This window comes from Coloeus monedula (assembly GCF_965178545.1).
Source record: "Coloeus monedula genome assembly, chromosome: 1".
NCBI classification, from domain to species: Eukaryota; Metazoa; Chordata; class Aves; order Passeriformes; family Corvidae; genus Coloeus; species Coloeus monedula.
The window spans coordinates 6,577,187-6,649,275 of record NC_138781.1 but is presented as its reverse complement, the minus strand read 5'-3'; the positions used below and the strand labels follow the sequence as shown (position 1 = coordinate 6,649,275).

The 72,089-nt window shown below is 42.0% G+C and overlaps 1 protein-coding gene across 2 annotated transcripts; it reads right to left on the bottom strand.

Annotated features, from left to right (window-relative positions):
* Nucleotides 1-45,237: 45,237 nt before the first annotated feature.
* On the bottom strand, nucleotides 45,238-71,172 carry ACTR3B (actin related protein 3B). 2 transcript variants are annotated; one of them, XM_082285542.1, is made up of 12 exons: nucleotides 71,033-71,172; nucleotides 63,608-63,663; nucleotides 61,706-61,830; nucleotides 60,667-60,777; nucleotides 60,213-60,308; nucleotides 59,951-60,058; nucleotides 58,494-58,637; nucleotides 57,727-57,900; nucleotides 55,153-55,245; nucleotides 47,249-47,374; nucleotides 46,772-46,855; nucleotides 45,238-46,187 (listed from the first exon to the last, which is right to left on the bottom strand). In XM_082285542.1, the coding sequence occupies exons 1-12, from the start codon at nucleotides 71,074-71,076 to the stop codon at nucleotides 46,092-46,094; spliced, it is 1,257 nt and encodes a 418-aa protein (XP_082141668.1). In that variant the 5' UTR covers nucleotides 71,077-71,172; the 3' UTR covers nucleotides 45,238-46,091. The 2 variants fall into 2 exon arrangements, with proteins under 2 accessions (XP_082141668.1, XP_082141669.1); XM_082285543.1 differs by having other exon boundaries at nucleotides 45,238-46,183.
* Nucleotides 71,173-72,089: the final 917 nt, after the last annotated feature.

The window sequence follows — 72,089 nt, the reverse complement described above, 5'->3', positions numbered from 1 at the left end:
TATCTAGTAACACAGCAGAGTAAAGGCAGGGAGGAAGGAAAAAGGGAATTTTGTAGTTAGCAAGGGGATTGTGAAGGGAGTTGAATGTTCAGGAAGAGTAGGAAGAAGACAAAGCAGTACAATCATATCAAAAAGAAAAAGTACTAAAAAGCACTTTCTCTTCTGACATAAGGTCAGAGGAGGAACCTGGCATGCCACACTTCACTCCTTTGTGAGTGAGAGATCAAGCAGTGACTCTGCTCATTGCCTCTGGAGTGAGCCCCAAGTGAGAAAATAACTCAGGGCAAGTCTCACAGCCTGTTCCCTCGCAGGCAAATATTCATCTGAGGCGGCACTAGTGACTGGGGAATTTGCGTTTAATTTCAGGAGCTGCCTTCCCACCCAGAGCTATAGATCTCACTGAGGGAGAGGAAAGCTCAAGGTTATTTTTGGAGACTTTCCTTGAGTGGGGCTCAGCTGCAGGACATGGGGCCTCAGCTCCCTGTGCACAGCAAAGGACTCGGGCAGGTGTGTTTTATGTACAACTCAACACCTGTGCTATGCAAGCTTCCTCAAGACCACTTACGACCAGCACTGTGAGAAACCAGCACTGTTCTTCAGCCAAACCAGAGCAGTGCAGCTCCTGGGATCAGTGATAAAGCCAAACATCCAACTGAGAAATGAGCTGAAATGGGAATCAGAACATTGTGAGGAATCAGAAACCTGACTGATGAGTTTGGGACTCATGCAGCCTAGAAAGAGTAACTGCCCAGATCCTCCTCACCTCTGAGATGGATTACAAAACCAGAAAAAATTACACAAATGGGCATTTTTCAATAGGCTGGGGCTCCTGCAGCAAGTCCTCATGCCCAGACCTTCTTGCATGTCATCCCTGACATGGGCCACTATGGCAGCAGTTGACAGAATTTCTTCTTTTAAAGAAGTACTAGTGAGGTGAATGAAATTAGGAGATACCAGAGGCATCATGGACCATGGTATATTGGCATCAGTAGATAAAGTCTGCCGCAGGTGACCCACAGAAATACAAGCACTGACCAGAAACCTGCTGGTGGACGAGGACAGAGTCACAGACATAACCCAGAGCCCAAATCAGCCTTATAAAGGAGCTTCACAGCAAGAGGCAAGAAAGGCTGGAAAGGAGGGAAACAGTCAAACCCAGGCACTTTGCAGGATCGACTCAGTGAGAAGTGAACCTTCAGTGGTATTTCTGTGTTGTGGCTAAGAGCTTTTCAAGTGATGAACCATCCCTACTTCCAAACAACAGCCCATAAATCACACAAAAATCACCATCATGGGAGACAGCAAATATGAAAATAAAGGTAAAAGTTAGAATGGGGCAAAGGGTAAGGATGTTAGCTATTAGGAAAGCATCAGCCTTTCCAGAGAAGTTAAGAAAATCAGGGATAACCAAACAAAGCAGAATGAAGAGATAGAGGAATAAGAAGATGTGAGTGCTGTGTCAGTGTGCAGCCCCCTCCACATTATGGTCAGGTTTGTAAGAAGGAAAAGAGCAGAAGCAGCACAAAAATAGGTCAGGGAATGAAGGATATGGGAAATTTGGGCTGTTTGAAAGAGGCATATCTGAGGATCATGACCTGACAGCAGTGGGATGGGATGGTGGGAAAAGAGATAATAGGAAGAGGAATGAAAGGAGCAGGAGAGGAGGTAGCCAGGCACCAGTGGGATAGATTTCACCAGAAATGTTAGCAAAAATATTATTAAATATTAATAGCATGGGCATATGAGAGTTTGTGCAGTGGGTGTGGGAGATTTTTTTACCCTTACTATGAGATGCTGGTGTATAGATCAATTTTCCTCAAGCCAGGTCAAGATGCCTTGGATGAAACTACTGCCTGAGTTCCTGGTCTGTCTCTGCTCTGATGAATCTCATAATAGCTTGGAAAAGTGAAGGCAGGGAAATGCACAGAAAGTGCTTGGAAGCAGTCAAGAAAATGAAGTGAGATTGGAAGAACTGAGCTCCCCATTGAGGGTACTGACTTTATACAAAAATAATGGGCAAAGTCAGAAAGGTGAGATTTGATGAGGACAGAGACGTCAGGTCAGTGAGATGAAGGCTATAATTGAATACAGTGAGGTGGCAGCAGAGGTAATTAGAGCTCAGTAAGCTGCAAAGGGCACAAATTAAATGAGGATAAAACAGAAGTTAAAGCACAAAGACAGTCAGCATGCTGGTTTTCTTTGCCAATGGCAATTTGGCTGATGAAGATCAATTAATTGAATTCAAAGAGCTGGGATAAGCCAGGCCTCCTGGGAAAACAGAGTTTGGATTGTGAGGAGGAAGAATAGAGCTGCTGAAAGAAAACCGGGTGGTACAAAACAAAAGTAATTTGGGCTCAAAAGAAGATAAGAGGGAAATGCCATGAAAGGAGAAATGAGGAGAGAGCGCTGTCAGTGCATGGAGGAAAACACTGAGAGAATTAAAGTTTGAGAGGAGGATGAGAGACGAGGAAAACTGAGGAGTGGAAAGGAGAGAAGAGCACTATCAGAAGTGGGAAGAATGAGGAACATAAATTCATCTGTGTTGCTGTCTTGCTGTCAGACTGGAGGGGTGGGTAGTCACAGCCCTCACCAAACACTCTCCTCTTGTCAGTGGCTAACACACCCTGCTGATGAGCAGCACTCCATTCAACACTGGATTTCACCTGCTTTTCTCCTCCCTTCATGCTGAAACCATGAAGAAAGACAGAGTCATCTTCCTGCTAAACCATGGAAATTAAAACTAAAAGCACTGCTAATAATTTTCAGGGTTTTCCTCTTCTCTACTCAATGCTGCTGGGGGAAGTCTGGCTTTGTGGTCAGAACTTTGGCTGCACCCAACCTTTTGCAGGGACATGGTGTTCTCAGAAAACAAGATGCAGGGCTCCAATCCTCTACCACCTGGTGCTAGGGAGGCACTTAGGTTGGTGCTGGGGAGATTCAGGGTGGAGTCTCTGCTAGACAGCATGGCTTGAGCCCCAACACAGGCCTGGCCAGGCTCTCCAGTGCTGTGAGGTGTCAGCCTTGGAAAGGGCTCTGCCTCCATCTTCCCCATCAAAAACTCAAGTTCTGCACTTTGTCAAAGCACATCCTAGAACGAAGTAACCTTTAGGTGGATAAAACTGGGGTCTTACAGGTGCGATGATTGAGAATAAGGAGGTGTAAACAGTCCTCACGTTAGGTCCATTCTTCCCAACCAGTTCTTAGCCCAGCAGCCCTCATCAACTTCTGGAGCTCAATGGACTCTGCATCCCTCAAGGTTTGTAGAAAATGTCTCCTGCCTTCCTGCCTTCCTTCCTGCCTTCCTTCCTTCCTTCCTTCCTTCCTGCCTTCCTTCCTTCCTTCCTTCCTGCCTTCCTTCCTGCCTTCCTTCCTGCCTGCCTTCCTTCCTTCCTTCCTGCCTGCCTTCCTTCCTGCCTGCTTTCCCCTTGAAGGCTTTAATGTGGTCCCGCTCCTTGACTCCCTTCAGAACTTCCTGGTCACCACCTCTCTTACAGTCTCCCAGTTCCTGAAGGTTTTCCAGTTAAGTGAGGTCTGCTGCTGGTTGGGAAGGAGCAGTTCTCCCTCCCAGGGTCCTCCCTGACCCCAAGGTGATGAGGTTGTCCTGCTGCTGCTGCTTCACAGCTCTTCATACTTTATTTTCAACATCTAAAAAATAGCTAAATGCAGGATTCTTGGGCTCATGTTTATTAGATTTGCAGCCTGGAAAGATAACACTGTGAGATTTTTCACAATCCTAATTCAAATAAAGATAAAATATCCCTTGAGAAAGGGTTTTTTCCATGGATATTTTCATGCTTTCCTGCACTGTCCACCCAAGAGGTACAGCAAATTGAACTGATCCTAATTTAGCCAAAGACTGATGGTGAATATGGGCCAAACACAGAGTGAATAGAACAAAATATGTCAAAGCTGAGGGAGATCCACTCACTGTAAGTTCTTGAGAAGACACACAGTAGGTTTGTTTTAAAACCATTTATATAAGATTATGAGATTCTTCCCCACTGTGGAACAGTCGATTATGCTGATGAAAAAATCATTTGCCACTTGAACAATTTATATCCCATCCAGTGCATAATAGGGACAGAAATGAGGACAAATGGACACCTGTGGGTGTCATTTTGAGAAAGAGAGCATTGAGTATGCCTTGTCTGCTGACTGGTTACTGCTGTACCTGGCCACCTTCATAAAGCACTCCTGGATACACTGATTGAGAGCTTCACTGTTGGTACCTGATGTTCATATTACTGTTATTTAATTTTTGAGCCAAATGGGCTGATCTATAGCATGGCCATAAACTGTTCATTATATGGATCCTGGTGACATAAAAATAGTCGAGTTGGGATAAAGCTCTGTACGTATACAGAGTACAAATCTTGCCCAAAGAGTTCCCAAAACCAGGAATTATTTTTTATTTTTCTTTCTTTTTCTGTTTTGCAGGCTGGGAATGCTGACACAGACAGGATTAAGCACTAAACTATTTGTTTAATGGCTGCAAAGCCTCCTCAGTGACAATTAGATAAGGTAGAAATACAAAAGAGAATAAGGCTAAGAAGTGCCCTGAGTAAGATGCCACACCAAAGCAGTCTCCTTGCTGCTGTTCATTTGGCCAGGAGTGCATGGCCACTGTTATAATTTTTGACTCAGCAATTGCAGAGTGATGACCAAAGCTGGAAGGGCTGGCATTTGCTGCTTCCCCTGGGAACTGAGAACCATGGACTCCCAGCACAGGCTCCCAACCTGACCCAATGCTGGACAAGACTTTTGCAATCTTGGTTGGTTTTTGTCCACTGTAGAGTGGAAAACCTAACAATTGTATCTGTTTTTTCTCCTCAAAAACTGGTTTGGGTTTCTAGTACTACTTTGATTAGACTGATCCAAGTATGCAATCAGCCCAATTTATATTCCTAAAACAGACAGAATTTCTCTGACTGGAGTCCGTATTTTCTGTCTGATTGCTTTTCATTTCACACTTCTTTGTTTTAATTACGTTTTAAGATTAAGTACAGAGATCATAGTTAGTTGCACTCCATGGATATTGTACAAATTCAAGGGTCAAAGGAAAAGGAAAAGGAAAAAAGACAACTAATACCTCATTGTTTGCTATGGTTCCTATTATATGGGCAGTCAAGTGCACAATGAGTTTTAATGGAATTTGGCTTGATTGTGATTTAACAAAGAATATACTGAGTGAATTCTTCAGCTCAAAACTATGTGCTTTTAATTTACCTGTATTGAGCCTAAAAAAGCTGATTTTGCAGAACTTTCTTGACCTCACTGATTGCAACCAATTGCAAGAAGGATGGCATGGATTTAAAAGCATCAGCCTGTTGCAGCAGCTGGCCAAGTATGTCTTAGACAGCTCAACAAGGAGATGATGGGAAAGAAAGGGACACATTGTGGATTTTATTATCCCTTTCACTAAGGCTGTAAAAATCCTGCTTGGCTGGATCATAAGGTCTTTTTAAAAATTAATAAATAACAAAACAAAACAAAAGATATATCAGTAGTTTTAATATTATTTCATTAATATAAATATGAATGTTTTCCTTTATTTTCAATAATTTCAATAATTTTCCTTTCCTTTATTCTCAATAGCACTGAGAAGGATTTTCACACAATCAATATGGTTCCAACAGTCCTCCAGCTCCCTTTTTTACTTCCCCTCTGGTACAGCTTCAAGACAGATGCTTCCCAGAAAAACCAGTAAAATTGTGAAGGGTGCTTTCGAAGCTGAACTGGTGAGAAGCAGAGAGAATTGCAGAACATGGAATGGCTGAGGGAATTTGCAATGCTATTCTGCACTTCACACAGCTCTTACCTTACAGATCATACATTGTATTTGCTATGTTGCTGTGAAAAATCCAGTATCTGCACCTACTAGAATTGCCAAGGTCCAGAGGAAGACAGGGAGATGCTCAGGAGGAAGCAAGAATGGATGTCATGCCAGTGGTTGCACAGTGAGCTTTGTGATCAAAAAGCCCTGTGAAATTCCATGGAAAGCAAGCAGATTTCTATGCATCAGGATTTGGCCCTGTAATCATTCAAGGTCAGGCTGGATGGAGCTCTGAGCAACCTGGTCCAGCTGAAGATGTCCCTGCTCATTGCAGGGAGGCTGGACTGGATGACTTTTAAAGGTCACTTCCAAAAACCAGTCTATAATTTTATGATTCTTTAACTGCACCTTCATGGGGTTTTTTTTCCCATGTATGTCTGTCTAAATGATGCACAAAGACGGAGAGCTATGGCTGTGATTTACTCATTTCTTTATGTTTGGATTTGCAATCTTAAAAATTCCTGACACATCTTTCATGCTAGGAAATAGATACAAAAAATCACAATGTCTTCTTGCTTCTTTTCTTCTCTTTAGGCACAGAGATATTTAATAATGGCAGATAAATAAACTAACCAAAACACTTAAAAAATCCATGAGAAACTAACTCAAGAAGAGGAATAATACCAACAGCTCTTCCTGTCCATACCTTTGCTAACTGTTAAATCGTTTCTCTGACAGCAAACACATTTGCATTTTTTTAAGGGCATAATTCTGCTTATAACTAACTGGGCATTAACCTGTTCATAATTAACTGAGCATTAGCATCTCTGGCCATGAAGGTCAGCAGTCTGTAAGCAGCAAGGATCCTGAGAGTTCTCCAAATTAATTGAAATATCAATAATTTAAGTGATGAGGTCTTCACTACAAAACCTAATGAGGGTGTTTATTTACTTGTACATCCTTGGCTTCATGGAGAATGTTTCCTTTGACTGCCAGAGGATAGAGGTTACACTTGGCTACAGAAGCCCAACCACAGACACCCAGTGACTTCTGGATTTCTGTGGAGCTGTCAAATTCCTCTCATCCTTTTCAACAATAATGAACAATTAGTTGATGGTATAAAATGGCATCTCTGTGTCTGAGGAGGGAAATGAAGTGTCAGGACAAAATACACAATTATATCATGCTAGAAGAAAATCAAACCCATCTTCTGTATGAAGAATATGGTGCACTAAACATGAAACAATAAAAAGATTTTTTTTTTTTTTACTCCATCCGATTCAGCTTCTCATACCACCCATATTCATCAAAATCTGAGTGTGAACCCAAAATATGATTTTGTGAATGGAAGTTAAGGCTGATGAGCCTTCCAGCTAAAAATCTGGTGATGTGGCCATTTTCTGGGGCCCTGTCAGGGTCCCCAGATGAGAGAATTGTGATACCTTGTTCTGCAGTGCTTGAAGAGGACGATATTCTTGACTTTCTACTCTCCATACTAAGAAAGTTGAGTAACTTAGGGTGATGGTAATTCTTTATTCTCATGCCCACAAGAGTGATGCACAGAAATCAACAGGCAGTTGTAACCTTCACCCAACATTTTAATTCTGTACTAGCCAAAAAATGAAAATCCTTTAAAATCTTACTTTTAATCAGTTCTAGATATTTTAGAGACACTTCTGCAGAACACTACTGGCTCCCAGTTCAGAATGAGTAAGTGGAAAGTAGCACTCTCCACATCTCAGCCTTAAAAAAGACACAGAAAAATGAGATGTCTGACATTTTCTCATGCCTTATTAGCAATCACAGATCCAAGGCAACCTGCCTATATACTCTTATACTAAAGGGTTGTTTCCTAATATTACTGGTTTATTGCTGTTTCTTCCACCTGTAGACTGTTGCCCAGCATTAAATCAAGTAGAAAAGCATAACTGCACTTCACAAATGGCAAAATGGAGGGACTTTCCCAACTCTCACCAAGATCTTTCACAGGTGAAGCCTTACAGAACCCACTCCCTCAGATCTGACACACACTGTGATTCATGGCTGATGAAGGGATATTGGCATTACAAAATAATACAGCTGAGTAAATTTACCAATAAAAGAGAGGCAGTTGGTAGAATAGACATCAGCCTAACAAGTTTCATGGTATTTTAAAGCCTTTTGGTTGTTGTTGAATAACAAGAAAAACCAATCACAGACAAAATCCCCATTGATGTAAAGTTGCCAACTCTCCCTACTGGAGCCACAGGTTCCATTACACCAAGGGCACAAAGGGCTCTCAGTCCACAGACATCAGCCCAAACTGGAGCACCAGGTCACTGATAGATTATTAACCCTCCATACTGAGATTTTCAACAGGGCATGTGCCAAGGGAAACTCTTTTGCCATTCGTTACCTCGCTCCAGGAAGGAATAGAGTACTTGACTGCAGTGAGGAACATTCTTCTGTGGGTTCTGTGCTGTGCATTTAAAACAAAAACAGTGCTCAAACAAATGGACTCGATTTAATTAAATCAATAGCCCAAACAAATTACTTTTCCAATCATAAGTTTTATTAAGTATTATTTCACATTACTGGGAATCTAGTGCCGGGAAAAGGAACTGGGCAAGGTAACAAAGCACTGAGCATTCTGGGAATTTGTTTTCCTATTTATCCAACATGCTGGTACTCAGCCTATTGCTCGATTGAGTGCTTTATATAATGCCCTCTCCTGGTTTACCTAAATTAATATGAAACATGATCACTAATGAGATGCATTGCACTTGGAATTTTACTTATATAAGAAGTGGAAAAAGGAAAAAGGGAAGGGAAGGGAAATGAGAACTCATAACTGTGGAGGCCTGGAGGGGGAATTAAAATACTCAGTACTAACCTTTCTGCAAGACATTTGGGGGCCAGCCAAATTTGAGCAGAAGAGATTTCTTGACGGTCGTGAATATCTCCTTTTAAATAACTTGCTCATGTTAACTTCTATAAATTTATCAACCATGTATTTTTTCTCAGGAGATGAAACAGGGAAGTTAGATTGCCTTGACAGGTGATGCTTTCTTGACTTAGAGTAAGGAATCACATAACTTCCTGTACTTCTCAGCCCTAAATCCTACCTTAGAGTTTTGGGTGTGCAATGAAGCTGTGGGCACACACTTCAGATGTTCTGCAGTCTCCAAGCAATCACTTTATCAGGTATTGCAGAGGTGTCCAGGGCTCAGGGAAGAAGCTCTAACTGCAAGGCTGACACATGATGGGACAGGCTGACATTTCCCCTGCCAACCAGCCCCAACTCTACAGGCCACCAGAATGGTGAGCTGAAATTCCCACCCTGTCAACATCATCTGCTGTTGCAATACCATGTGCATTCAGGTCACCTGCTGAACATATTGTCAGTGCTATTTTCATTCATTTTGGATCCTTCAGAATTTAGATGGTGAGAAAAACTGAAGTCCTGGGAAAAACATCATGGTCAAGAAATTGGTGGTAGCAGTGAAATCCTCTGATGGCAACAGCACCATCCTCTTTGGCATGAGAGCCACAAGAGTTCCTGGAAGAGTGGATAGCATAAGGGTTTCCTGGAAACCCCTGGGTAGTGCATGAGAGATGGTTTTCATGAAGTGGAAAATGGAAGGAGGAAAATTAATTGGAAATGGGTAGATGAGTCTCTGAATTTAATACACCAGGGGTAAGGATGAAAGTGAAATACTGAAGAGATGAGCTGCCACCCTAAGGAAAAGAAGGGGGGAGATGAGGGCAGGTGGATTTGGTAACCAGAAGGGAAGCTGAAGGTCATGAAGTGAAGGTCACTTTGTCAAGGAAGGTAATGAATCTAAACCGTTCGTGTGACTTCTTGAGCTGGAGACGAAGGAAAAATTAAACAGACATGTCAGAAAGGAACCCAGAAATCACAACATTCCTCTTGTATAAAAATTCCCAGACTCTCTAGTAAAATTCTTTCCTGGAATGAGAGGCAGAAGGGCAGGTAGGACTGGAAAGAAGGAGTTTTCTTAAATCAATATGACAGTATAAGGGCAAATTTCTTCCCCAACTGCAGAAAAATAACTTGACGATGTGGAGAAGGAAATTGGTCAGCCATCCAGAGGTACTCACCCATCCTTATTTCTTCTCTGTGCTCTTCTGTATTTTCTGAGCAGCAGTTTATGAAATGGCTCATGTAAATAAAGTGCAAGCACTTAACTGAAACAGCCTCCAAGTCTAGTTAGTGTCATTCCTGATATGTGGCAGTGAGTTTGGCAGAAACTCAGATCATTAACAAAATTTAACCTCCTACACAAAAAGCCTTTGGGCTCTTGGCAGCTATCACCATCCAATGCTGGCTGCCTGCCTGTCAATAATTAAAATGCAATCTAACAAATAATGGGAAATTACTACTTGTGGATGCTTTCCTGATAGCTGAGCACTGGTTGCCTTGTCCTGGGCTGTAGGAGGTTTCAGACAGCTGCTACCCTTGAGTGAGGAATCAGAAAAGGGCTGCAGACAGCTCCTCTGGACAGGTGTTTCTTTCAGCCTGATGGTCTCCAAAGTTTTCCTGAGGTTTGGTAGCTTTGTAACCCATTTCACTGGCTAAGTGGTTCCTCAGGGCCAACTGTTTGTGTGCCATTGCCCCAGTGAGCAGTGATGGATTAGAGCACTCAGGTAACCTCAGCAGCTACACCTCAAAGTTAACCTGACGTACAGGTGACAGGAGAGCAGGGACCGTGTGCAGCACATCATTGACTAAGGGGATTTATTCTGAGCCTCTGGAGAAACGGGAAGGGAGTTTTGCTTACTCCCAGGAGAGTGAATCCCTCTTCATCCCACCTGGATGTGGCTAGGAGTGATTGATTTCCCTCCTGGGAGGAGGGTAAGGCTCTGACTGAGGAGTTGCAGGGGGGTGGGAATCTCAGCAGCAGCCAAGCATGCAGAAGGGGTTGAGTTTTGTCTTCATTAATGTGCAGACTTCCTTGAAGTGAGGACGTGTGTAAAGCCCTTGCTCACAGCATCCTTCTGTTAAATCCATGTTAAATGACACCTCTTCCTTTTCATCTGTATTTACACTGCTCTAATGTCAGGCTGTCACAGAGACAAACTGTGCACATTTGGTGCTTAACTTTTCTTCATAAATCCTGCTCTACAGCCATTATTATTATCAGTGCTTGAATTCTAGCCCATCCCTCAGTGTGTCCCAGTTATGACCTGCCTAGGGAGACTAGAAGATTAAATGCACAAAAGTTTAGGCAGAATGAAGTCACTGCCTCCTCATCCCATTGCTCCAAGCCATAACACCCATGATTGCACTCCCAGCCCTTCCTACTACTCCTTATGTGCTTGATCCTTCCACTGAATCTGGAGTTTGTGCAGTTTTTCTTCTTTAAATTACCTTTCATCTAATTTTTCCAATCTCCCCAGTTTTCTGTCTCAAAATTTTTTGCACAGAGTTATAGAATCATAGCACATTTTGGATTGGAAGTGACCTTTAAAGGTCATCTCATCCAACCCCCCTGACACAAGTAGGGACACCTTCCACTAGATCAGGTTGCTCAGAGCCCCACCCAACCTGGCCTTGAATGTTTCCAGGAATGGGGCATCTACCACCTCTCTGGGCAACCTGTGCCAGTGTTTCACCACCGTCCTTCTAAAAAAATTTATTTCTTGTATCTAGTCTGAATCTACCCTCCTTCACTTCAAAACAATTCCCCCTCATCCTCACAAGAGGCCCCTATCTTCCTTATAGGCCTCCTTTAAGTTGTAAAAAGTCACTGAAAGGTGTGGTGGCAGCACACAGCACTAACCTGCCTCTCTTGTGAATCTCTGGCACCCCCACATTCGGTGTCATTAGGCACCATAGAAGTTTTGGCAAACTTTTCAAGGGGAAGGAGGAATGTCAACATGACTTGTTTGGGTTTTTCCTACTCTAAGACAGCTTGTCCTGCTACTGCCACAGTGCCACTGTCCTGCCTGGTTTCATTAGGTCCAAGCACTTTAAAATTCCATATTAAACTCCTAGTAGAGACTTACTTAACACATGATTAAGGAACTAAAATGAAACTGCTGCAACAAGCATTTTTTTCCACTAAAACCTCTATATAGAAAAAATTGATAAGATGTCAAGTTTTTCCTTTAACCAATTTATCTTCCCTGCAGAGTTAATAGTAAGATCATCTTGAATAACTAATCCACAGCCCTAAAGCAGAAGCTATCATTTATTTTAGCATTTGCATTTAAAGAAAACGATATTACAAATTCAGCAGGACATGATATGTAATCCAATAACCTGAGGTAATGTAATTCTAGTCCATGTAGCAATTATTCCCACAAATAATCTGACCATACATGGCCAGCACAATTTATAGCAAGCCTTTTTGCATTTACTGCTATAATATTACTAAATTCAGTGATGAAAAGAATAAATGTTCTTGACTTTAAAGAACTGATTAATTGAACCTCAAGCATTCACTGGTAAAAATTTCATTTGCTTCACTACATCAGCTTTGTTGTATCATCAAGGCTTCTGATTTTTACTGAAACACCAATATGAATCTTTGACAGCTATTTGAGGGAATTCACTACCAAGGTTTATTTATTCATGAAATATAATCCCAGGACTATCTTTACTCTTACAGGATGTCAAATCAGTATCCCAGTTCCCAGAGAGCCAGTCAATCCTATCTGGTCTTTAAACCACCAAGATCTCCAGTCCTGGATGGTTCCAGCAGAAAGGGCTTTGGGTCAGCAGCTCTGCCATTACTTGCATTACTGACCTCAGCCTGATGAGAGCACCAGGCATTTTTACAGAAATCTATAGCATGGCCACTGACATCAGGATTATGATCTGTGTTTGCGAAGGCAAAAGAATAAATCACCAAAAAAAAAAAAAAAAGTGTATGTATAAGGAAACCATAGAGTGGTAAAGAGGGTATGTGGTCTGCTTGCTCTTCTGTTCTACGTCTTCCCTCTACCACTTTATTGTCTGTGCCAAACACAGGCTTGGATGGGCTTTTGATCTGACCTTGTATGGTCATTCTCATGTTCTTATGAATTGTTCATTCAGTAAAAACCGTTTCACCCACCTTCAGACAGATAGCACAGCTTGCCTCCTATTACATGGACAAGTTAACAAACCAGAAAGGTATAAATGATTTCCCCCCCCCCCCCCCGAAACCCCTTCTGTACATAAGACAGCCATTTACACAGGAAATGACAGAGTTGTTGGGTGAATTCTTCAGGGACCTTCACCTAATATAGGACAGCATAAAGTCTGCAAGACACTGGCAATCTTTCAGAGGTTTTTCAAACACCTTCCATACACTTTTCATAAAAAGGGTGCTATGGGCTGAGTGGAGTTTGGATAGGCATCAGTAAAAGTGAAAGGTTTCAAACTTCTGCACTAACTACCAGGGGAAAAGACATAAAATTCTTCTTTCCCTAGAAATGTAAATACTGCACACACAGCCTCTGGAACTGTGTGCCAGAACCCTTTGCACCAATGAGGTCAATTAGCACATCAGTAATGAGGCTGAAGGCAATGCCAGTGGCTGAAGGCAACCAGCTCCAAGGGAACTCCAAGGGAACTCCACAACCAGCCTGTTGTCACATTCCCAGGCTTGAGCTGGGCATAGCTGAGAGAGAAGCTGAGGAAGACAAAAAACCATCAATGCCATCCTCCTCGAACTGTCCATCCAAGAAAGTTTCTCTCTCACTGTTAATGCCCAGCAAAATTATGCTGACTTACCATGACAGTTCTGTAGTGGGACTTGTCAAGCAGCCTCAGTGACAGGAGTGTCACTTGTGGATAGTACAGGAGCTGCCTCCTACACTGAACAGACGATGGCTGCACCACCTGCCTGTAGCTGAAAAACTGGTGTGTGCTGCCTCCCCCAGCTCACCAGGCCAGACTGGCTCAGCTGTGATGTCAAACTGTCACCACAATGCAGCCTTCTCCTTGTGACCATTATTTCAATGAATTGTCTCAATGTGGTGAGCTCCATGACAGCTCAGGGCAATGCATTTCGCAAGTTAAACATTTATCAAAATCATTCAGCCTTCAGGTGCACGTTTTCTACCTCTGAGCTTTCCTCTGTCCTCTGTTGAAATATGGAGAAAGAACCCACAATTACTTCTGAACAGGACAGGCTGTTGCTGGTCTCATCCTGTAGTTTGCAGAAGCTCCAGAGGTCTCAATGTTATCCAAGGGAATAACTGCACTCAGATCTCTGCTGACATTAAAGAACTGTCACAGATTTTGCTCCTAAACCTTAACCTCTTCAAATAATAAATTACTTTCCTTCTGCTTTATTAGCTATTTCTTCCAGCCTCAAATTCTTTACCTCAGAGCAATAATTCCTCATAAACTTTCTGTTGAAATTGCATTTGTTCCTGTACTTTGCATTTTATTCCTTGTCTATCAAGCTCTCTCTTGCCTTCCTGACTTGCATGACTTGCACTTTACATCTGTAAGTGCTTTGCAATTAATCTGCACTGCAATAATTTTTCATCCCTGTTGCTTTGTCCTTTTCATTGGTTACACCTTTTAATCTCCCCACCTGATCTCGTATTATATGCCTGTAAAAATGCCTGTCCAACTGTTGATGTGACAATGTAATAGCAATAATTTTCCAAGGAGCTGAGAATACAACTTCCCAATCAGTTCCTGAGAACTGCCATGATTTAATGAGTCTGAAAAGTATCTAAGAGTGTGTCTACATCACACCACGTGGAACAGAGCAGAAATGCCACAGCAAGTGATGGCCACCCAAGCTCCAGAGCAGCACAGCCCCACCTCTGAGGGCATTGGTTTTGCTAAGAGACAAAGATTACCAGCGTGGGTTTGTTGCTGTGCTAAGAGTGATGAGCTATTGGGGTCTGATCTAATATCTCTGCATGACTCAATACCCACATGATCTGTGTCTCCATCAGAAAACTCCACATTAACTCACTGATTCTTGCAGTGAAATCAGCTGCAAGGTGTAGACCTGACTAAAGGGAGGATAGATCAAGTGATGGTCTCCGAGTGTAGCTGTGCACTAAGGAGGGAGCCCACGGGGATAAGGAGACAGTTTTGACAAAAAATGAAGCACAGGAGACATCAGTCCTCTACTAGAATCCTAACCTGGATACCTGTGCCCCAGCCCACTGACTGCCACTTACTGGTGTGAGTGGCTGCTGCCACACAAACCTGCTCTGTAGAGGTGTCCCAAATGTGGCACTCAGCTCACAGCCCTGGGGACACTGGGCTGCCTGGGCATGATGCTTTCCTTGCATTGGTGAAAGTCCTGGTAGAAGCTTCATGTGGCAGAATGTCCAGCAGCAGCTTGGCTACTGAAGCCAGCTAACTGGCAAGCAAGTTTGCAGACAACACAGAACTGGGAGGCGTGGTTGATGAACCAGAGGCTGTGCTGCCATCCAGAGGGACCTCGACAGACTGGAGAAATGGGCCAACAGGAATGTCATGCAGCTCAGCAAAGGCAAGTGACAGGTCCTGCAGCTGGGGAGGAGCATCCCCAGGCACCAGGATAAGCTGGAGGCTGACTGACTGGAAAACAGCTTGGGAGAAGAGGCCCTGGAGGTCCTGGTGGACACCAAGCTGAGCACAAGTCAGCTCAGTGGCAATGTGCCCCTGTAGCCAGGAGGGAAAATGGCATCCTGGGCTGCATTGTAAGAAGCACTGACAGCAGGGGATGGCACAGTGATAAACATGGGTAGTCTTGGTCTGAATTGTTGTTGGAGTGGGGAAAAACCACACCAGCTCATTCTGTGGCCACACGAACAGCCTTCTTCCAGTACAAGCCCTAAGTATGGCCCCCTGCAAAAATGCATTCCCCCTCTTACCCCTCCCAAAGCCTTGTGAGAGCCAGCCAGGCTCTGTCTGTAGCAGACCTTTGCTGCCTAGGACTGGCAGGGAAAGGTGTATTTTTGCAAAGAACATGCATTTGCAATTCCTGTCACTGAGAACAAGCCAAAGGTCAGTCCTCACCTCTGCCTGTCTCCCCAGCACAGCACAATCTCTCTCCCCAAGATATGACCCAGATAGCTTTCTCCACTTAAGAATGCAGCAGTTGTATCACGGCTGCCCTTCAGTCATGTGTTTCTCAGGTTCACAGATTTGTAGTGCCAAGAGGGAACATGAGGATCAGTGAGTATGACAGCACTGTAATACAGGGCATAACATTTCACTTGGTAATTCCTGCATAATTTCTGCTTGAACTGAGTAAAGCTTACCAAGAGAAACCCAGCAGTGATGCAGAATCCAGAAAATCATTAGATGGAGTATTACCAGGTCTGCTAGCCTGTAAAAAGTTTTGCATTGTTACCCTGAATATATCCATCTTGAAGTTCTGGCACAGGATGTCACCATGTCTTTGCCTGCTCATTTCCCCATCCCTCTACCTTCAGTAATTTTTTATCCCATGTAGGTGCTTATAGTCTGTGAGTAAGACACATTTATTTCTGAGTAACCTTCCTCTTGTACTTAGGCTTTTTGCCTAAAGTCAGATAACTTTTTTAAAATGTAAGTGGTTATTCTTGTAGTAAGGACTGCATTGCACCTTCATTCAGACTCCAAGATAACTTCTGGCCATTAAACACACTACAGAAGCAAACAGCAGTAATAAAACTTTCTTTCTTTTGTTCCATTTTCCCCTGGATTTACATCTGAGCCTCCCATTAGCTCTCTGAGCCACACAATTATATCAGACAACCATTGCACGCTGTTTGTTGGCCATAACCTCTCATTCCCTCCCCAAGTTGATGCCTTCCAGGAGGCAGCCCCACATCCTGCCAGCTCCAGGCACAACTCCACTTCCCAGGGGTACATGCTGGCATTTGAGTACATTAAAAATGCTAGTTCTTTAAATCATTTCACCTTACAGAACACCGTATAACTGCCCTTCCCTCACCATTATTCACCACTGCCAGCTGCTGCTCCAAACCACAAACCTTGCTAGTAATGAGCCCTTCTTTTCCTTTGGATCATTAATAAATGCATTGCATTGAGTTACATCCTGTGTGTAACTACTCACTGAGTTCTCCTGGTAAGTCAGGTCTTTAAGATATTTTGCATGGTTCAGATGATTCAGTATGTGGGGCTTAATAAACGGTTTAATTGCCATTTAATATCACCGAGCACAATTGCTGTAATCCTCCCACCAAAGTCATCGTTCCCAATTCATGGCATCCCTCAGGGCAGATACCAGGATTACTTTGGCCCACAGGCATTTTGAGAGATGCACATCTCTCTTTTGGGAGTCCTGAGCTACTCTGTAAACATCAAGACAATTTTAATCTAAAGCCAAAGAGAGAAACAGCTCCATGTATGTGCCCACACACCCCTTTACACACATCCATAAACACGCAGGGCATGTGCCTTTGCCAGATGTGTGGGTTTGCAATCTCCAGCCCTGTCTCTGGGCAGATGCATTGCACCAACACATCACAGGCAGAGCAGCACTCTGATTAGGCCTTGAGGTGATAGATGAGCAAGGCCTGTCACTGGGACTGTGAACAGCTCACAGTACTGCAGCAGACATTGTACAAGATACCATGCATTACGAGAGGGATGGTCAGCAGTGGGAAAGAAGGAGCTGAGGAGCCTTCAGCAATCTGTACTTTAAATATGCAGTTAACTCTCCAGCCCTGTCTTGTATGATTACACTGACAATTTGTCAATATTTGTTAAAATACCCCATATTTTCAGGGTGCATCAGGATCACAATCCATATTAAGGATATGTTCACTTTCTAAAAGGTCACTCAATGTTATAGATGCGGCTGTTCAGTGCTATGATCTAAATAACCCTTATTTGGCTTTTCAGTTCCTTTCTGACTTTTGAAAACCCTTGTTAAGATACAACTCCATTGATTGCACTGTGGTGCTCTCACCTGAGCTCTCCATCTGAGACTCAGCTTTATACTCTGTGCTAACACCCTTCTTGGCAGGGTCAGGTGAAAATTTCAAAAGCCCATTGATGGCTCCACAGCAGGAGGCTCCATGAGTTACAACTTGAATTTTCTGGACTTTAACAGGGGTTCTCCCCCTAGGTAATTTTGATGCTTTGGAAAAGCTGTCCTTTCCAGCTGCCTTGTGTTTAACAGCAGGATCCCCAGTTCCTGCAGAGGTTCTGTTTTGCTTGCTGCTGTTACAGTGCTAGTGAATATGGTGGGAAGGAAGAAAGAGTTGATCTGTTTATTTTGATGACTACATTCGATGCATCTGGATGGAAAGATACAGAGAATTATTGTCTGATTATGTATTCTTTGGCATTAATCTTGGTAGCTGAAATGAAATATTGGGCTATTATGAAGTGTGAATGAGCTTCTAATGTGATTGGGAAGGTTAAGATTTGAGCAGTGGCTTGGTTTTCTCATTCATCTTCAGCGTGCCAGATGGTGTGTCATCAGGCTTTTATTGGTTCTTTATCAATTTTATTAGCCATACGATTTGATTGATCTTATTTTGCCTGAGCAAAAAAATAAATTCAAAAGGTATAACTTATAAGAGCAGCTCCCTACCTTAAAGAAATAGAAGAGCCTAGCAAGCATTAAAAAAGTGTTGAAGATCACCGTGCTTAGAGGGGCTCCAAAACACATCCACACAAGAACAGGCATTGTCATCAGGAGATGAGGCCACCAGGAGAGGGAGGAAGATGGATGTACTTCATCAGATTGGAGGAGACTGATGGCTCCTGCAGATGCAGCTGAGAAGAGGCATCAAGTCACAATAATCCTGCAGAAAGAGCAGCACAGCACTTGCATTGCTCTGTGCACTTCATTGTTCAGGCAGGAGGCAGCTGTCACCTTTGGAAGCATCAACAAGTAAGAAAGAAGCATTTCCAAGCTTGGGGTCACTTTAACAGCATTTCTAGAAGGGCTCTCTTTCAGATGAGGAGTCTGAAGAAGAATTTTCAAGGTCCCTGCCATCCCTTGGGACAGACATCACAGTAGCTTTGACATCCAGCACTGTCACTTCCAGGCACATCTTGCCAGGTGAGACATCTGCAGGTGACCCCCGATTATATCTCACAGAGAGCCAGGCTGTCCAGTTAGTGAAATCTAGGAAGTATTAATCTCATCCTACATTTATGCAGAGCTGAACAACTCTGTGCAATCTGGTCTCTTCATCAACAGCTTCTTCATGGAATAAAATGGGAATCTGGGCACCAGGCTCACACATAGCCATCTCAATCTGAGAGTTCACCCATCCCTAAATTTAGGACAATCTGCATCTCACCAGCAATTTCTGAAATCAGGACTAGAATACATCTCTTTTCCCAAAGTTAAAATATTTTTCTATTCAGCACTGGAATATAGTTGAGGCAAATTTTTATAATGTAGACATCCTAAATTAGGGGATACAAACACCATTCACACTGATGGCCATGGCTTTTTTACAACAAAAAATGGGTCCAAACAGGTACAAACACCACTGTGCTGCAACAGCAACCCCAAACCTAAAGGCAACATGGGCATTTATAAACCTCATTCAGTGCCAGGAGCAAGCCAGTGCTCAGCTGTGGGGTTTTATGGCTCACACCCTGCTAGAGTAGTGCCACTGAGCTGGAGGTTTAGGGATGGAGCAGCTTCTTCCACACTCTAGGAGGGAGGGGATCTGATAGTACCTGTGAGAACACATATCTTATTCACAGCCATATGCTCCTGCAGCATCCCGGCCTTTGTGAAACCCCATCTAACAGCTTCCTGATAAGAAAGTGTTTCAGAGTCAAGGTTAAAGTAGAAAATCAAAAAAAGAGCACAGCCCTCTTCCCCACAGCCCAAATGGAACAGGGAGAGGCACAAATAAAATGCCCAGTCAAGAGGAGGGAGGAAATGCTGATGAAGAGAGTGTGAGTGAACATTATGAATCCCATTACACTTCTATCTCATGGAGCAGATTGCTGCTGGCAGGAATTTCTGATGTACAGTCTAACTTGCTGTACAGTCTTACCACATATAAAATTGCAGTAATCGTAATGCCAAGGAATGAGACAATGACAAATGAAAAAGCTTTCAGAAGTTAATGTTCACAACACACTGCCAGCAAAACACACAATCTATTTAATTAGTAAAATGCCATGAGATACTGTTCAATTCTCCATTCAGAGAGACTGTGAGTAAATATGCAAGAGTGTTATAATCCAATGAGATGGCTGCATTAAAGATTGAAATATATGTGGCTGGTGAGATGCAGACACTGCACATTAAAATAAACACACTGCCTCATAAATTTAACACACTTGACATCATAATGGGCAAATGAGAACTATGTCACCTATGAAAACAGCTGCAGATCCTTTACAACCACTGGCACTGACTGCTGCACACTCACATCAGCTTTCCCAGTCTCTAGTCTTGCTACTCAGGTAATCTAAGGCCACCAGAACAGCCATGGGTGTAATAAGAACCAATGGCTCTTTGTTGGGATGGAGGGAATCAATGATTCTCCCATGCCATGGTGTTGATTCTCTAGACACAGCTCCTTTCTCCATTCTCCTGGCTCTTCACTTGGCTCTTTGCCTCAGTTTAGATAGCAAATTCCATGCTCTAAATCAGGTGCAATCTCACTAGCCTCAGCCTTTCCTAAATGCTCTTCCCCCTTCTTCCTCTCATGCCTGGGGACTATCCTGTCCCTTGGTCTGTTCACAGTGTAGGTGGAACTGGTTTCAATCTCCACCAGACACCACCTGCAGCAGTTCCATAACACTCCAAGTCAGGAATGGGCAGGTATTCTGAGCTCCTATTTGGCCACTGACTCCTTCTATCATCCCCAAAGCCACTTCCATTGACAAAAATATTCTTAAAATGGCATTCACACTTCCCAAGAAGCCCTGGAAAGCAGCTTCAGCCATCATGAGCTTATCCAACCTACACAGATGCCAGAGAATAACTTTTATTCTGGGTAAATTCACCTGTGCCAACATGGAAATCCCAGCTCCCTTCGTTGTGCTGGGCCCAACTGAGTGTGGGAGGCTCACCCCAGCACAGCCAAGATTCCCTGGAAATGGATGCATTAGGATGAGTAAGTGAGGAAAAGGACATGAGGGCACTGTCATCAATTCAGGTTCCTGTGCATATTTTAGACCATTCTGTTGCACTTTTCACATGCAGCATGGAATATTTAATATTCATGGGACTCCATGTGGTCCTCAAGATGTCTACCCAGCAAACTATAAATTCTGCTCTATAAGCAGTAACTTTGATTTAACACTGCTGGTGTCTATTCTTAAATCAGCTTCAATGTCTCCAACTCCATGCCATCATATGCCTGTTTCAGCAAGTGATGCAATGATTCACAGTGAGCAATCTGGGTCATCAAATAATCTATTGCCTCACCTCAGTTATTATTTTTAATTGGTGATTTATGCCTTTATGATCAAAGCAGATTAAAAGCCTAGCACAGCATATTTCAGCGTGTGGTGCATAGCTACAACTTCTAGGATGTGGGTTTGAGTCCATGTGTCTTTCTCAAGTCCAGGATTGACTGACACATCACAAAATGTCACTTCATTGGGAGACAAACAGAAATAATCCAAGCAGAACAATTTTTATTGGTAAAGTGGAGCAGAGAAATATCAGGGTCACTTATCATTTTGTATGTGGGGAAGATGCAATGAAATCTTTATCGGAAAATTCTCTCTGACAGGAATGCACTTAATCTTGTCAGAGATAACACAGCCACAGTAATATAGTGCTTGATATTGATAATAGCTACAGTAGATAGCCCTACCCAAACATGCTGTTTCAGCAGTTCACAAGGCTTAAACTACTTTATGTCAAATCCTTTGAAGATTTCATTTCTCCCTATTTTTTGCCAGAAAAATCCAGTATCCAAGCATTTATAATGTGCCCATTGCAATTTTTCAGACTTAATATAGAGCACAGAAGGTGCCATGTGCTCTAGAGCACACAGATTTTGTATAGGACTCTTGCACCTTCAGAAGCTGCTTCTGCAGGACAGGCAGAAGGTTGATTTTGATTTTGAGAGGTTCAAAATGGTGGATGGGATTCCTTCAACAGGCAAAATGCAGAAATGCTCATACCACTTGACTTATAAGTAGCTTAAGCTTTTGAAAACAAAACTGACTTTGAATTCCTCCAGAAAGACTTATTTGTTCTTGTTGCCACACCAGTGACTCCTCAGGAAAATGTAAGCACAGCCAGTAACCTCTACAGAGGGAACATCCCAGTCTGGTGACATCCTCAGTTCCAGGGCAGGAAATGTTTCTGTAAATGAAGCCATGATTTGTGTAGTGTTTCATATATTGCTTTCAACTATACTATAATAGTTAAGAGACCTTACCTTTCAGTTACTTGACTGTAAGAAATCCAAACCAGCCTCTTCTGGCAGATACATGTTAATAAATACCTCAAATGTTGACATCTCTACATTCCTCTCAGTGAATCTCTATTCCGTGTTTCATTACCAAATTTTTTTGTGATGTCGATTTTAAATCCTCCTTGCTTGCAACCAAAATCCATCAATTCTCATCACATTCTCCAGAAATCTGAAAAACAAGTTATTCTTGGTAGCAGTCCTCTGTGTATTTGAAGACTAGAGCTACTCCTTCTCAGTCTTTTCATATTTAGGCTTGAGCAAGTGTTGATCTCAATCTCTCCAGGTTACATTTTGTATTTACAGCACTATTCAGCTCCAGAGCTCTACATAAGTGCCTACCTATAGCTCTGTACATAGAATCCAGGTGTCTGAGATCCCAATGTAGTTAACAGAGTTTAGAGAATGATTCTATTCAACTTAAAGCAGATATCTCCAGTGACTATTTTGCCTTCATCTTCATCAGCTATGAGAGCTTAGACATCTGCTTTGCCTGCAGATGCTTACACTGTAGCCACAAAATCCTAGGAATCTAAACCAGATATCAAATGATCCCCATATAATTTTTATTGTTTTCCACTGAACTGGTGGACTCAAACCTCTGGGGCAGCTTCAAGCCCTCACCACTTGGCTTGTATCTCTCAACAAATGCATTCTAAGAGTTTTCCCCAAAATATGTTATTTACACCATACATATGTATAATAAGTTATTTGTAGCTCAGACAAACAATTCAGAAGACTCCTGTCCTGAAAACATTAAATTGGCAGGAATTTTCAGCCAGGGATTTTTTTAATGGCAGATATCGCAGGCCTAGGAATTTTAAAAAAGGTTAAATCTGGGGCTGGGGAGCAGTTTCAATGCTCCACCAGCCTGAAAACAATTATAGTCATACTGGCAATCCTCCTGACCTTTCCACAGGGCCAGATGCATTGTAATACAAGCAGGAGGACCATACAGCTACATAGCTGTGTCCTTATCAGGGAATGTGGGAATATCCTTCTGGTCCTGATCCAGGTGGATCTTAGCCTGTCTTATCCCCAGATGAAGCTCTGAGGCTCTCCCTCCTGTGGAAGAGTTTTATGTGGATACTGCCACTCCCACAACCTGAGCAGCCTCCAGACTGCTGCCATCACTGCCTGTGCTACAGAAATGCAGAGCCCAGAACAAGCACACTCTGAGGGGCAGATCCTGGGCAGGCACTTACAGGCAAAATAGACTCAGCAACAACAAATAAACAGAGAAAAACTTTGCCTGGTCCAGGGTCCCCAGTCTGGGATGATATGTAAAAAACATTCCTGCATCTCCTCACTCTCCCTTCCTTGTTCTATACACACATTACCTTGCTCTGTGGCCAGTTTACCCACTGGGATCAGTCCCAGCTCCTGGCAGCTGCATCTGTAATGGGAAGAAAAGCAAGCCAGTGCATGTTAACTGGCAGCATATTTCTGCAAGATGAGATTGGAAGTGACTTCAGCAATAGCTGCCAACTGAAGCATCCTTGACTGTAAATAAGGAAGAAAATTTCATTTTCATCTGTGCTCCCCTACAGACCAAAGTGCCTGATTGATGTTCCTAAAGAGCATCTAGAAAGCAGGTCCTGCTACAGTCACCTGTGGGACAGGAAAGGGCAAACCACACCTTGCCTCTCCAGGTTGCTTAGAACAAATTTATCAAACTGTGATTTTGATTCGCAGAGCTGAGCTTTAGTGTGGTGGCCTGTTAACCATGTGATTCTGTACGTTCCCCCTGTTCCCTCCCTAGCCTTGGCTACTCCCTCAGTTTCTCCGTGTTTGTTCTGTACCCCAACCCCGCCCAGGGACCGCCCCTGGGCCCCTGACAAAACCACCCCGCACCCAGACCCCATGGTCTCTGTACCTCTGAACATCGTGGGGACAAGATGTGATTAAAGCCATCTCAAACCCTCATGAGAGACCCTTCTCTGCCTTCTTTACCAGCACTGCCCTGTAACCCTGCTGTGTGCCGGAGCAGATCTCAGGGCTGTCCGAAATGGACTCCGGGGTGCGACTGATCGCATGGCCCGAGGAAACCCTCGCTGAGCTCTCAGGGAGCAGCAGCCTGCTAGGCAGAGTCCAGTGGTTACAACAACAGTTCAGCATCCCCTGCTTCAAGCTGAAGCTCCCCTGAAGACAGGGATGAGGAAGAGAATGAAGCCCCCATAATCCAAGGGGAAAAGCTCAGAGACCTGGTGTGCCACCAAAGACACACACAACTCTACAGGGCCAGGTGGGACCCACTCACAGATACTGAGGGAGCTGCTGGAAGTTATCACTGGGAAAATTTCCGTCATTTACCAGCAGTCCTGGCTAACTGGGGAGGTCCCAGTTGACTGGAAGTCAGCAAATGTGATGCCCATCTACAGGAAGGTCCAGAAGAAAGATCCAGGGAACTACAGGCCTGTCAGCCTGACCTCAGTGCCAGGGAAGGTCATGGAGAAGATCATCTTGAGTGCCACATGGCACACAAGGACAAACAGGGGATCAGGATCAGCCAGCAGGGCTTTAGGAAAGGCAGGTGCTGCCTGGCCAACCTTATCTGCTTTTGTTACAGGGTGACCCACGTAGTGGGTGAGGTACAGGCTGTGGATGTGGTCTACCTGGACTATAGTAAAGCCCTTGACACTGTCTCCCACAGCATTCTCCCGGAGAAACTGGCTTCCCATGGCGTGGATGGGTGTACTGTTCACTGGGTAAAAACCCATCTGGATGGCCAGGCCCAGGGAGTGGTGGTGAATGGAGCTTATTTGAAACATCTTGGAATGGAAAAATAAGACAGTTTTCAAGGGTTCCAAAGTATTTTTAAAATTATTTCTTCTTCCTTTTTTTTTTTTTTTTTTGCCTTATTTTTCACCCTGAATGCATTTATTTTGAGATGGAAACCTAGAAAGGATGCTTTGTCCTGCCCAGAACAAACTGATCTCTGGGAAAGAAAGGTGATGTCAATGGTGCAGTTACACAGGCAGTTCTTCCTGACCCTCCACAAAACCAGGTACTTGACCTAACCCTCTGCCTGTGAAAGTCTTCCCAGCATCACCAGCTTCCTGTACAGGCAGACCTGGCTGGGATATCACGTGTGGCAGCTGGAGCTGAAAGAGCCATTGATTTCATCTGCACTGAAAAGGACTCCATGCTCCACTTGATTTTAGTGCTGCTTTTGTGCAGAAATCTTTAGACTTGTTCTGCATTATCTCCACACATAAAAACATATCCTGCCTTGAATTACAAATGCCAATAGTCCAGGTTTAAGAGATAACATTTTTGGATCAAGGCACCAGCTCGCTGTAAAAGATGTATGGGTATGAATCCATCACACCCTGCTGAGACATCTCATGATTGCTCTGGTTCAACAAACTGGACGTGGAAGCATGGGGCAGTCAGGAACTTTGTTTTGTCTTTGACACATTGAATTTCATGGAGGTACTGATATTCAGAAATAAACCAGCAAAATTCTTGACCAGAGGGGAAAAAGGTTGCAAGTTTAGTCCTGACACATGTGCAAACATCTAAAGTACTGCAAATCCTATAAACCAAGCCACAGAGCAAAGGCAGGAACAGAGGAAGGTTTGGGGGCTCAGTGGCTTTGCCCCAGAAATCCCACATGTTTCAAACCATGGATGCAGTTGGCTCACAGTGCACCTCAGTTCTTCCACCTGTAAACTGAGAACAGAAACACTGCTGGGCTTGTGAGATACTGCAGGGTTTATTTTACTAACTATTGAAAGATAATCTGAACATGGGAAAGTGATAATTCAAGATTCACAAAGCACCCAAACCTTTTTACCAAACCCAGATGTGAGAGAAGGGAGAAGCTGTGATAAGAGAAAACCTACAGAGTCTTCACAAACTTTTCAAGACAACAGACACAGAATTCTTCCTGTGTGAAACCACAGCTCCAGCAGGAAATAATTGGGGTCAAACTGTTGAAGTCAATGAGTGTCATCCCACAAACAGCAAAGAGCTTTGGGTCAGGCTGTTAAGGAGCAGGCACTTGAGCACAGGAGCATCACATAAGCAAATGTGCTTCTCACTGGAAAACACCCCTTACATACAGCTCTGCTGACTTCAGAATTAAAAACGAGACTTTGTTTTTTTTTTTAAAGCAGATGTTTGCCTTTCCACTGTAGCAGGAATTCATTGTAAGGGAAGCTGAAATATTCTTCTATCAGTGTGCCCAAACTTTTTCTGGAGATCAGATAGGCAAACGAGCTCAACAAAACCCAATTTCTTACACAGAAAATCTATTCCAAGTCTTTAAATGTTGTTGTAAGTTTGGAAAACAATAGTCATGACAGGCTGGTGATATTAAAATTACTGTTTTGAAAAGAAAAAGCAAGGCTGAAAGAGCACATATCTTTGTCTAAGAGCTCCCTCTAGCTCATCAGATAGTGTTCAGTACCACAGAACTGTATCTTGCACCACAGAGCAACACTGCACATATGCAAGTTGGACTTTACAGAAAAGTATTGCAGTACAGAGTATATGCAGTTTGAAAATCTACTTCTCATCACTCCCATAGGATCGAGAACAATAAATACCAACCAGTAAGACATTAAGTTCAGTTTCCTGAGACTTTTGAGTTTACTTTCCTTAATGTTAAATCCAACCTGGCTTTAAGAGTTTTTGCCACTTCTTGAAACTCTCTCAGCATCTTACACCAAAAAAAAAAAAAATATCTCAGCTCTCAATATTGTTGTGCCAATCTGTGTAATGCAGCCAATTTTGCTCTGCAGGTTCACCAGGAGTGGAAGAGCAGATATTGCTCAATTTCCTTGAAACCATTGCAGGCAGGACTTCTTCAAATGCACCTGGCAGCACCTGAGTTACTGTCTCTGGTTCTCCAACACCCACATGCCCAGCAGCAACACCCCTGCACAGCAGCAGCCATCCCACCTTTCCCACTGTCTTCTCCTTGTCCTCAGGTAGGAAGCTGGTACCACAGAATGATTGCAGTGGCTGCTGGAGGGACAGGAAAGGTCAGAGAAAAGATGAAAACAGTTGATTTTCCAGAGGGCAAAGAAGGTTACAGCCCTGGAGATCATGGGGATGGGGCCACACTCCCACATCCAGCACCTGCAAAGGCTGGACCACGCTGCTGCAAATGCTGAAGGCTCATGCTGGGCTTTAATTCACTGCCAAGGACCTCAGCACAGTTTATGCAGAAAATAAAGTACAGCTGCCCTACATTGCTTCATTGAGCAATAGAGAAACTGGTTTCTCAGTCAGCTGCATCTGTCTGGGGGTGATGTCTGAACAGAGAGCTGGGTCTGGATATTTGTCAGAGCTGGACAGAGCTGTGGTAACAACTGGGAAGGGTCCAACAATGGGAGCAGGCAGCCTCTTCCTCCTTCTGCATCATGGGGTATAGGCAGCACCATGTGAGACCATGATGGGGAGTGACTGGGGGTCTCTAACACCATAAATCCACATTCAGACAGTGACATGTACTCCAGTCTCTGCCAGTTTTAACCCTTTGTGGAGTTTCCCCAAACAGACACTGTTTCACAGAAATCATCATAGTTGTTCTTCTTGATTTATGAGCCTTGAATGAACGACCCATAAAGAAAGTAAATGGAAGTAAGGCTTGGAGTAAATGTCTTGAGACAGATCAGTTCCTGCCTCCTCCCAGTCCCCCACCAGCCTCAATTCAGTATTTCTCTTTGTTAGGGCAATGTAACTGGAATCACCACAAGACTTTCATTTTTAGCTTTATACAACTTTCCCTCAGAAATAAGTCCTACCTCAACAGAAGAAAGTCAAAACAGGAAAAGCTAAATTTATTAATCATTCCAAGCTGGATTAAGACACTTATTTTTAGTTACTAGCTCATCCTGTGTGTGAATATGCACAGCGCCCACACTCAGGCCTTGTCTCCAAACAAAATCCTGGTTAAATACCTACTACCAGCCAAGGAGAGCTTTTTGTTCAGAATAGCAATCAGACTTAAAGATTAACTGCAAAGAAGTTTCCTTCATCTAAACTTAATTAATGTGCATCCTTATCAGGTTTTAGAAAATTGCTGAGAAATCACAAGCTCTGTACAAGAAGAAAGTTTCTAGAAGTAGAAAGGTCTAGGGTTTCCTTTCTGGTAGAAAAAGATTAAAAATTTTGTTCCTATATAATCTGTAATTGTCCAATAAATTGCAACTATCTGATTTTCTGTTAAAGGCCAAAAGGCAAGAATTCAAATGGAAATGTCTTCTATCACTATGTTCTGTACATAAAGTAATGTATCAATGCAATAAGGAAGTTAATTGGTTTCATGTTGCTTAGAGAGCACATGGAAAAAAATTAAAAGGACCCAATTGCTATCTCTAATTAGAATTTCTGAGGAGCAACATTGTAGTGATGGATTGTCAGCTTCCTCAGGCATTTCCTACTCATGCCAGTCAAATTCATGCATTCCATTTCCAATTAGTACTTTTAATTCCCTTTCTCATAACTACCAAACTGGGGCTGGTTGCTAGTTTATTTTAGTTCACCAGGATCTCCCAATGAGCAGCTGGGCAACTGGGTAAATCCCTGTGTTGCAGTGATGGCCAAACACTGCTACATGGAGTATTTCTATTATGAAATTAAACCCATTACAGTTGTCATCTAGGACAGTACTTCTAGAGGAGAAAATAAGTAGGCAAAAAATAACAAAAATATTTTGAAAACAATATGGCTGTCATAAGACATTCAAATACATGAGAAGGCTTTCATGAATATCTCTGCTTTACTCATAGGGTCTCCTGGAAATTTGGGCTGGATTTGGTTATTAAGTACAGTCTCCTTTTACTGCATTGAATCCACACAGGAGGCTGTCAAGTCAAGCGCCACAGAAGGGTAAACTGATCCAGTGGAAGATGTCCCCATCCACTGCAGGGGGCTTGGACTAAATGACCTTTAAAGGTGCCAACCCAAACCATTCTATGATTCTGTGGTCAGGTGTCCCTCCTGAGTACCAAACTATGAAAAAGCCAAACTTATAAAAAAGCAAGAAATTAGAAACTATCTAACACAAATTCACACTCACTGTGGTTTTTTCTTTCCTCCCACTCCTCCCCCACACAGCCCAGCCAAGCAATGGGAAACTCTTGCCACCTGGCAGCTTTCCCGAAGTTAACTGGTTCTATTGAAAGCCAGAGGGGTTCCTAGAAGGGGCAGCACAATTCTGATGGTAATGGAGACCTTTCTTGGGACAGAAGACCCCTTGGCCTGGGAGCTGGGTGCTAATGAGGTGTTGAGTGTGGTTTGTGGGGTGACAAGTAGCACAGGGTGTCTGTGAGCACACAACAGAGAGGCTGTTCAACACAGGGACAGCGTGTTCTGTCTGTGGCAAAGCTGACAGACTCCAGGGCAGGTGTAAGTAAGAGCTGTTGGCTGGTACATGCAGGCAGAACTAAAACATGTTGTTCTACAGATGTACTGAGCTATTTCTCCCTGCTCTTTGGTCATGCTCGCTGCAAAATGTCTTGGCCTTGGAATTTTGAATTTTTCTAAACTCAGTTTTCTGCAAAAAAGGACAACACACCACCCTGCTACCTCTAACCATTTACTGAAGGGTTTTTTTTTACTAGATGTGTTCTAACCAAAGACATAAATGTTAACTATAGAAGACAACAGCTATGCAGTCATTCCTGTGGCTGCGAAAAGGTGCAGTGGGCTCTGTGCTCTGTAGCATTTCTGTACATAGAGTGTTATTGTATACATGACCTAAATGGGATGTGAACTGCAGCTGTGCATCAAACACTGGTTCCAGCTCTTCCTGACTACACTGGCCACAAGCTGCTAATTAACACCTGCCAGGTTCAGGATTCTACACAGGCAGCAGAGAAGAACTGAGACCACTCTTTCCCAGACAACCTGCAAGATCCCCTTGGATATTGAATCCTCCTATCCCACTGCAGCTCCTAAACCATGCTCTTCTGAAGATGACAAAATTAGAAGATGAGGCCCAAGCAGCCTTCCCAGACCCAGTTTAAACCACTACTGAACATTATATTCTGTATTTGATCTCTAATGGGACAGCGAGCACTGGACAGTGGCAGGTGGAATCATTACTGAGAGCTGGGGATCCTGCTACAACTGATGAGAGACATACTTTGACTGTATAAATGGCATATAAAAGTGGCAACATCTGTCCATCAGATTCCCAATTATCAACATTTCCTGAAAGCTCTACTCTACTGAAATGGAGAGCACAAACCAAGTCCAGGACTTTGGGCTGCCTCCACACCTCCATCAAGCGCCCCAGTCAAATTTCAGCAAAGATCATTGAGGTGTATGACAGCTTTTTTTTACCGTCTTCAAAATCCCTGAAAAAGTGTACCTATTAATACCTGGACATTTCACTCTTCTGAGAAGTATTACTAAGGTATCCTTTCAAAAGAAATTGTTACAGCATACAGGGATTTCTAATTCAACTCAGGCAGCGCTAAAGCAGAATTAAGCACTATGATACATTAAATAGAAATGACCTTGGAAAAAAAAATGGTTGGCAATATACCAGAAGCACTTTACTTGCACAAAAAAATCAGAATAATGAAGGAAATTGCTGTTCAGTATTTGACTTTTCAGTATATATGACTTTTGCACCTCGTAGGCTAACCACAGTAGTGCAATTCCATTTGCTTATACAAATGTTAGGTCAGGAATAATAAATTTGCATCAGTTAAAACTTCATGCAATGAAGTGGCCAAAAGCTTGGAATTTTTTAAATTATCAAGTGTAATGACAGGATCCTAACACTACAAGTAGGATTTAAAACTGACTAAAAAGCAGGAGCCAGCAGGTTAATGCAGACTCTTCATGATGGTAGTGGTGGATGCCTGTTAGGAAATTCTTCATACAACCTGTTTTCATCAAAATTAGGGAAACCAAATATTTTCACATTCTTATCCAAGTTAAGCACAACAACAAATAAATCAGCTTTTTTTTAAAGCATTTGAACTTTTAGCAACTTCCTTAGAGAAAATTACAGAGCAATAAACATATTTTACCTATGGATCACACAGGATAAATCTTCTCCCACATTATGAACCTGCACAGCAGCTCAGGTTCTTGGTGAGGATCACCAGAAGTCCTGCAGTAATCAGCAGGACACAAGGTAGTGCTATGATAAACCTAGCAATCTCCAAAAGAAGATGGGCACAGAATTGGACCCAGCAGGCACACGGACCTGTGGAGCAAATGCATGCAACCAAAACAGCATCAGGTGCCCACGGGCTTTAGATTAAATGTCGGTACAACCCTCCTTCCCATCCCTCTGTGCCCCACAACTCTTTGTGCTCAAATTCAACACAATCCAGACTAATGTGGCTATTTGGAGTGAATTAACACTGGTTTTCACTCCCTAAGAAAGCTCTTACAGTTACACCTGACTATCATAACAGCTTGACTAACAGAATTGCACTGTGCTCCCAAGCAAGAGGATAAACTGAAACACCTTCCCCAGAACCAGTGAGGGGCAGGAGATCCTGTTCTCAGCCACTGTTGTTGATTTTCTGGTTTTAGGTTGGAGAAAACACATTGCTTGATCCTGGCTGCTGCCTTCTCTCCAGTGCATGGTTTCCATAGGTGACTCCTTCCCAAACATCCCAGGCCCTGCTGTCAGAACATCTATTGTCAAGATCCTTCCCAGCCAAGGAGGTAAGAGACATTTGCCCCTGTGTGCAGACTGGTGTCTCACAAACTTTGTTCTAAAGCTGCCAACAAATAAACAAATAAATGAACATTATTCAGGAGCATTCACTTGTGAAATATTGGTCTCCTTCAACCACTGACATCCCCTAGCCACTGTACACATTCAAATGACACCATCACAGCACATGGGAAATCCATGTGATGGATTTCCAGATCTAGAAAATGGTGGTGTCCTGAGAAGCAACACTGTAGTTCAAAAGGACCAACAGTTGAGCTGCTCCTGTTACTTCTGTCAGTGATTCAGGAAGAGGGAGCACAGACTGAGCTGCTCCACTTTCCCTGATGCATTCACAGAGAAAATTTTCCTGCAAAGAACCTGAAGGCCCTGTGATGTGCCCAGCACTCCCAATCAATGCAGCAGAAAGACAAGTGTGGGGAGTCCAGCAAATTACCCACCTGTAAACAATTTAATTAGAAGGCTCTCCTCAGAGTAAAGTGCTAGGAAAATGGCAGCCCAGAGTAAGAGAATATTGACAGCCCTGAGTGTGAGCAGGGAAAATGCTCTGGTCTGGGATTGGAGAGGAACCTTTGATGCTTTACCACCACCACTGACCCTTTGTACTTCCTACAACAAGTCATTTACTGTCCTCTGCTTTTGCTTCTCCACCTGCGAAGAGGCCATCAAAATTTAGTCACCTTGCACAGGTCTTGATTTGCAAAAAGAAAATCCACATGTAAGTGGAGGGTGTCATTCCTGTGACACAGAATTTTTTCTCTGCTATGAGCCTGCCCTTTTTAACCTTACAATTCATGATGTGGCTGGAAGAGCCGGTAGAGCGGTACAAATAATTGTAGGTAACAGCACTTGCCTTTTGCTTCTTCAGAGTCATTCTTCCTGGGTTAACTTACTTCACCAGGAATCACATCTTTGTGAGGAGGGCCTTGGGGTGCACCTCAAAATTTGAAGGCAGTTGACACACAGGGTTTGATGTCAAAGGCAATTGCGGTTGTTCACTGCAGAGGAGCAAACCTGGCTGAAACAATGGGACACTTGACAATAATTTTCAGTGTGCAAGACAAACAGCTGGATACTGTGCAGCTGAATGGCTGGAATGATAGATGGCAACTGTATAATAACAGCCATCACACAGCAGCTGAGAGCAGGGAACAGAAGCACCACGTTTGGTTTTACAGCACCAATGAAAACACCAAGTTGGACTTGCCCACATGTTCTGAACAGCAAGTGCTAGACTGATCACAGTGATGCTTCAGACTGGCTAAAAGGGATTTTTTGAACTGTTGGCCAATGGATTTGGCACTCTTTATATGTCTAAAATTTATATGAAGGTAATGCTTGTGTCTTCCAAGTTCTTAACTTCTCCTCCTGCTGCACCAACAGCAAACAGATCACACAGGGACTTTAGCCCACACCACAGGAACCACGGTACAGCTTTTTTACCAAGACGTTTAGCAACACGTCACCTTTGTGGAAGGACAAGAGAAGGACCACCAAGCTGGGTATTGTCATTCAAAGCCCTGCCAGTACGTATCACATTCCTCATCAATCCCACTGGTAACCAGAGATGTCCAAAAGAGTAGGCCAGCTGTTCAAAAAGCTGCATGCAGCGAAGCCATGGTGTGGCTGTCCCAGGTCTTGTAATTCTCATCAAGATTATCATTAAAACAAAATATCAGGTTCAATGTAACAGTGTTCCTTTGGCACCTCCCATCTTAACATCCATTTAGCAAACAAATACAGATGGAACAGGCTCCACTGGCTGCCCTCCTTCCCCACAAGGAGTGGTCAGGATTTAGTCCCAATCTTCTTTCAGTGTGCTCACAGTTTAACTTATTGCTCTCCTTGTCATCTGTCTGCTTCTTCTTAGAAGCTCTAATTCATGGTTTGGAAAAGGTTAAAGCACTAAATGATATTAAATGAATTCATAAAGCTATTTAGGAGTTTGTTCTTTGAGTGGCAAGAAATGCAGACCCAGAAACAGGAATTACAGTCACTGATGAACTAACAGTTGCCTTTAAGATAAGGAAGATGAAGCCCCAAATCTGAACTATTATTGAACTCCAAAGCTGTAATAAATGCCTTGTTTGATGTCCCCAGCACTCAATAAATCACAATACAGCAAGTCATTGCAGTCCTGTTTGTTAGAAGGAAGAGATGCTGACAGCTCAGTGAAGATAAAAAGCAAATAACATTAAAAGCAGATTCATGAAACAGAAATATGGAAGGACCCAAGAATAGCTACAGTCCAGGAGTAAAATGATTTCAAAGACATCAAAAGAAGATCTTTAAACATAAGCAGTACTGTCACAGAAACAACAATGTCAAATGAACCTTTTCAGCTCTGACACTGCACATCAACTCCATGCCTTTGAAAAAATGTAATATTCACACACACAAATTACATTGGGGCAGCTAAAATACAGCATCACAAAGTACTACTGAATAATGAAGAAAGGATGCATGGAAAGAATAAACACTCACAGTTTATTTGATCATGATGGTTACACTCAATTTAGTGCTACTACCAGCTGGTAACTGGTAAATGGATGTCTGAATCGACTCAAAATTCAGGGCAGCATGAAAACATTACCAGAAATTTCATTAGGAAATGCAGGTTCTTTCCCTGCTTCTAGAAGTAAACTCAGTCTTTCAGAGATTTTAGTCCTAACTTGATCCTCTCAGGACTCAGAAAAAGCCTGCTGTTTCTGAAGAAAGGTTAGCAAATGTCTGTCCTCGTCAGAGACTGGATATACCACCAGAAAATTTAAACCCAAGCTTGTGACATAGATTTGAGTTGAAGAAAACTCTTCTCATCCAGTTTCAGCTGCATGTCTTGATCTCACTGCATGGAAAGAAACAAGCAGAACCATGGAGTCATTTCCCTGACCTATTTCAGACCTGTGTGAATTACACTCAGCAGTACACACTTCCCTCCTAGGATTACAAAAGGAGCCAAAACTGATGAGCTCAGGTTCAGGTATCTGAGAATCATAAAGTGGAAGAAATTAATTCTGTCCTAAAAAAACAGCATGTCATCTCAGGATTATAACCCTGTTTTCTCAGCACACAACAGTGAGTTATCTGAATACCCACTAAGGATTCAGGAATATCAAACATGAGGAATACCCTCCTCACAGAAGAGCTGACATCTTCAGGAGGAAAAATCGTAAATTCTTCATGATACCCTTCCCCCCTTCCAGAAGGATTTGCTCACATCTAGCTCCACTCTGCTGCCATTCACAGAGCTGAAAAACCTGACAGAATGGTCAACAAGACCAAAAACCAGAGAGCTCTAGAGCAAGAGAAGCTCGTGTTGAGCAGTTGTGCCAGGCTGCCATACGTTTGCCTTCCTAGTCAGCACTCACCATTCCCATGATGGTATCAGAGATCATCTGGATGGAAGAAAATTAGTATCTGTTGTTAATTACTGCCATGGAGGCCTGGGAGAGTGCCGAATGCACCTTTGGCAGTACACAGCATTGGTCAAAACATTAGATTTACTGGAGCTCACAAAACCAAAATAGCACTTTGACCAAACTTTCAAGAGGATTTAAATTAAATGAAAACTTATTAAAAAAAAAAAAAAAAACAAAAACAGAAAAACAAACTATAGAAATCCTGAAAGCACTTGCCAGTAGTCCAAAAGGAAAGGAAAATCCCAACCAAAACCAATCATAGCAAAAGTGTAGCTTAACTGTCATATGATGGGTAATATGCCTATTAGCATCATTTGGAAAAGAACAATTTCAGTTTGGGGACTGAAATACTTTATTTTCCTCGCAAAAAACCCAATGCCTGACATGAAAAAGTGCTTTATCAAAACTGGTTTTTGAACTAACCCTGCTCTGGCTGAGAAAACGCTGAGTAGCCCATCATGAATCCTTCCTTTAAACAAAAAACAAAAACAAAACAAACAAAAAACCCAAACCTAACCCAAAAAAACCAACCAACCAACAACAACAAAAATATTAGTGCTTAATTTTGGGTGTCTGGTTCAAGTGACAGCTACCTTTAGAAGCTACAGAACCATCCCTCTGATGGGGGAGCAATCCTGAACAAGGAGCACCAACCCTCAGGACATGGTCAGAAGGTACCTGAATGGTCTCAGGGAGCTGCTGATTTGCCAGCTGATGATTTCTGGTGGTGGCTGGAGAAGGTAAAAAGTGGCTGCAAAGAGGCAGCTCCTCTTCCACAAAATTTATTATTCAAGTGTAAAAGTTTAATGTACCTATCTGAGCAATTAAAGTGTGCTCTCTGGAGCAGAATTTTCTTTTTGTCTCTGAAGACACAATGCCTCATGAATCACTAAGTGCTACAGCCAGGACCCTAACATGCATTTAGCCCCAAGTTGCTTGTTGCTCTGTAAACATCCAGGAGCAAGAAATAGCTTTATTACTATAATAGACACAATTAAAGAAAGATAAAATCAGGAACCTCACACAAAACTCATTGGGCTTCTGGGACAAATCTGCTCACAGCTGGAAGCCTAATATGTTTAAGGGTGGCTGATCTTTAATACAATTTTTATAAGATTTTTGCAGTGCTGCTATAAAAGCCTGTGGCACAAATCATGATTGGAACAAGCAGACTTTCCCTTCAGAAAGAACTGAGTTGGCTGTGCTGCAGCTTACTTTGTTCAATGTTTCAGCTGTTTGTTTCTTAGCAGTTTAACTGATGGTTGGACTGAGCTGTTGCCCAGTTACATTCAGCACCAGCAAAGGAAAGGGGAATTAATTTCTCTGTTACCTTCAGTTATTAAGACTTTGGAGTACTCATAACCCAGGGTCTCTAACTCACTGAATGGACTTAAATTACTATTCTGTGAAAGATTTACCTTCTTTGGCTTTCATTACAAGCGTACAGCCTAACCTGTGAAAAAGAAAGCAATGCTTGGCTTTGAAAAGAATGACACCACTAAACTTGTCATCTGCTGATACTAGCAATTTATTTTTCACTGCTCTTCTGCTGCTTTGCAAACCACAATGACAACTGCATCTATCAGCATTATTTAGCTCTGCTTTACTATTTCATTAAGTTGGACCCATTTGAGAAGGAGTAAGTTCAAAAGACTGCATCTTGCCAAATAATGAGAATTGTATTCCTTGTTCTCAAAAATGACTACGCAAAGAAACTATTCTAGCAGAGTTGCCCAAAAAGTCTTCCCCTTTCCACTGAAAAGTATCATTTTGTCACACCAATCTTTTTTGTTAATTTAATTGAATCATCCATGCCAACTTCTTAGGACCAAGACATAACAATACTGTGGCAGAGGAAACAGGGAAAATACCATACAGACACAAAAGGACAAAGGAGAGTTTTTACTACAGTTTCAAAGCAGTTTCTGCTTGAAGAGAAAGACAGAAGAGCTTTAATGTTCATGCCATGCACACAGCAGGCTGGCTCCAGCTGCCAGGCCTTATTTGTGCCAATACTCCAGAACAAATTGTTCGACTGATAGTTCCGTAAAGCCATCCGGAGAAATGTGGAAGTTGGGCAGGGTGGTTTTTCCTTTCTCACATGTTCCCATCAGGAGGAAAGATTCTCAGAGATTAGATACATCTCTGTAATGAGAGCTTTGCTGAGGTTACATGATGGTAACTCATGCAAAGCAGTGACATGAAAAGATGAAGGAAAAAATCCTGTTAACCATAAAAACTGCAAAAGCAGTTAGGAGTGTAAGCTGACCTGTATTGTTACATATGTTCAACTTACACACTTAGATCTTATTCTGACATTAGGAACAATGTATTAAAAACTATTTTTTTATTAAAACAAACTGGAGAGTCTTTATTTATCATTATTATCTGACAGTCCACATTTCTTCATCAACCGTGGTAAAAACACTCTCCTAAAACATAGATCAGATTAATGTAAAAACCAGCAGGACAAAGATCTGGGGTCTTAAGAAAATGAAACATCCTGTTTGAAATATTTAGCATCACTCTGCTACTCAAAAGACACAGGTTAGATTTATGCTGGTAAATTAAACAGTGCCAAGAACATTCCCAGGTGCTGAGTGCCAGCAGCTCAGCTGTTAAATTGTAATCAAGATCCACAGCACCATTTTGGCCATGGCCAACTGTCAGTCAGCCAAGTAATGGCAGAGCACAGCTCAGGAATTAACACAGTTCAGAGACCAGCCCATAAAGCAGCCCAGACGTGGTCACTTCATTGGCACAGTCAGGGGAGTTGAGTAAGAACAGGCTGCTTCATGCAAGTGGGTCTCAGTGCCAAAGAAGGGCTCTGAGCATTTTCAGTTTACAAGCATTGCTTCAACCACTCAGAACTGACACGGGAAACAAGATGATGCATTTCAAAATTAATCTAAGGTTTGATACTACCCTTCAGAAGAGTCATCCAAGTTCACAAAGTTAAATGGTGTTGGGGTCCCTTCCACCTGCCATGTAGCCCTGGGAGAGGGGCCCTGGGGGGACAGACACGGGGTTTCCCTGGCCCTGCTCAGCCTCGTTCCCCACTGGTTGTTTTGTGTTCTCCTGCGTGGGCAAGGACCCTCGGGTCCCCTGATTGAGCAGTTCCTCGGCAGAGCCCCGGCCATGCGGCTGGAGAAATAAACATCTCTGAAACATCTACCAAGAATCCGTCCATAGATATTTCTTTTCCACGGCCCTCCTTGTTTGATACACGTGTTGCAGTATCCCCCACTGTAACAAAATGGTGGAGAATTGCGAGCAGAACGATCCCCGATCCCTAAGCGACTGATGCGTGAGTAAAGAAACTTTGGATTCCTCTTCTTGTTTTTGTTTTGCTATTCCATCTCTAAACTATGGAGGAACCGTGGGAAGACTCTTGGCTCTCAGAGCCGCATACGGACATTTATCTTAAACTTGAAAAGATTCTTGAACAACGATTTGTAAATTTTAGCTTAATTCAAGCTCAAAAGGAACTGAAACACTTCCTGGCATGGTTGTTTAAGAACTTTTTCTACGTTTCTTGGGATTTAATTCTGACCAAAGACTTTTGGAACACCGTTTGGACACAGTTAATTTACAGTCAAAATATATGCCGATGGAAGAATATTTTCATGAATATTATTTAGTTACCGAGACTGTTGAGCAATGTCAGCTGTGTCCTGGTGAAGGGAAGCCTGGCGCAGGGACCGTGCGGCCCAGGCCACGTGCACCGAGCCCTCTGCGAGCAGCAGCGAGGCAGTTCCCGCGTGCGGGCGGAGCCGTGCGAGCCGCAGTGTCGGTGGCGGAGCGAGGCGCGGCGGGAGCGGCAGGACCTGGCGGTGCCCACACGGCCCCGCACAGCGCGTGGTGGAGCGAGCCCCGGGAACGCCCGGCCTAGAGGGGCGATGTGCGGGCGGCGGCTGGCGGCGATGGCGGTGGAGCAAAGCCGTGCCCAGCCGAAATGTGTCCTGGAGCAGGGCATGGGAGGGTCGTCGCTCGGGGGCCCGGCTGAGACGTGGGCACAGCCCCAGACAGTGGCAGCGCAGCTGAGAGCAGAAGCAGCAACACATGGAGAACTGAGCGGCGCAGCCCAGCCCAGCCCAGCCGGCCCCGAATGAGACCCCGGGAAGAGCATGCAGGCGCGAGCAGCCCCAACAATTCCAACACAGGAGCGACAGAAAGCGAAAGAGAAAGCAAGAACGCAGCAAGACAGAAAACAGCAGCCACTCGGAAGAAGGGAAAGATCACCGTAGCTAAGGTTTTAGGAATAGTAAAATGGTATAATGTTAAACAAAATTATGGTTTTATAACGAGATGTGACAACCAGCAAGACATATTCGTTCACAGAACTGCTATTAAAAAGAATAACCCTGAAAAATGCATCCCAAGCTTGGGAGATGGAGAGGTAGTGGAATTCAAAATTGTGCAAGGTAGAAAAGGGTTACAAGCATCACAGGTCACTGGGCCTGATGGTGCTTCTGTAAAAGGCAGTGTATATGCTAAAAATCGTAGTCATGTTAGACAATATCTCCATTTTAAGCCCCCCCTACAGTCTCCCTTTCCTAATCCCACCTTTCCCTTTTACCCTATGTCCGATTACCCCCAGTGTATTCGCAATCCGTTTTTCCACTCATGGTTTCCCTCACAAAACCATGCCTTTGCCAATTGTTTCCCCAAAAATCCCTTTCCAATGCCGAGTAGGGGATGAAAAGGGGAAGGGAAGAAATTAAACCCTCTCCTGCCTCAGTTTCCCCACAAAGCATGCCCGGAGAGTCCTGTCTCCCTTCTGTCAGCCTTAAGATGTTCCAGAGAATCTATTTGGACATATAAAGACTCAGGAGGATGGCTTATTTTGTTTTAAGACTGTTCTTGTTATGTTTATCCAGTTGTTTTCAATGTTAAGTTTTAAATCTCTTTTTGTTAAAAATAAATGGGTGAAATGTCGGGGTCCCTTCCCCCCTGCCATGGAGCCCTGGGAGAGGGGCCCTGGGGGACAGGCACGGGGTTTCCCTGGCCCTGGTCAGCCTCGTTCCCCGTTGGTTGGTTTGTGTTCCCCTGTGCGGGCAAAAGGACCCTCAGGTCCCGCGATTGCCGCAGTTCCTGGGCAGAGCCCCGGCCATGCAGCTGGAGAAATAAACATCTCTGAAACACCTACCAAGAATCTGTCCATAGATATTTCTTTTCCACGGCCCTCCTTGTTTGATAATCTTACAGAATCGCCACTGTAACAAAATGGCGTTTACGTTATGTGTTGTAGTTTGGCAGAAAGTAGCCTAAGCTTTCCAACAAACAGCTCAGCACTCTTCTGCTACTCCAAAGACAATTCTTAGTTACATTCTCATCCATTTCAAATAACATCAGCATTGGTTTATCTTCATTACAACTAAACACCTGCAGTTCTTCAGGGAACCATTGATTGCAGAGGTTCTTGGAGTAAATAATTTTCAGATATGCAGAAATAAAAGTTTATATCCTACTACTTCTGTAATATCTAACAATACATCACAAAAGCTCCCACCTCCATTCCACAGCAATGGAGAATCCACAGCTTTTTGCTGAGGTGTGAAGGATGAGTGCAAAAGAGGAATGAGTTTAACAGTGCAAGGTTGGCTACTGAAGCTTGTCTGCTTTCACTTCCTTAATACTTCAATTTCAGCATTGTCTACTCAAGATCTGAGCTACTCTGACCAGTCCCTGCATGGCAAACTTAGAGTGAGGGAAGGAAACAAACATAATAACATAACACAAAACATTCTACTGGACTGTATCCTTTAATAACATTCCCCATGAGAGGTTACCAGCTCCTTAAAGCCAGTGAGTTGTGAACAGCATATCCATGAACTGCATGTTACAGGAAACAGTCTGTAATCCCCCTATTAATCCTTGGCATCAGGGCACACACAGTGTAATTACAGACTGCAGCAGAATAATTTGAAAACTTTATTCCACAGGGCCATAATTAGATCCTGGCTGTAATCCTTTAATTGGCAATATCATCTAATGCATTACAGACACACCACACAACTACACGAGCAAATGTGCTAAAAACTCATGCAAGAGCCACAGCAAAAGCAACAGCAGAGCCAGGAATGCAGGCTGTTAAATAAGGATTGATTAATTAATTAATAAACATCAGAATATACAACCTGGAAACACCAGGATTTCTACTCTCACTGTGTATTTATTGCATCAGAGGTTGGTGTTCAAGAGCACCTGACTGGATGCACAAGTCAGAAGTATTGAAAAAAATCTGTCATAAATTGCCACTTATGTCACTCAACCACCACTGCTTAAGAGCGGACAAAACTTCCTTCTTGAACAATGTGCTGGTACAGCTGAGAAGGCTGCTGAGAGTTCTGTACTGTGAGATCACACCATGGCAGCTCTGTGTGTCCCCAGGCACACAGGAACAGCTATGGCAGCTCACCCTTACCGTGCACCAGAGAAAGCTGCAGCTCACAAGATCAAATCTTTCTCAATCTTTCATGAGAACAGGCAGGAAGAGTAACTAACACATAATAGGTTGGCACAGCAAGACCCAAGCTGTGAACACACAAGCAGAACCACAGAGGTTGTTCATTTAAACAACATCAAGGTAAAAAGCAGCAGGTTGTTTGGAAGCCAAAGCAGCAGAGCGGCATCCTTCAGCATTTTTCTTGGGTGCAGTGCAGGGAACTGCAGCAGCCCCTCCTCAGCTCCCCTCAGCCACACTGCTTCAGTGTGTTCAACCCACAGTGCCCAGAGACCAAAATCAGGCTGGGATTTCCACCCCACCCCCCAACTTTAAGCCTTTAAGAATTAGATATAACATCTGTGCATCACATCATAGTTTTATTAATTAACTGAATGGAAAAAGCACTGACAAAGGATGAGTGAACCAACTTCTTATAGATGCATACGTGCTAGGATGAGATGACTTGTCCTCAGAATGTAATTATGCTACTCTTTGAAGCCAAAGTCAGACATCTGCACCTAAGGATTTGTCACTGAAGTCAGTCAACACACTGGGTGCTAAGGTAGTGTCTAAGCGGCAGTCCCTAGGAAAAGGTTAGGAAAAAGCACACAGAAATTAAGTGACCTGCCTGAAGGGATGCAGCATGGGCAAGACTGACATAGCAAGTGGCTATAATAAATGGAAAAGAATATAGAGTATTACAGGATCAATAATGCCAATGAGAAATCTTTTCCACTGACTTTGGATCAGGCCCTGGATATTGACAGAGGAATCATAAGAGGTGAAACAGCAAGAACAAAAGTGACGACAAAAGCAAGACATGAATACATATCCTTTTGATTCTTTCTTCCATCGTGTACGTTAGCTTGCAGAAAAGAAACCTAAGAAGCTGGAAAGTTATACAGACACTCCCCTTTGCTACTTTGTGTTTTTCTTTACCTTTTGCAAAACTGCTCTTGCTAGGGACCAGTGGATGAAAGTGAGGTAAGTGGCTATTTCACAGTTTTACCTGAGCTTTCATCTCTGTAACTATCTGACAGCACCACACAGCACTTCTTAATATCATGCAACACACTTTCCATTAGGCTGGAGGCTGCATCTCTCTGCTCAGTATCCCTGGTGGTTTTTAATAAGGTTTTTGCTTGTTCCATCTCTAACACTTGTTTGGCAAAACAGCAATTTTTCCAGATGAGAGAGAATCCAGTGATCATAAAGAATGAATTATTTACAGAAACATCAGTACTCCAGTACACGTCAAGACTTCACTAATTGCAGTTAATTGAAAGTACCACACTGAACATATGCACAATGCTCTTCAGGTTCATAAAAGCTTCAAGCGTTTTTAAATACTACTGAAAAAAAAGGGAAAGGCTCAGAAGATTGTTAGCAAGAAACAATACCTTCCAGTTCTAGAGCACTGACTCAAATAAAGACAAAGTTAATCAAAGATAAAACACATCATCTGCTAACTGTCTGAGGGGGCGCAAGGTAATCCCTTTTTCTAATGGGCACACAGTACCATAAACCTTCAACAGAGCCAAAAGCCCCAGTTACAGCTATGCAGATCATACTGAACTTCCTGCAGTTTAGCTTACCTGTGCTCTGCCTCCATGCAGTCCCTCCACTGAAGCCATGCTGTTGATGAGATCTTTGAAGAGCTTTTAAATAGATATTCAAGGCATTCTACAAGCCAATTTAAAAAACCTGAACAAACAAACCCAAAGCAAACAAACCAACCAGAGGAACCAACTTCACAAGACTGATTTAGAAAGCAGCAGCAAAGCTCAAGATCAATTTAAGTTCCAGGTTCACTGTGCTATTCATGAACTTGCAGTTCCACCAAGCATGGTGAATCATTGTGCTCAGGAAAGCAGTGGTGGGGTGAAGCTGCCTGAAGGTTAACACTTCCAATCATCTCACAAAAGTGTCCTGTGATCACCAGGGACAAAAAAGGATCACAACCCCTCCAACAACAGCTGTAAGAGCAGCGAACCTTTACCCTCACCAGGTTCCAGGAATGTATTATGTTTATAGAGAGAGCACTCCTTATGAAATCATGCTGTGCAGAAGCCCACTAGGAACTGTTGGTGTGTAAGTGCCTGGAAGTGGACTAGGTACCTGCTGGCCCTTGTTTACAAGTCTTTAGTTCAATTCCTTCCTCTGTCCAAAAGGATTCAAAGCCAAACCACGTGCTTCTTTCTTACATCAGCACCCAAAATACAAGGGGATCATTTTCAGTGTCATTGTGGCTTTTCACTAACTATGTGCAAGAAATCCATAAAATGTAACTGAAAAGGCAAACTTACTTGCCCTCAAACTCAAATTATCCCAACAGCATAAAGACGGAAGGGGGGGCTGATAACTCACATTTGCATTGGTCCCCTGACAAATCTCACCTTGGATTTTTTTCAGCACAATGACTGCTTTAGACTCAACATGGTCTGTAGTGTGGCAAGCAGTTTAGGTTTCAAAAAAGTTGAAGAATAGGGAAATTCATCTTCAGATCATTCAAACATCCTTAACATTCTTACTATCTATACTTTTAATGAAGAGCAAACATGAGCCCATTTCCCCATTTGTTTTCAATGCAGGTCTTGCTCACTTTCTACAAGCTTTTTTTCCCCCCCCAAATGAAACGGATGCCCATGACTTATGTCAGAAGTTTTTAGCAAAAAATTACCCACCTCCTGCAAACTTCAAGATACCTTAATGCCTGGCTAGAGCTGTTTGCAAGCCACGTGTAACATCCCATGCTACTTGCCCAGCATTCTCTATTTTGTAGCACCACGTGAGTGTGCTGGGGCCTCAGCAACCACTTTCTCAATGCACCAAATGTGTGAAATCTTCCTCTAAAGCCGAACTCCAGCCACGTTTTGCTCTTGGCTCTGGATTCTGCTGTACAGGCCAAAATCCTAAATAGGCAGCAGTGCAGTGACAAACTCGAAATGTAGATTTTAAACACAGGCAAGCTGATGTACCACTGGAACAAGCCGCAACAGTACACATTGTAATAGAATATCTGTTTCTTTCTTAGTGAGAGGATTCAGCAAATTATGCTTCAATGCTTTTCCCCTGAGTGCTGAGCTTTAAGTTCAAAAGCATTCAGAAGCAGGCTTGAGTCCTGCAGTCCCATTTTGTTTAATTTCTAACTTAAGCTGAACAAATAATTGGTTCGTCTCAATCCCTCCATGCCAGCTAAAATCAAATTGATTTGTCTTAAAAAATTCTTACTGGGCTACACAAACTGTACAAAACCTCTGCTGACACAGGTAGGACAAGTATCAGCAAAGACAGAGCAAGCAGGATTTCCTACTCTGCTAAGATTTAAGCCATAGAACAAAAGCTGTGCCCATAACACAAAAACATGCACCCATAACAAGGTAGTTAAGCCCTGGAACAGGATGCTCAGGTGTTCAGGAACCTCCATGCACAGAAACTTGACTGGCCCTGAGCAAACAGAGGTGATTTTGAAGTGAGCCCTGCACTACACAAGAGTCTGGACCAGAAATCTCCAGAGGTCCCTTCACATTCAGTGTATGTGATCCCACAGACACTGACATATAAATGCCAAACCAACCTCATGAGATGAAGTGAGGGAGTAAATCAGGACAACCACAAACATTAATAAAGATGTTAACAGCTTTTATTTCACTGGTGCAAGGCCCATGTGTCATCCACCACTAACCAACAGCAAAACAGAACATTATCTCCTAAAAAACAGTTTCAGAAAATTCAAAACAAAGTAACAGTGTCTATAATAAATTTCGTACAATACTGTAAATCACTTTGTATCATCCAAACATGAACAGATCAGTTTCTATCATAAATGGCTTATTATTTTCCCCCCAAAAATATTGGGGGGGCACAACTCCAATACATGCCTCACACCTGGAACTGCATAACACCACTCCATGACATTGATAGCTGTTCGTGCTTAGAACTAGGCATCAATTCACCCTAGCAATATCATAAAATACAAAATGGTATGAAAATCTACATTTACAAAGTACTGTCCCAATCCTGCAATCTATTCCATTTGGGTAGGTACCCGTATCCATTCCAACTCTCCTAAAGGCAATGTGGTATTTAGTGCTCCGTTGCTAAAGGTTTGATTGCAAACTCAGGGCACAAGTGGGAAAGGTTTAAATCTTTCCACAAGCAGTAAAACACTGCCTTATTCTTCTAGATTCAGTTTCAGTAGTATTTGCACAACCCCCTAAACCGAGACTTACCTATTTTCAATTACCTCACATTTAGGAAGAAAGAAGGAAAGGCTCTGAGTAGTCAGCAGAGAAATGGCTCATACTGAAATGACTTGGGGCTGTAAGCTGTGCTTTAGTGCACCATGGTGATCCAAATGCCTCAGAATTAACCACATCTTGCTTCAGTATTTACAGTATCTGCTGCTTTCCTCTGCACTGCATGAGTTTTTTCAACAGCACAGTATCTATCTGAGATCTTACTTCCATTGGGTGAACATTATGACATGACTCCAAAAACGGGATTGTGACGACAAATACTAGGGCCATACTCTTCATAGTCCTTCTTGGTGTGACACACTTGGAAAAACTCTGGCTATAAAAATATAAAACAAATCCCCCCAAAAGCATAAGAACGTAAGTAGAAAAAAACAACAAATATGTAACATCTTAGCATTTCTGTAGATTGCAGCTTTATGACATAGTATTACATTTTGAAATATAATAAAATGAGAAATTAGGATATGAATACAACTAATCAAGAGAAGTTTGTCTGGTCTTAAGACTGCTTGTAAACACAGCAGTAAGAACTCCCACTTGGCAGACAGCAATTGCTCCCATTTTCCTGTATTTGCTTCTGTCTTGCATTTAAGACCATTGATTTGGATTTTATATTCCTGAAGTTCTAACTGATCTCTAGTGATGACTTCAGGAATAAAGGCACTATATTGCAACTATCATATAAAAAATACATCAGAATTATGTCAACTCATGATATCCTTACTCAAGCTCCCATTTGTCCTGTCCAAATTTTACTGAGATAAAACTTGGGTAAGGATTCCAGAATGTGACATAGTTTAGGCTGTCACAATGAAAAAGTTTAAAACTTAGTAGTCAGATCAAATACACGCAGAACTCAAAATGCAATAAAAATTAAGAACAACTTTGATAAAGACTTACTGTTGAAGCCAGCATGGAACCTCCAAACCAAACTGCATAACGCTGCATGTGATGTGTTATCACTTGAACTTCCACAGGTTTGGGCTAAGGAAAAAAGTTCATATTTAGCTGGTTTTTCAAACTTAACGTGGTCAGAACCAGACACCTTCAACCCCCCATTCACATCACTATCACACTTATTACTCAGATATGTTCCCCCTAGGAGACCAAGTCATAGAACTCTTCATAACTGTGATGAAGGACACAAATCCCTCTTGCCTACTGCTCACACATCTCCTAGAAGGAAAACCAGAACTGCTTACAGTAATTTTAAGATTCCTATAAAGAGATGTCATACACTGCAAGGCTACCAGTGCATTTAACAACACAAACATATCCTACTGACTTTACAATGTGTTTTCACTAGGGAGGTGAAAACTTTGAACTTAAGTTTCTGTCACTAGTCATGTAATTAACGCACTTGAAACGCTCGCTTACTTTTATCCGACCACCGCTGAGTTCCTCACTAAGCCGCAATCTTGCATCCACCACTCTCTTCAAATCCCTTTGCAGTCGTCGTCCAAAGTCCCTGAACATTGTGGACCCTCCTGAGAGGACCACATTCTGTGCAGAAATTAAAGACACATTCTGTAAATCTGTCTTCAACCAAGTTTCCCACCAGCCAACACTGCAGAGGTGACTATTTGGATCTCAGCATCATTGGGAAGCTGACAAGGAGGGCAGAACACCTTAAGCATCCCCCAATTCATAGCAGGTTCATGGCTCCCCTACTTTTCTCCTTTAAATACATTTATGTAGAATGGGTTATTACAAAAGAGGATTCCATTAGAACCATGAACTATTACCCTACAAGCGCAGAGCAGCAGAAGTAAGACACTACTTCAAGAAGTTTCTCTGGGAATGTTCACAGCATGCAGTTTTAGCCCTGACAATAAAAAGGCTCAAGTCTCATCATATTACATAGCTACAAAATTATCTGAATCTTTTTTTGTTTTTTTAAATTTCCAGAGTTCTTCAAAAAGACACCACACCTTCACAGAGAACTGCAGAACAGAGGAAGGTATGATACCTCTTCCCTTGCTTGTCTGGTACTACTTACTTTTCCAAGCAGAATCAAACGCTTCTTAGCTGGACTTGTACTTGGATTCTAAACAGGCATTTTAGGACTTCCCATCCCTAATTCTGATAACCTTGCAGCATCACAGACTAATGCAGAAGGCATTTCAAAGGCAGGGGATTCAGAACAGGACCCCTAAAGCATAACATCAGACAGGATCTCTAGAAGTTAACACTGCAAAAATGCAACTCATGATCAGAAAAAAGAACTCCGTATGACTAAATTGCACATGTGCCTCTGCACAGTGCTGCAACTACAACCCCAAGTGCCAATTAGCACTTTCTAAAACCACTCACATGCCTCTGACACATGTCTACAAGGAACTTGGATCAGGAGTTCATCACACACAGGTCTAAGGATTCTCTCTCAGTAACATTTTTTGACATTGCAGACCAAGACTGTGCACATGAAGAAAGAATCCCTGACCCACTGTTTTCAGCCTGCACATGGATCTGAAGAGTCAAAGACATGCATAATAAGTGTTCACATTTGCAGGGTGCAGAAGTACTTGGATTTTAAGCAACAGATAACCAGGGAAGTCTTGTTTGTACCTTGGAAAGGGAGGAGAAAGCTGTTTGTTTATTCATGAGAAAAAAAATCCCTGCACATCATAAAAACCATTACAGTAGAAAAAACTCATTTCTTCACAGCTTCAGATTATCTACAGTATAAAAGAATGCATAACAAGGCAGGCGTGCTTTAAAGAAAAAAAGCGCAAGTCCCCATAACATTACTGAAACATTTCCAAAAGGAAAAGAGGACAGAGAAGAGGAAAGGAGCCAGAAATCACAGCTGGTCCTAAAGTTAAAGCAGGAGGGAGGATTCTCCCTACTCCCCCCATACATAAGAACATCTCTTCCCCTGCATCAAAGTGGTCATGCACTCCACTTGGGAAAACGAAATTGCTAATGGGCAAAAAAAGACAACAACCAACCTGAGTGATGAAATAGCAATTAAAAAGATGCCATCAGAAAATATTGCCTGGAGATAATGAAGCTGGCAAAGAATGTGAAAGCAATAATTCTATTCAAAGCAAATTAAACTTCAAGCATACTCCATAAAGTGGACAATGCTACCACTAAAAACAGATTCCAAAATAATCCCAGGAATAATTTTTCAAATACATGCAAGACCAATTCATACAAGTACAGAGTCAGCGGTATCATTGGGAGGATCCTTCCACTCAGTTACCATTCCAGGGTTAGAGGCTAAGAAGTTACATCTTCTTCAAAGTATGATTATTCAAGTACTTCCACACACTGAAATCAGTCCAACAATAACACTGCCCAAGGAGAACAGAAGCACCAAGGTACAAATGTTGAACAGATGAGTCACCTCATTATCACATATCTGGACCAGCCAGGCTAAGCAAAATTCTGGATATAAGTAACTAGGCAACACCAACTGCCTTTAGAAGATGGTTAATTATACAGTTACAGTTCCCCCTGCTCCCTGGACTTCTTGTCAGCGCCAGACTAAATCCATGCTAACTCTTTAGTCAAGACTTTTGATATACAGCCTTCCATAAGTTCTAAACTCAGCAAGTCAGACTTCTACAAGGTCAGAAGCCAGGTACTCCTCACTTACAATGAAAGCAGAATCCACATTCATTCCCCACCCCTCAAATACCACACCCACCACTTACAAAGGATACAGTAACAGTGAGAAAAGATGGGTACATTAAAAAAACCAAAAACGAACCCCAAAAAACAACCAAGGGAGCACCACCCACCTCACCTCTCAAATGTATTCACTAGAATAAATCTGAATAATTCCAGTAACTACTTAACAAAAAACATAAAAATGAAGCATGCTAAATACGACTGTGGAGAAAACTTACTAGAAATGTTTGGGTTTTCAGCCTGTCAGGGAATGCTCTGACCTCCCAGAAAAAGACATCAAAGAAGTTAGGCTTTAAGTATCTGTTTCTAGCTAATTCCTTTAAAGAAGACTTCTTCTGATCTTACTCTGCTCAAACACACTTCAGCTGGTTTAACAGCTCCGAGCAGCCCCCGTGTTTCTCAGCTAACACCAATTATCATACCTACTGATGGAAAGAACCTCCAGCTGGTTTTCACTTTTATAGCTAACTGGCTGCACATTTAAGTTGTTTTGAAATAATGTGTTCCCTTAACAGAGAGGGATGAAGCTCTTCCACACACCTGAAAAAGTTAACTGCAACAAGCAAATAAATGAAAGTGGCCTGTTTCTGGAAGTAGACCAGGAGAGTGGATGCCAATCACAGAATCATTAAGGGTGGAAAAGACCTCTAAGGTCATCGAGATCATCTCAGACGGGTGACAAGAAATTTCCCCCTTCTCATCAGCACCTTTTGCTTCTCTTGCGAACTCTGTGGTACTGAGTTTCTCCTCGTACCATTTCTGGTATTATGCCTGTACAATGTAACGCTGCAGAGACATGAAATTACCCAACAAAGCAACCCAGCTCGTGCAACAGAAATCTCTGACTAAATCAAGCTCACATAAAATCCCAAAGAGTGAAACTAGCTCCTGAAGAACTCAGCACTACCAAACACAAGGTGCTGAATTGGTTTGTGCATCTTCACACTGTACCGTGGTGTGAGCACACTCTCAACTGGACACATCAGACTTTGCAGCACCAAGCTGAAAAGCATCCCCTGCTTTTCTGGCAAGTAAGAACAACACATCCCATTTTCCCTTCTTTCCAACTGACAGCCTGAATTAAAAGTTAACATGACACAACCAGACCACCTGACACATGTAATTAGATCAATATATGACTTAATAAAAATTATTATGGGCAAAACCAGGAAGGTTCGCAAGCTGAAGCCAAGCACTTCCTTAGCAAGTGAATCAATTAACCTGCATGTTTCTGTTAATTTGGTTAAAACAATATTTGCCAACATGGAATGGAAAGTACAAGAATAAATACTGCTCATACCAAACAACAAATATAATACAAAGAAGTGAATTTATTGTGAGAAACACTACGTTTCAAATACATTTACTTCTAATGATAAAGAAACCATTTCTTTTTCCTTAAAATCATGGTTTTTAACATTCATTTCACATTTCAAGTAATAGCAAGAGATTTCAGCATGACTTATGGTTGTGCCATTCTGCAGAAATATGCCTCAATTTCAAAAGAAACCACAAAACCTTGCAGATGCACTGAGCCATTGTTACACCAACTAGGAGGAGTAATCTTATAAATTTATTTACAGCTGTGATAGGAATAAGCAGGGCTTCTCCTCAGTGCTCCTGTGCTGCACTGACAGAGTTAAGCACCTGGGGCTTCCACTTGACCACCACAAGAATGCAGCAGGAATGCCATTCCTTCCCCATGTCCTGTCATGGTGCCAGCAGATCCCATGGACTGGTAGCCTCTCCACCCTTCCCAAACCCCCAGAGCCTCCCCACTCTGCTCTGGGTCAGTAACAGAGAATTTCTGTGGTGCTGGAGCACAGATCAGCAAAGCCAGTCGAACAGTGCCATCTACCCACCACACTGTGCAGCTGGAGCTGCTCTCACACCAAGTGTTTCTATTTATCAGCAACTGAAGTCAGAAGTGGTAACAGGGGGTTTTTACCACCCTGTTAACCTCCTGGACCTCTCCAGTCTTTGAGGATGGGCTCTTGTGAGTTGGGCAGTTTAACGTGCTGAGTGAACACTGACACAAGTGCAGTCCAAGTCTTAATTGCACCAATGGGCTCAACTATTTCACTAAGTTCTCATTTTGAGAGAATCCACAACAGCTGCACACCCAGCTAAGAAGTCACCCTCTCTAAGGAAAAGAGCCAATATTGCCAAAACCCTCTCTCCGTGCACCTGCATTTCTGTGGAAAACCTGCATAATTCATCAACAACATAACACCACACTGGCCAGCATCCTACAGTCCCCACCTCATGCAGTGTTTTCAACTTGAAAAGTTGGCTTGAAAGGTTAAGGATGTTGTCATTTGATTCAGCATGATCTGAATCATGAATACTTAAACATGCTTGGTATTGAATGGCCACAGGTTATGGGATCTTGTGGAACCACACAGAAGTTGACTTCAGCTGTGGGATGGATTTTTGGGGGTGCACCTCCCCCCCACCCCAGCTCCCACGGGGATCTGAGAAAGCTCATTAGGCCTCAACCCTGACAAACTGCACTTGGACTAAGTCCTTCTTGAGCTTAAGAGAAACACTGTCTGTTCCCAGGTGTTTAGTGAGAACCTGTTTTTTAACAAACAGCCTTGCAAACTTACTTTCCTTGCCTGAATAACAACTCAAGTGAAATAATATTTCTGTTATTGAACTTTCAAAGAAACTTACCAACTCAAATTGTGGCCAGGATGGAAAACTACCATAATTAAAGCCCACTCTCTACTGATCCTGTGAACAGCAGTCAAAACTGAGATCCTTTTGAGCTCCCAACTCCCAGAAAGTAAGGGGCTCCTGTGTATGTCTCAAACACCAATAATCAGATGGCTGTGCAGCCAAGCAAGGTCTGTTGGTAATTACAGACAAGAATTGCTGGTAACAACCAGGGACTAATGGTATTAACACACTGTGAGGAAGAAAAGGATTTGGCTGGAGAAGAGGGGCAAGGCAGATATAGGGCATTTGTCCATGAGAAAGAACCACAACCCAGTACAAGGAACGAGAGGGAGGAAGTGGGCATGGACTATAGGGTGGGATTACTACCACCAAAGGGCCCTAAAGCCCTCCAACCCATTTTCAGAAAGGCCTGAAAGAAAAGACTGCACATGGTAACTAATTTACATGGAAAGCAAGAAACCTATTTGGGGCAGAGAAACCTGTCCATAAAAAGGTACCCCCACCCCAAGCCTTGGGGGTGCCCCCAAGACCCTGGATATGTCATTGGCCAGACTGATGCAGCTGGATTGATGCTGAAACCAGGACTGGTGCTCCCTTTTGCTTTCTCTCTTTAATTCCTCTTTTCCTTTTCACTCTACACCCTGATGCCTTAGGTTTTAACTTTTATATTTTTCAAATTCTGTACTGCTTAGTGTGTAACTCTGAAGTTTCTTATAGCCTGCTCTCTCATGATAGGTAGACATAACAAAGCCTCTCTGGGCCTGCTCTTCAAGGACACCCTGACCGTCCTAGGCCCAAAAAATATAAACCAAAGAGCCTCTAAAGGGGGGCAAGCTGAGGGGAATTACATCATTAAACTGAAGCTTTAATTGGAGAATTAACCCTGATATGCAAATGAACCAAACCAATAAGTGTGAAGAACTTGTGACCTGTTGTCCATCTTGGGGTCCATCTTGGCAATGGCCTCTGGCCCCCAGGGGGTACCTTTAAAGGCCTTCCAAATAAATACCTCCTTATTCCCTTACTCCTGTCTAGTCTCTGTTTCTAGGAGGCCTCTCAAGGCATCAACCCATTTACCCAAAACCTGCTGCTGTGTGCTTATATAGTAGGTCAGAAACTAACAGACCAATTTCCATGCCAAGTGTGTAATTTATTAATAAAACTTTCAGAGCCTCTGACTTTTGTCATTCCTTTTGACCAATGAGCATTTATGAATCTTAGATGCTTTCCTCCCCTTAAGAGTCACAGATCTGGCTACAGAAGTCTTATCTAGGTTCTGCTGGCCCAAACATGAGGTAAGATAACTGGCCTTGTGAGAGAGATGTTGATGAGATTAGGAAACAGAGATATTGCCAATAAAACTCAGAAATACCATAGGACATCAAAAGATGGGTTGTGGAACCATGATTCAAAGGCTGCATACCACATAAAGTCTGCAAGAAGGGTATTAGGTACTTGGGTATTTTCTGCAGGAAGAATCCAAATACATTTGATGGAAACTCAGCTCCAAAGCACAGGGCCTTGGCTGGCCACCACTCAGCACCATGGGCAAGTGCTGAAACTGATAAAACTCAGAGAGAAAGAATGAGTGGAATATTTCTGCATCCATACACTGTTTTAAACAATGAGAACAAGAGATGCTTGTCCCTTTGATGCGACCTTGCTTAAAGAAGATAGCAACTATCACCACTAATAGCTGCTGATATTTCTCAGTACGCTCAACAGGCAATTGTGAAACATTATTTTAATTAACCAAGTATAATGATAAACAGAAAAAGGAAAAACAAAGTCTCAATCAGTGCCAAGCCAAGGGAAAGTTATTTGTCTGCTGATTACGATGAGGCAAAAGTAACAACCTCAAATTTTAAACACCACTTTCTAAGTCAGTACCAAGCCCTACCCTTATCAAGCAAAGAAGCTGTTGCTGTGAGGATGCTTTGGTCTTTCAGGTAAAAAGCAGACCCTAAACACAATCACACATTAAGGGGCTTCTAAAGCCTTCTGCTACCTAAGCTTGAAGCCACTGAAGACATCTACAGTCACAAATGAGCCTGTGAAGTAGTTTAACTATCCCTTTTATCCTGCTCCACAGATCTGCTCTGGAGTGCTACGTCTTGTTCTAGATTACAGAGAGTGTTTACCAGGCAAAGAGAAGGGATTGCAAAATTTTAGTAGTTACAAATTACCCTGAGACATGACTTAGGTGGAAGTTAATGCTCATTCTAACAGGTGAGGAACGCTACCACCTTTTACATGAGCAGGCAAATCTCTGTGTGCTATTGCTTTATGCTGTTACTTCGAAAATGGTACTGCTCCTGCTCAAGCAGAAAACTGGGAACCATGGGATGTGCTGCCAATACAGAGCTTGACATGGACTATGCATGTCAGTACCTTACTTTTCACTCCTTAAAAATCAGGGACTGCAAGTACTCTGGACTACAGCCTAGACAGGTTTAAGGTGGCCTAACTGTTGTCTCCTGAAATATTTTCAGTTTTCATGTACATTTTAAGTGATTCAACACCGACTAAAACTGCAGACAATGGGCAGGTAAAAGACAAGGCTATGAAAAAAACCAATTTGAAATCCCTACTTAATAAAGCAGGGGAAGGAGGGGAGTGAGAGGGGTAAGACCACAGTATAACCCTTAAAATGGGCAAAACAAAGTCCTCAATGCACAAGAATTCACATTACAAATGTCAGGTACAAATAACATCCCTCTGCCTCAGTTCCTCAGGGACAATACTTACGTATGTATCAAGCCTTTACAGAAAATTTTCTTTCAAAACTAAAAACCAGCAAATATTTAGTGGCATTCAGAAGTGGCACTTCATTTAATTTCTCTACAAAGTTCACATTTCTCATCATGGAGGATGTGGTATCCATGTATAGGCTTCTGATCATGATGCTGGTATTTAGTCTTTAAATAAATAACATGAATCTTGCCAGAGAAAGGCCATACCTTATATAATGGACGCCGGACATCAATGGGACAGTTCTGTATAACTTCATCAACTACATCCGAAATGGATTCCATGAAATCAGGGTTAGCAAACTAAAGTGAAACAGAACAGGCATTAGATTTTTCATCCAAGAACAGAGGGGGAAAAAAAAGGCAGAAATAAGACTGTGGAGAGATTTTATAATAGGCGACAAGTGGGAGTTTCAAGTCTTGCTCACCACTAATTCTACATTAAAACAATCACTTCTCTACAAAGGAAATGAGAATTTCTTTTTCTGCTGAGAAACTCAGATTCTCTTCCTTGGTCAGAAATTCACTGTTTACAGTTTATGCACTATGGGCCTTTTATTGCCTGTGACATGAGTTTGAGCTCTCCTGCAATATTAAACATACTATTACTATGCACTGTGGTCCTGCCTTTCCTTTCAAGTGAGATAAAAAATATCAGTGTGCAAATCAGAATGTTTCCCTGTAAAAAAAAAAAAAAAAAAAAAAAAAAAAAAAAATTAATGCTTCTAAAATACTCCAGTTAAAATTCCCACCAAAAAGTTAGATTTTTTTCCCCCAAGCCCAGGAAGTATCTAATGTTCAAAAAAGCATAAATAGTCTACAGTTTTGAGTGAAATCCCCCACCAATGCCAATGCAAACATCAATAGAGTGCTAATGTGAATTTCTGCATTTATGAATACTAGAGAGTCAAGAGTTGAAAATGCTAGAAAACATTTTAGTGGCATTTTTCCACTTAAAACTTAACATAAGCTTTAAAGAAAAGAACTGATAATAGCCCACATTTTTTTCCTTTCAGAGATTAAACTCTGAAAAATTAAATTAATTACCAGTATATAATAATATATTATTCTGGATATATTATAAGCTTTTCCAAAGGGGTAGAAGTACATGGGATTTACATTCAAAGCAAGATGAGGTATCTACCTGGATGAACAAATAACAACAGACAAACATAACAAGCATACACTGAACTGAGAGAAAATTAGCAAAGGAAGTCGGCTTGGAGCTCAGAAGCCCTAAGGATGATGGGGGCACTCCCCAAGAATTCAAGCTAACCTCCACAGTAAGAATTAATCATGCAAGAAGCAAAACCATGAAGCCACATAAACCAAAAGAGAAGCAAGCAGCCGTGCTGCTGCACACACAGTTTTAATCTGAATGAGCTACAGCCTGAAAACTCCTGAGCTCTCCACAAAGATATTGATAAAACAGCAGGGAAAAAGAAGTAAGCAGAAATGAGAGGCAGGGTATAACATCATCCCAGAACAGGAGCAAGAGAACTGAATGTAAAATTGCAGTCTACTAGCCAATACAATATAGTTGGAGAATGGCAAATAAAATATCTAATTTAAAAAGTTGAGAAATAATCTGGATAACCACAAACCCCAAGACCTGACTTCAGGACAAATTCTGTGAACTGAAAATAGGAAAACATTACAAGACAGCTTTACTGAAGGGCAGCTTTTACTCAGCTAAGCTGATACCCTTTCAAGTGAAGAGTTAATGAAACAAAACAAGAAATTCTCTTTGGATGCTGTACACATCATCTACTATGTTTTTCTTGTCTAGGAAGTCAGTTCAGGTTCAGGTGTTTTTTTCAATACAGAGTAAAGAAACTATCAAGAAATGAAATACATGGAAATTGGTCCTTCATCCTGTTCCCAACAGTCTTTTCAGAGACTATGGAAAGAGGAGCTCTTAAAATGATGTCTGACATGGGATTCAATGCTTCTCTGTTAAATCACATGGGTAAACAGCAGGGAAGAAAAACTATTTAACCCAGAGATTAAATATTGGCAAGAGATCAGATGGCTACAAACTGACCACAGAAGATTAAAGCAGGAATTTAGACAAAAGGTGACAGAGAGAAATTTTTTAATATTCTTAAATAGGAGGAGGGTAGGAAAAGGAAAACCTCACCAGTGTTAATGTAGATTTTAATAGAAGTTTTTAACAGTATTACAGACTATGAGTGCCTGCATCAATTCAACCAAGTGTGCAGGAATGGAGAGGACTGTATTAAAACTTGACTACTTCCTCCACAATATCCTGAAACTCACTCAAACTGAACTACCAAAAATCAGACAGATGAGGTACAATAATCTTTCCCAGAATTGTACATCCTACTTATAACCACACCAACAGAGATTTCAATCGACTTCCTTCAAGAATAAATTTATCATCCATGCATTATAAACTGATTCAGTATCAAAAGTCTGCATCCAATATTTAAAATATCATCAACGCAATGCTGAGTAGTGCCCAAAGGGATTGGCAGCAAAGTATAAAGGAAGACTTGTTTAAACTGACACTGAAAGAAAGAAGAAAATACTACATAAAAACTGTGAATTCAAACAACTTCTTCTCAAGTTCAAACTTCCTTTAAAGGAACAGAACAAGATGTTTTAAACATCAGCCTGGACATCAGAAAAACACTTCTCTGCTGTGCTGAAGTCACCTGTGAGCGCACCTTGTTCAGGAGACTCACTGGCCCCTCACTGCCACGGGATGGCGCCCAGGCACCGGGAATGGCACAACTTAGCACAGCTATTCCCTGTTCTTACCTCGGGATGAAAGAAGATTTCGGGTCCGAGGAACCTCTCGTAACCCACATCGATAACAAACTTGGTTTTGTTGATGGCGTTGATGCCCGTGTACTGTTTGATCCACTTGCGAGAGTCACCGTCGTACTTGGCAAATTCCTTCACTATGTCGGGGCAAATGTAACAGTATTTCTCCTGTTAAGAAACACCACGGATTAAAAAGAGCTGAAATAATTAGTACACTGGTGAATTAAAGTGCAACACAATCAAAAAAGGAAACTGTGGGCATTTTTACAGATGGAGCTACTCGAGGGACTTTCTCACCGACACGACTACTGAAGCCTCAACCCCACAAGACAAAGCACGAGCCCCATTTGCTTCCAAAGGGCTGCACATGCTGACTCAGCTACATTTGCCTCTCCCAAAATGAAAACATCACCAACAGCAGGTCTGGGACAATAAAGAAGTTCAAGGGCAAGCTTTCACTGCAAGATCAGACCCACACAATCACTCTACTTTTTAAAAATTCTATTACAAAGCAAATTTTAAACAACTCCTAAGTTTAAATGCTGATTTAATCTGCAGAACATACTCCAGTCTAGCATGAATATTTTCTTCCTCTTCCTCTTACCCCCACACTTGATTGGATAAACCACCAGAAGCTGGTGTAATTATAATACACTGCCTACATTTGCTTTTTTAAGAGAGCCACTGGCAACTTGCTAGAGCCAAAAAATTAGCTCACAGAGATTTATTATATATGTATTAAGAGATAAAGGAGGGTGTACCTTTATGGCTTTTGCTGTCTCCAGAGATTGTTCAGGAGGAATTCCTACCTCCCTTTCCCTTAGAAGCTGTTGAATAAAGTAAGTAATATCTCTACCTGCAATAGGAATATGTTTGATGCAACTTCCAATTACATAGCCTTCTGCCTATGTAGGAGGAGAGGAAAAAACATATTTAAGGAGAAAACTTACTGTGTATCAATAACTAGCATTCATTTATATAATACTCTGATTTTCTATTAAAAGTAAAATCTTTAAACTGTAAAATCACTCTAAAAATGTGCACCCCCACTGCAAAGTGGGTATCATTTTTATTTAAAGACCTTGATTACCACACAGAAACAGGTAAGGACTATCCAATAGATACACAAGTGATAAATGGTCTTGTACAGATTAGTCAGATAAGATGATTCCTTTAAGGCATCATCAGAAAAGCAAACATAATAAACAGACTACCTGTGTTCTCTTTGAGAGTGAAAAATGAGTGGAAAAACATATAAAATTTAAGTTTCTCAGACACGAAAAAATAAATTAAGTAGTATCTAACAATAAGCAGAACAAAAATTAAAAAAACTACTTGCCGGATTTTTTTTTTTTAGGATGCATTTACTCAAAACACTGGTATTGCTGAGCCACATTATTTCACCCCTTCCTTTTTTTACACTTTTCAGAGTTTCACACAGTAAATGCTGTTTGTTCACAGCATTGCCCATGCGATAAAAATACTGAGAAGGCCAGGCTAACAGCAATGCAAGGTGAAGTTAAAGGGAATCAAATCTTCATTTCCAAAATACCTGATCATTCAAGGACACTGTATGGTTCAAAACCACACAAAACTACATCAACAGATGTCAGTATGCACAGATAGCTCTGTATTTTTAACATCCTCACATAATTAAACTGATGAGATCAACCATGTACCTGAACAGGTATTTATACAAGTTTATAGTTGTCTCCACACAAGCAAAGTGGAAACAACAATATACAATACATCATATAAAAAGCACACATTACCAGATGTATTAAACAACCAAAATACAGGATGTAAAAAAAGTTAGGACGTTTCTTGTCAGACACTGGTGGCATGCAAGAGACATAAACCCATGAAAATTATTGATACTAAAGAGAATTGAAGCAGGAGACATAAACCCATGAAAATTATTGATACTAAAGAGAATTGAGGCATCACAGTAATGGAAAGTAGGGTTTTACACAGAAATAGCCTTTTAAAAGATGGTTTGATGGTTCCTTACTGTGACCTTCCTGTAGTCTGCAAGCTAAATTATTATATAATGAAGTTCACATAATGAAATACATACTTTTTCAAGGAAAAAAGTCCCAAACACCACAAAAAATTGTAAAATAAGGTTTCATTTGACACCTCTTATTTCAATCTGTCATAAACAAACCATGTCCTTGTACAAACCACTGCTGATTTCAAAGTGCATCCTACTACTCACCACGGGGATTACGTGGGTCACTCCATCACCACTATCGATGACAATTCCAGTCAGAGTCCGCTCCCCGACCTGCCGTGACGTCCAGGAGGCAGCTAAGGCCAACACTGCCTACAGCACACAGAGTTTATATTTAGAAGCAAGCCGAGTGTGCTAATTTACACTCTCAAAAAATACTGTTTCAAACATTCTAGACACACGCCTACAAAAGGCCAAAACACTGCAGTTATATTGTACTTTAGAAGAACACATTCACTTTGTTCACCTGCACAGCAATGTAAAGTCCTGGGATATTAAATGATTCAAACATGATTTCTGCAAGATATTCTCTGTTTTCTGGTGTGTTCAGTGGAGGCTCTGTCTGCAAAAACAAAGAGTTTTGGAAAAGCACCTCAATAGGATCCTGCCTTGATTAGCTTGGTATGGTAATCAAACTTTTAAAGTCCTCAGTGCACTCAAAACAGAAAATTTCGAACAGAATTTAGACAGTGTTTGAAGCTTTTCAAAAGCAATAGCTGACCTGCAGTAGCCTGCATCACAAAACTAACAGAATGTAGTTATAATGCAGCTTTAAAGATTAGTTTTCTCCTCCCACCCCAAACCCTCTCACAGCTGAAATAAGACATACAGAGAAAAATCCTCCAGCAGAGCTACTTGTGCTTGGAATGGCATTTGGTTTTCCTCTTAAAAACTTTCCTTACCAGATCTCATTAACTCACCATTAAAAAATAGTGATCCTCAGGCTCAGCTCGAAGGTACTTAAAAATGACCTGCTCCATGAACCTCTCCATGAGATCCCAGTCTTCAACAATACCATGTCGGATAGGCCACTGCAACAGGAAAACTTGTGAACACCGGATCATGCAAGGACAAATAAACCCAGGAACAGTCCAACACCTCATCTCACATGTATCTTATCAAACCCTCCATCCTGACTTTAATTTAGAGGCACAATCCAAAGTTAGCTCCTGCTCCCACATACTTCAAAGCCAAATTCTACCTTGCAGGACTAGCAGCCAGAATCCAGACTATTCCTGTAAGTCTGTTGCAGAACTGTGTTTTAAGATCTTTTTGTACAAATTTTATCATTTATAAAGTTGAGAATTGTACTTGGTGTCAGTATGCCTTTCCATATTATAAAAAGAAATAAAGACCATATAGGTTATATATTTTTCAACAAAAATTTCTGGCAGGGATGATGTTTACCTTTAGTTCAATGTTAAGAACACAGCTGATATTTAAGTAACACAGAAGGATGTATAAAATATTATTTTTTCCACATAGTTCATAAGCCAGTAACGCTTTGTAAGTACAGGAAGTCCTTTACTAGGGTATGGAAAATATGATTCACAGAACAGCAGCACTGAAGACAGCCCTTCACAAAACAATTGTGACATTCCCTGAAGCAAAAGTATCCAACACATTTCCCAGTTCGTATGTTAAAAGGGTTCACTTTTAGCAAGAATTTAAATATTCAGCGTATATCACTATTTTAATAGCTCAGAATTTTGAAAACTGAACAGCTGCACTATATCAATGAATATCTACACAAACACCAACCACACAAGACAGCACTAGTAAAACAGATATCTAAAAAAGGGTAAAGCCATGAACCAAATCATACAGTTTTTAAAAAGCAATAAAAATACTTTATAAAAAAAGCAAACGTGTTTTGAAGGGCTATCCAAAAGTCCTAGAACATTTTATCATGAAAATGTGAGACTTGGTAAAAGCTGTCTAAGTCTCCTGAATGCTCACCTTTGTAGCATAGGTAGGTTTATCTATGGCTTCATCTCCTATGAAAAAGTCCAGATCATCAACACCTTTCATTACTCTCCTCTGAGCCTGGTCCCCCACTTTGGCTGACTCTCGGATTGCAATGCCTTAAAATAAACCCAAAAAACAAATAAAACCAAAAAAATTTAAACAGCTAAATGCCAAGTGATGACTATTTTTTACTTAAGGATTTTTTTCCAGTTTTAAATCATGTAAGGGATCTACTGACAAGTCAATATAGCCGAGTTCATTCTTACTCTATCCTGCAGGATTCTGGTCACCCATCCCTCATTAATGCAAATAGTAATTCACAGAAAATACTGAAAATGCCTTCTGTTACAGACTACAGCAGTCACTAAACCCATTAAAGTGCAGCATTCCAGTAAGCAACACAATTTACTGAGTTTTAACTCTAGAATAAAGGGGAAGAGCACAGGAGAAGAAGAAAATAAACTGTGTATTCAAAAATAAGTATTGGAGTCATTATCCTGGTTGGTGAGAAAACGGAAAGAGGGAGGGGAGAAATCAATTTGCAGTGCTACAGAGAAATCTTTGGAGACACTTATGCTTCCCATTAGCAGCCTGCAACTACCACTAAAATTATTAGATGATGGCTGCTGTAGGCAAGAAGATGAGACAGCAAAAATCAAATCTGGGGCAAGCTAAAAATAAAAATGGAATGAAGTACTGCTAAAATGTAACCTTATTTATATAGTTTTTTTTAAGTATGTCATAATCAGGATCTAAATAACATACAGCAGAAAATGCAGAGTAGGCATGCATCATCCACAAATACTACTAGCACCAAAAAATGACTCACAGGCAAACGATTCTTTTGGAAAAACATCTACACCCCAACAGGTTTACAGCTGTATAAAACAGGATTTATAGAAAATTCACAAGAAATCCCTACTATCCCACTTCTTTAACATAAGACATTTAAATCTTTACCAGTAGTTTAGGTTTGAAATTTTACAATCCTTAAAATAGTGAGACTGTACTGCAGCTACAGCTGGTGAAGAACACGTGTCCTCTTCACTTCTTCAGCCACCAATTACCTTTATAATTTCCTTATCTTTATGCTTTCTACCATGAGTAGCTACAAGGTAGTCTAGATGCATTAATAAGTAGTTAATTGGCAAAGTTTACAAAAAGTAAAAAGCAGTGTTTAACATAAATGGATGTAACATGCCATTATAGATGTAAATACATAGTCAGTGCTACTATTTCTAAATATATATAACATTTCAGAGAAACTATTAAGATGCCAATTAAAATCAAGAACACCAGAAAAGTGTAACATTTTAAACAAGTTTAACACACAAAAAAAATTAAAGAGTAAATCTGTTCAACAAAAGGATGGTAAATGTGCAAGAACATTTTAATTGGTAAATACACACTCTAAAGGAACATTTTCTAATAGGAACAACTTTTTTGAATATTACACTGTCTACAGTCCCAGACAATGTAAATAAGGCAGACACCACCTGCACTTTAGTACTTAATTTGATTGGAAGCCTTCCCCAGATTATCCAGGCTGTAACCATGGTGTCAGGTAGACAGGAGGTAAATTGCATTCTGTCTACTCAAGAGTCTGGGCAGAAAAATAATGGAGATAAAAAGGAAATTGGACTGGAGTTCTCTTCATCTTTGTCATAGCAACCAAGAGCTGGTTTAATGAGCAACAGTCCAAGCTAACTGCAAACAAGGAGCTCTGTTTAGCTACACTCTAGCCAAAGATGCTAACACGATGAATATCACTTCCCAGATGGACAAGGGACTACGACAGCTGAGTTGGGAGCTGGAAGCACGTCATTTAATCCTGGAAGTGCTCAGTGACAGCAGTGTATATTACAATTTGGAGGGACAGAAAATTCAACTCACATGATGGGATAATAAACTGAGGTTCTGTATTTCCTGCATAGCCAAGCTTCGTATACCTAGGGGAAAAAAAAAAAAAAGAGCGCGAGGTCATTAGATACACTTAGATGCAAAAACATGAAGAAAAAAAATACTTTCAATTCTCTCTACTTCTTAAGTGAAGATGAAACATGTATCACATGCCACGTCCACATTTTCTGGGTTATGCTTTCAAGTATCATCCTGCTGAGAAGAAAACTCAGAAGTGGTAAATATTTTAGGTGTTAATTTATTTTTCAGACAACTTCAGCTTACAAATTTTGCTAGTGTTATTTTGAACTATCAAATCTGAAAACTCAGCTCTTACTTCTTCCATCTTGTTGACCAGCTATGACAAAGGATAAGCAGGTCACATTCCACCCTTTGGTAAAAACAGGGCCGTGCAGATTTTACTCTTCAGTTACCATGACCAAAGAGGGCCTTTAAGACTTTACATATTTCTTTAATATCCTCAAATACAGGAAAAAAAAAAAAATAGTACCGTGTCACAAGTACAAACCACAGCTGAGAACCCGTGTTACAGTCGTGATGCAATTCCTTTTCAGGCCTTGAACAAACCACTCATCTCGTCACAGGTATAGTGTGTGATAAAAGACAAATACTCCACCAAAGCAAGCCTGCACTGATGAAACGCATTACAAACAGACAGCAGATGGTACAAAGCACTGATCATTTCTTTCAATATACATATAATATCTATTTTAACAAGTAAAGGATCAAGAGCAAAAACGAAGGGGAAAGAAAAAACGTAAAGGAGTTTCCACATAAAACCTAAAAATTTCTACACGGTGTTAGTGGCTGCAAGCTACTCCAGGTCTTTAGCAATTAGAAACAATTAACATCCCTGACTGTGAAAAACAGCTCTCTCTCCTAGCGGAAAAAAAAAAAAAAAGAAAAAACCCCACAACAACAACAAAACCCACTTCAGAAACCCAACCCAACTAAATTGATTGAATACTTGCAGAGACTGATGTCATTCTTGAATATTGCCATTAGCTTGAAACAGAAGTACAACAGCAGCATGATTTGAGGGAATCAGCATTGTTCACATCACTTTTACACGAAAAACCTAAAGCCATGACATTCTTAAATGAGATCAATCCTACTCTAGGTCCTAAACTGAATTTGAAGTCTTTGTCTGCATCCTATTCTCAATATTTGCAAACAATATTATGCCATGGCCAAAGCAGAGAGTTTGCATCTTCATTAGCAGCTTGAAAAGTAGGTTCCTCTTTACAGAGTATTTGGTATACAAATACTCATTAAGAATCCCAGTTTTCTTAGATAAAGGAATTAAATCTGAATTGAATTATCAATGACCTTGGAACTTAAATATTTATACTTTCAACATCTCTTCAAAGCTATAGCTTCAATAGACTTCAAACAATAGTTTAAAAGCCATTTCCCCCAAGGCTAAAAAGACAAGGACTGTGTTTTGGAGGCAAGGGTTTGTTGGGTTTTTAATCATCATTATAGACATACGCTTTCAGTCTAATCCAAAGTGTTTATGCACACTTGCTTTGGCTCTCAGAAAAACATAATCAAAATGTTAAATTAGATTGATTGTAAAGAAGGCCATTACTAGTAAAAATTCTTTTTATTATTATTATTGCATATATTCTTCACATTTTAGAATGAGGCCTACATAGGGAACATTGTTAAGACCTAACAAGCAACAACAGGAGTTCCACTGGGATTTAAGACCAGTACAGGACACTTCCTCTTATTTCTCTCTCTGAAATGAATCTTGACTAAGAACATAATAAAAACCAAGGAAAACCTTTTTTTGGTTTAAAAGACCTAGTTTCAAGACTTAGAAATGACAATTAGGCAGAAACCTCATAAAAAGAGCCCTTCAAGCCTCAGTGAAAAAAACCAAAGACAATGTATACATACACATGCATGCAAATACATATATATACTTTTTAATGCAATTTTTATATATCTGTCTGCATAGATAAATTAAAAGGTTCCTGCAGTCTAACCAGAACTCATTTCTTAAACTAAAGTCTGGCCAAGAGGTGAGTTCAGTTTGCCATCTTTTCCCCCTCAACACACATGCTAAACTCACACCCACTCACAGTATTAAAAAAAGAAACACTCTGTAAAAGTCATTTTGGGCTACCAGTCTGAAAGAGCTTTACCTTCCCTCTCAAGAATGGATCAAATTTCCCTACTAGAGTAACTTGTAAAGTTACCAAACCCCTACAGCTCAGTATTTTACAGATTCATTTTTAAGCTGGGTTAATTCACCTAGTGAAAAAACAACAGGGTAAGTTTATTTCTCAGTATAACGAAAAAAATTCTCTTCAAAGAACTCATCTCACAGAAGGTAACATATGGAAAGATTTCTTTTGCGTGCCATTAATCCATGAAAGACTATGAGAATAACTAAATTCTCAGTTCAATGCTGAAGCAAAGAAGCAGTGAAACAAAACCTGTTAAAAAAAAAAATCTATTTAGGATCAAACAAGAGACATATTGGAACAAGTAGTCACATTTCAGGTGTTTTGATAAAATCAAATGGAAGGAAAATTCAAATTTCTCCCAAGACCACTGAGAAAGAGAAGGAAGATAGATTATGCAGTTGTGCTGCTCTTTGCTATCCAGGAGCCTCAGGACACGGCAGACTTGGTCCCAGATTTCTGTTTTGCCCAGCAGGACCCAAACTCATTCCACCTCTCAAGGGTACATTAAAGTGTTTGGGTAACCCACTTCCAGGACCTCCTACAGAAAATACTCCCTTTCCTACATGATATTTCAATATTCACTGACCGGAAAGGCTCTGGATTTAACCAGTTACAGAGGCTACCTGGTCTCCAGTCCCTTCGCCAATGAATATTTAAGCATCTAAAACACAGTTTTCTTTCTCCTGGGTTAGAGCCTAGCAGACTAATGGTAATACAACATCTTGTGATCTGTAAATTACAGAGACAGCTGTAGCGGAATGTGTAGATAATCAGTATTCCAACTTAATTTCATTAAAAGCAGCAATTTGTTGCCAGTGAGATAGGAACCTACTGGAAACTGGCCAAAATATAGGATACTGCACTAAAAATTAGCAGAAAACTGATCCAATAGAGTAAGGCTATTTCATGCAAGGAGATTTGGAGGACTACTCATTTTTTTTAAATCTCTGGAAATTACACATTACTGAAACAAGCAATTTCTAAAAATAGTGTGGTCTCTTCCATACTGTTTTGCCAGGATGATGAATTCGTACACAAGCCAGTTTCACCAGCTTTTGCATGAGGATTGGTCATCCTAACCCTGTTCTCTTCTGAGGTCCCACCAAGACGGAAAGATGGAAACCTTACACCAAGAAATAACTCCAAAGATATACAAATGGACTGCACTTAGAAGCAGATGCTGCACCCTTAACCACTTTAGAGAGAAGAGAGATGTTTTGGAAAATTCTTCCCAAAGCATGAGAACCAATCACGAACTCAGGCAGTTGCTTTATCCATCTGAAAACACAAGACATCCAATTTTTCTCTGTACAAGTATGCAAAAGACCAAAGCCCAAATGCACCTATTTTAGTATTTCATCACTCTCTATTGTTTTTTTGGTCCACATCTTTAAAACAATGTGTTACATTCACACAAAAAAAACCCTCTGAAAAGATAGATATGATGTGATTAAAAATAGCAGAATGCTTTGAGAAAGTCCTGTTAACAAACAAATAGCCTCTGTAAATAGAACACTTTCCCTGACAGCTAAGAGGCTGAATAACCAGGCTACTGCTGCCAGAACACCTGTGATGCCAGGCTGCCATAGCAGACTCTATTATCATTACTACAAATATGTCTGAGGAACTTGCAACACAAGTTCTTCATGAAGGTTTGGAAAAGCACTTTTGAAATCAAGGGATGAGAATGAAGAAGGGATGAAGGAGAAAATATCAAATAGAAAAAGAATCTATTATGTCTGCACAATTTACCCAAGAGCACCAGCAGCCACTGTAAGAATAAAGAATACAGCAGAGCCATTGGGTTTCTTGAGGAAGTCTAGCACTTTACAGGACTGAAGCCTGTGATTATAAACAAGTTAATTAACTCAAGCTCGTTGGACACAGAACAGCAATTACAATAATGCCTGTTCACATATCCCACATGGGGACAGGAGAGGTAATACTTGGCTAAAGCAACTCATCAGGCATCAGAAATATACTAAGAAAAGGGGAAACAGCGTGTTCTGAGGCTCCAGCTACCTTTAATAGCAACATCATCAAAAACCACCTTAACCTTCAAGTTTTAAGACCAAGTCCAGCTCATTTCTCCCAGAAATCAAGTATTTACCTCTAAACTCATCTGTAAGACTTTGCCAAAGTACTTTTCCTTTACTAAAAAGGAATGGCTTCATTAAAATACACCCAAACCAGAAGCACTCCTCAGTGTCTGCAAATACATTGAAGAGAGGTATTTTAAGATATCTTCGTTTTGCTCACCCACCTACTACTGTTCTGATGTCCCACAGCTAAATGCCAATTAATAAAACTAGTTATGAAGTTTAAAGCTACTTAAAACAGCAACACAGAAAGACTTGGTAGGCCTAAGAAACTAAAAATAGCATGCCCTTCTCCACAAAAGGAGTTACAGCAATGTGTAAACTGATCACGAGGAGAACCTCATGCAGAGAAAATCAAGATGTAGTGCATCAAAACTGCACTACGTCAAGTCATTTGCAAATACTAATGGAAAAAGATTATAGCAAATCATTAACTCTTTCTGTAAGATATGTGAATAAAGAGTGAACAGTTTATGGCAAAGGAAATTCGAGTCATCTATCCAATAGACTAAAGGAATGTTATCCTGTCCTGAAGCAGTATGTTTCTCACTGAAGGTCTGTACCCATTTTCTATACATCTGTTCTTACTTTTTTGGAGGAATTCTGGCATTTTACAGGACTGAGGCCTGTGGTTGCAAATAACAGTAAATTAAGCCAGCTTCCTTATACACAAAACAACAACAAAACCATTCTTTTAACAAACTTCTTAAAATCCCTTACATGAAAAAAAGATGAATTAGGGGCTGGACAGAACACGTCATGCAGTAGCAGAGATTTAAGTAAAAAAGTGTGGTTTATATACACAGTGTCCCACAGTGCACATCTGCACATACCTTTTGCTTTCTGCTATGCTCTCTCAAGTTTTTCATCTGAAAGCCCTTTCATGAATAATTTGAATGAACTGTTTGAAGCTTGTAACCCAAAGTAGATCCATTCCAACAATAAGAAGGTTTTCAGCCCACACAGAGGAAAATTCCAGAGACTGCGCATCAATGAGTCAAGCTACTTCTTCTGGCTGCTTTTGTTCAGACTCATTTCATCCTGAATTCTCCAAGATAACTTATTTCACATTCAGTAGGCACTTTGCTGAAAAGTCTTCCATGTTTGAGTGCCCTACAGCAAAGTCAAGCACAAATCCCACCAGCAGAGACATCATGCTGTCTCCTATGAATTAAGGTCACTTGGAAGCATTGAAAAACAAACGTGCATGATTTGGGGACTATCCAAACCCTTCCTGAAACAAAACAAGATGCATGCCCCCCCCCCCCAAACCCCATTGGTCTACCCATGCAAGCACTAAACAGATTTTAGAAATTCTACTTCAGTTGTTATTTCTTTGAAAGGACACAAAAAGCAATTTCCTATCCTTATTTATTTTGTGTAACTGTTGGCCAGCAATATCTACTGCTAGTGTAACACTGGAATTACTCCACAAACTGAAAGCCAAGGAGGTCTTCTGCAAAAGGCAGACTTGGCATTTAATGCATTTTCTGGATTTTATAGTTTATACTGTACCCTTTTCAAAGGCTCCACCTAGACCTCCCATTTCTTTCCAGAACTACCAAGTAGCAGTCCTGTAATATCAACAGACCTGTGGAGAACAAATACTTATAATATCTTCAGAAGAAACCTGAGAAACTACCAAGAGGTATCTAAAGAACAAGCAGAATTATATATAAGGTAGAAACTCGTCTCTATTCTACTTCCAAAGTCTCCAGCTGTGAACTCCAGTATTCCCACTGAGGAAACAGAGCTGGTTTCTGGTACGCTAAAGTATAAGCAGAAACAGGCAAAAACTTCTAACACTTTTGTTACAGTTTAATATAGACATATTTCAAAATGTGACACACTTTTTCAGGAGAATGCAATGTGGCACCACAATATTGGAAAGTGCTTCCTGTGGTTACCTAGGATCGGGGTTTCTTGATTTGGTTGGATTAGTTTGGGGTTTGATTTTTTAAAGATTGTTTAGTTCAGGAGATTTTAAAGACAACTTTCCAAGTATGAAAGAAATTAAAACAGTGTTGCAAATTCCCTGCAGAGGAAAGGCTAAATTAATGCAATCAGTGCCACCAAGTCTGACAAGTAAAGCTACTGCATGAATAGTTACTCATGGACCGGTGCTTCACTTCTTCTCCTCAGAGCTGTAACTGTTGGGCCAAAGGAAAGGTATTAATTAGCAAAAGCACACCACAGATTGAGTATTACCTTCATTACAGCTCCCTCTGACACCTCCCCCACTAAGGCACAGCAGGACTGGATGCTGAATGGGTCTTCTCCAGCAGAGAGAGGTAGGACAGACCCGCTCCTGGAACGCCTCCCAAACACAGCCTCTGCAATTCAGAGTCACTCCTGCCCTCCAAGACTTGAGTTACAAAACTTGTGGTTTGGTTAAGTATGGGATAAATCTCACACTGATCCGACAAAGGTGAAGGGATGAGCTAATGACCAAGTGCATCACTGGAGTAAGGCAGCCGCTCCCACCTCAGCTGAAAATGCTAAAATTGGGGACGGCTGGTTTCAAACGGGGAGAGGAAGGAGGAGCCCGCACTATGAGGGGCCCGGAGGCAGGAGAGCTGTGCTCGCTGGGCTCTGTGCTCCCGCACAGCTCCGCACCGCCAGGACTGCGCCCTGCTCGGGCATCTCCGCGAACCTTTCCAGGTATTGTCTCCGGACCGCTCTCAGTGCGGGCTCCTGGCTCCTCTCCCCGTCTGAAACCAGCCGTCCCCAATTTTAGCACTTGCATCATGTAATACTTCAAAGCCAGAGGACACAAACAAAAACGGGTCCCGAGAGGCGAAAAAGGCACACAGAAACACACACGGCGGGGACACAGCACGGCTGCCCCGCTCCGCGCTCCGGCGGGATGGAAGGGCAAAAGGGGGAGAAGGAGGACGAGAGGGATGGGCACCAGCCCGCTGAAGGCCGGAGCGGAGGGAAGCCCTCGGCAAGCCGAGAAGGCACCGGGACACACGACAGGAGCGCGGCCCCGTGCGAGGAGCGCTCGCCGGCAGCGGGAGGCGGCGGAGGGGCGCGGCGCGGAGACACCCCCCCGTCCCCAGCACGGGGACCGGCAGCCGGTCCCCCCTGCCCGCACTCACCCGGTGCCGCCGTCGATCACGCAGGGCGGCAGGCAGCTCGCCATGCTGCGGGGCCGGCAGTGCGGGCCCTACGCCACCATCCGGGCGGCCGCCGGCTCCCCCGGCACGGGCTCCATGCGGGCGGGCCCGCAGCGGCCGCCGCCAGCGCCGCCCCCCGCGCCTGCGCCGCCGCCCGCGCCCGGGCCGCCATGTCGGGTCAGGGCCCTCCCGCGGGTGCGGAGCTGTGTCTGTGGCACACAGCCGTGCTTGGGGCTGGGTGATGAGTTCGGAACCGCTGAGTCAATTAGGTTGGAAAAGAGCTTGGACGTCCTCGAGTCCAGCCTACGACTCAGCACGACCAGACTACATCCAGTCTTTCCTTAACTACTTCCATGGTGACTCCACCACCTGCCTGGGCTGCCCATAACAAACTGAACTCCCGTTCCCCAAAATTAACATCTCTATATTATGAACCCTGTGCCCAGCACAAATCCCAACCAGCCACTAGACACTGTGAAGAAAATAACCCCAGCCAAAGCCAGCACGTTTCACTCCTTACTCCACACCACTGACGTGCACAGGTCCCGCAGTCGCCCTCCTGCTTCTGAGAACGCTCCTTCACCCACATCTACCAGGGCCCCTGCTACACGGCCTGACATGATGGATTCCGTCAGCTTAAAAGCTTCTTAGCTTAGATATTAGAAAATTTAGGTTGGATATTAGGCAGAGGTTCTTCACCCAAAGGGTGGCTGGGCACTGGAACAGGGCCCCCAGGAACGTGCACAGCACCAGCCTGACAGAGTTCAAAAAGCATTTGCACAAAGCTCTTGGGCACATGGTGTGACTCTTGGGGATGTCCTGTACAGGTCCAGGAGTTGAACTTGATGATCGTTGTGGGTCCCTTCCAACTCAGAATATTCTGTGATTCTTTCAAGCCATATATGATGGCAAAGGCTACAGTGCATGTTGTAGGGGGAAGAAGGGGTTTGCCATCCCCCAGCAAATGCTGCAGATGCTGCTGCCCCTCAGAGCAAGACCTGCCGTGGTTCACGTCTCAGTGAAGGTGCGGTTTGCCCCA

Coding starts and splice junctions, on each gene's coding strand:
- ACTR3B (XM_082285543.1), bottom strand. CDS start 71,076: ATGGCGAGCTGCCTGCCGCCCTGCGTGATCGACGGCGGCACCGG. Junction 60,059..60,212: donor GACTTTACATTGCTGTGCAG/GTGAACAAAGTG, acceptor TGTGTGCTGTAG/GCAGTGTTGGCCTTAGCTGC. Junction 55,246..57,726: donor AAATCTTCTTTCATCCCGAG/GTAAGAACAGGG, acceptor GTTTCACTTTAG/TTTGCTAACCCTGATTTCAT.